Below are 72,089 nucleotides of genomic sequence, written 5' to 3'. Positions count from 1 at the left end.
CTGAGGACTCTTCCTTGGGCAGTGTTACTTTACCATGTGGGGTAGAATGGGAATGCAACCACTATACCATTAAGGGGTTTAATTGTATACGGAATTTGAAATGGGGAACCAGTCCTAATAGTGCATTAATGGAGGTACTGCAGTCTCCCCCACAGTAAGTACAACACCAAAGCCCAACATTAGAACAATGAGACTGAATGTAAAAGGCTAAGTCTTCATATTGCTTATCACTATTTAGGCTTGCCCTCTTTCTGGTGAGGTTCTCCTGCAGTGGCCTATGTATCAAAAAACAACCATGCTCCTCTCATTACAAACCCTGTGCTCACTATTTTCAAAACCTGTCCTGGTCTCCTTTATGAATGCATTCATCTTTTTTATAAGCCCTTCTTTTTCTGTTATGCTAGACAGGGGCCCAGAGAAGTAAATATTGTGGGATGAAATATCCAGGGAATTGTTATGGCTAGGCTTGCATAGGCCTTAGAGCTGATAGCCTAGTACCAACCTATGAACTTATTATAACCCTCTTCACTTCTGCATAGGGTTCATAGGTAAGCATAGGTAAGTATTAGCAAATCTGTTTGGAGACCTTTACAAACCTAGCTATAAAAAATATATATATTCAAAAATAATCTTCAGCTTTGATTAGGGCAAGACAAGATAGACAAGGAGAAAATTTCAGGTTGCCCATCCAATATCTAGGTTGACCTCGAAGGTGGCAAGGGTGCTACTCTGTTTAACATGTAGTGGAAGTTTGTTCCAGAGGTACATGCCAGTGTGTTTTATTTATCCATTGATGATGTTTTAGTTCATTTAACTAAGTATTTGGGATACCATTTGTTCTGTAAAGGTAGATGAGGCTAAAAAAGGTTGGATCTTGCACAGCTTGAAAGGCTAGACGTAGGTCTCCACAGAGGAGTATATAAGAGACTGCTAATCTGTCCTAATAACAAATATTTTTGAGGCCACTGATCTTTTTGGTCATGAATCGCTGACATCTCTCATGCTGTGTGATATGTTTAGATGAACACATGACAAAATATACATTATATTCAAGAATGGGGCTGATCAGATGCTACATTTTTTCACAGCTAATTTGAGACCATTGTCTTTGTATCTGGAACAATTGTGAGTCAGTGGAAGAGCAAATAACAGTACCCAGTTTACAGTCATCTGCAAACTAACCATAGTCCTGGAGAGTTAGCTTGAAGGTCTGAAAAATAGATGCCAAACAGGAGAGGTTCCAACTCTGAACTATATTGTATATCACTGATAACTTTCTTGGCTTCAGAAGTGGGTTTATTTCCACTGGGATTAAATGACAAACTGTAGGGTTTTGTTATTATTTCCTTTCTCCTCATGGGTCTTGATACCATTTATGAATCTATTAACAATTCTTTGGTTTGCCCAAAGAAGAAAGAAAAAAAAATAGAAAATAAGAGTAGAATTTATTGTTGTTTGTATTGTCTTTTTATATTAATTATTTTTCATTTTCATTATTTAGTATCAGATCAAATATTCCTTAGACAGGAAATGATGTCATTTGTCTTTAATGATACTGAGTATGTATTGCAGTTGTTATACTGCTTCATGTTATGTACCACTGATGAAAACAATAAGCTGAAACCGGTCTGGTTTTCTCAATAAATCTTTATGCTCCTAAGGTGCTGGCTTTCTTTTTTGTCTTCAGAAGTGACACCTGTGAATCTAACCACATTGGCTCTGTCAAACAACTCATTATATATTCCAGAATGGGAAAAAGATCCTGTTTTATTCAGCCCACTGAAGAAGAACCATACCAGGCTGGCTTCCAAGAAAACCATCAGGAGAACCAAGCTCAGTCAATTCCAGGTCAGTGTATTATGATATCTTCCTTGTTTGTTTGTCTTTCGGCTTTTCCCGGTTAGGGGTTGCCACAGTGGAACACCGGTATGCTAATGATTGGCAGTAGATTTTCACGAACGCCGAGGTGCCAGTTCGACGTCCAACCTTCAACGAAGGCACGCCCATTTACGCATGTCTTTCGAACACCCATCCAACTGCGGGAAGGACATGCAGACTCCACACAGAAGGCACTCCCCGCACTACAGACGAGAATCGAACGGGAGAACCTCTTGCTGTGAGGCAACAATGCTACCGCTGCACCACTGTGGATTATATTATTTTATCTTCCTAATAACTAGAAATCTTGTGCTACTACTCTGTTACAGTGTGGTGATAAGAACAACCACTTCTATAGGGAAAAACATTACAAGTATGGGCTGCAGGTACATAGGTAAAGCTTTTCCAAGAGAAAGAAAGTAATTTTAAGTAATTGATCTAGAAGTACAATAAGAAGAGAAATGGGGTGGGGGGACCAGTAGTGTGCACGCTTACAGTAAAAGGTTATAGCAAAAATGTCTTCAGTTTAGAGGACAGATTAAATACAACTTTAACATACACTAGTTTAGCTGAAAGCACTTTAGCGTTCCACCGATGCAGGGTCTCACAGTGCAGGGCAATTGGATAGCCTTTGGTTTATTGGAGGTTGGCCAGGACACAGATAAAACTTTTGCTGAGGGGACTGGAAATAAAAAGGGAAAGTAGGTAAATATTATGTCTGAAGTTTTAAAACACTCTGATTACCAAGTACTAAGAATATGATAGAGGATGCAGGGGAGGGATAGCATACGTTGTAAAGAACAGCACAATTCTTTGATCAACACAAATGTAAGGAAAGCAGAGAAAAACAAACAAAAGATAACAGCAGTTGATACCAAGCTATTATAACATACACTATACTATTGTGTATTGTTATAAAGAGTATGAAAAGAAAGAGTAAATACTAAGATGCTACACACAACTTTGCATTCTCCACTAAAAGTCAGGAATAACAACAGTGGTGTATTATACAGAAACACAGAGTCGCTTGTATCCCTCAGAAGTTACAGTAAGTTCTATTCTAATTGCCAAACAGCTTACTGATCTAAAAGTACAGACAGCAGGTGACAATGTTCACTTTAGTGAATAAAGCAGCATTGTACCTGTTATTCATACTGCCATAACAAAATGCTCATATGCAGTGCAAGTAGAGTAAAGCAAACAAAATGCTTTGAAATATAGGTCCAGAAAATAAGTGACCATATTGAGCTGTTACCAATTAAAAATATGCATGAAAAAACAGACCATATGTGAAACTTCACAAAACTAGTAATGAGGATCCCAAACAAAAACAATATAATTTACAAATAATTTCTCTTATTTTTTCCATTCTCTGTTTGATACCTGCAACAGCTTAAATTAAAATATTGTTTCTGGCTACATCTTGTTTGCAAAATTCCCATTCTTGTGGGAATTACACCACAAGAGTTTAGAGACAGTTGCACATTCCTAAATAGGCTTTTTCTTTTTCAGCCTGAAAGAGTGACTAGGCTATTGACTTTTTTGTAAAGGGTTTGAATTTTGTAAATGTAAGTGCACTATCTCTGCTCAGTCATTGTCTTATACAGAGATGTCAGACTTCTTGTGATTTAGGTCTTCATTGTCTACTCATCTTTGAATAACAACCATCCTTCTGATGAAATGTTAAACTGAGGCCCCATCTGCCTGAGTTGGTGGTGTCTCAGGTAGATGTAAAAGATCACACTGCACTTATTGAAAAGCACAAGGAAAATTTACAGGTGCCCTGGCCAAATTTCCCCTAGTTAGTATGAATACCAGCTTAGGTATCTCCTGAAAAGAGACCGCTAGCCTAGGGGACTAACCTGGTCAATAAAGCAAAACTAAAATGAATAAATAAAACTTACATTAACAGAGCTTCATGCCATATTCCACAAAATGTATCAAACAAGATTTTAAAGAAATGCAAAATGGTGGTCCATGATACTACAGAATCATAGGTAGACTTGGAAGGCAGTTTGTCAGTAAACAGAGTACTCGTTTAGTGAGTGCTGATCCTATGAATCAAACATGCTGCAAGCCATGTTCAGCATTAGTATTCTTTGACCTTTACCCCACAGTGTTTGATCTATTAACAAAATTCTGAATGAAAACAAAAGGACAGCTACTTAAACATTTCTTTCTTTTTCATGTGGCACTCCAAGGACAAGACTAAAGGAAAGGGAAAGTAAGCTGTAGTTGTCCTTTAAAAGGCAACAGACTGCTGTCACGGCAGGTACCCAGAACCACTATACAACCATAACTTCAGAATCATAATTTTATACCATTCCTGATTAATTGTATATCACGGACCTCTAAAAACATTAACAAGTTAATTTGCACATTTGAATGGTCATATGGCTGACTTCACAGGTGGATATCTTACTGATTTAGGTTTAGTGTCTATGTAACATTATAATACACCACTGTTAGCATTAGTAGCATGATAAGCATGATATATTTCTCTTCTGGTTATGTGCATAATGACAGCAGTTCTGTGTGCAGCTTTATAAATGTATACATTTATATATGTGTAAGTGTGGCTGTACCTTTAAGAATGCTTAGTACCCATAATGCATATAGCTCTGAGGTCACTGTTGAAGAATAAGCGGTGATGGTTAAGTGTGTTTTTCAGTGAGATGACATTTTGTGTGGAACTAAATTCCCCAATCAGATATAGTAAAAAAGACAGATAAACCTGCTGGCTTGCCAACCGGCTCACAGAAAGGATACAGATAATCCGAAAAGTAGAAATAGCCTCCACAAAGAGACCAATCACCAGTGGAGTCCCCCAGGGTTCTTTGCTGGAACCTTTCATGTTTGGCATCTACTTTTCTGAAGTAAAAGCCAATACCAAAGGGCTCTGGCTGAATGCAAGCTAAGAGCAGTCTTTGAATCCCCATAGTGACTTAGCCATCCTGTAGGAAGGTTTGTCCCAAATAAATAACTGGTGTCAAAATCATGGTCTGAAACTAAATGACAAAAAATGCATTATTGTATGCTTTGGGAAATCATCTACCCCAGGGAACTACCACATTTGACAATATGTCTCTAGGAGCTGACCCAGTTGTTCAGGATTTGGGAACTCATGTGGACCGTGACCTAACCTTTGATCAAATATGTCTATTGTTGTAAGAAAGTCCTTCTATTTTGCAAAGCTACTAAACAAAGGGATTGTGTTTTGATTTAGGGATGTCATTGTCCCCCTTTACACAGCCTTCATTAGGCCGATCATTGAATATAATGCCCCATTTGGCATATATCTGTCCAGAAAGACCTCCAAAAGAACTGCAAAAAGCATCAAACCAGTAGCGGAGTCAAAAAACTCCTTTATTCACGCAATTTCACGAGAGTATAACAAACACTTCAGAATCTCAGAAGAAGTGTTTGTTATACTCTCATGAAAACACTCAATTTTATTGAACTTCACTATGAATAAAGGAGTTTTTGACTTTGCTACTGGTTTGGTGGCTTTTTGCAGTTCTTTTGGAGTTCTTTTTGTGCTGTTTATTGTTGGTTCTTGTTTTTTTGGCTTGGATATATCTGTCCAGACACATGCAGCAACTGCAACACCTACAGTGATACTTTACTAAAAGGATACAAGGCAACATGTCCTACAAAGCCTTGTCACTTTATTTGGTATCCTACAGATTGCTAAGAGGTGACCTGTGTCTGTCATACAAGGCATCCTCTGACCCATTGCTGATGGATTTACTGCTCATTATCAAGTCAAATGTCATCAGGAATACTCAGTTTATGAATTTAAACTTCTGCAACATCAACAGAATGGTTTGAAGAGACAGGTATATTTTGCAGAGCATACTGCCTGCTGTGGAACAGACTCCCCATCCACATAAAGCAAAGTTCATCCCTGTCCATTTTCAAGTACAACTTAGGTCTGTGGATGGGAATCATCAAATTTACCCCAGAACTGCCCCCTGTACTACTAATGGACAGATGCTTTCTCCCATGCATGGGTCCCCTCAAATCATGTATGGTATGATCCCAGTTATTCTCATTTGAGGGTTAATGGGATGGGTAAGGTCAATCTATAACCAAATGGGATAGGTTATTTTGATCACCAAAAGAGAAACTGGCTAGGTTTAAAATGGGTCTCAAGGCAGCTAGCCTTAGTACTGAACCTATAAAGCTGCATCATAATTTTGAACTCCTGACTCTAGTGCCATAATTGTACAGCATGCTTCAGGGTCTGGCACCATAAGCTGTCAGCATGACGATTTGTATGTTAGAAGCATTTAAAACTGAACTTGATTAGGGAATTCATTCACACATTTGGTTTCTTTTGTTAAGTTCTGACTTGGCAGTTAGATGTCATCCCACATAGCTGTTGGCCCTAATGTGTTAATGTTAAGCCTGTTTTCTTTATGAAGTTTACTTTCAGCTTGACCATTAACCAACCATCTTAATACATTAAAACACACATTATTCCTTTCTGCATATAGTTTCTGGCATTGCCAGCTCACTTCTATATCTTCCTTGCCTCTTTCAGATTTGCATGCATATCCACATCAGCCTACATTTTTACTACTACTGCTGGTGTTGTCCTTGTCTACTATGTCTCCTGTTTCTTCTGCTGGCATGTATCAATTATTCCTGCTTAAACTAACTTTCCTATACAAATTTTCTCTAACTTTGTAAGCTATAATTAAAAAAAAAAAAAAAAAAAACTTGTCTGATGCCATCGTTTATTTAAAACTGGAAAGGCAACACTGGTCTGTGTGATGATGATCTGTTTCAGAACTTCTACTTTGTAAGAGTGGCTTCTACCTGGGAACCCTCTAAAATAACTTCAAATGTGTACCAAGTTTATCTTGAACTGTAAGGAGACTTCACATTTCCAACTGCTGAACTTCCTGCTTCATAGTTACCTCATTGTACAATCTGAACCAGCTTTGAGATTACTTCTGTTTTAATTTGCATCTTAACTGCTGTTATCTGTCAGTTACAGTCCTGCACACCCTAAACAGATATCATTGCATAGTAACTGTTGCTAGCTTCTTTTTTTTATTGCTTAGTAACTGTTGCCAGCTGCCTGACTGATTTTGCATAGCAGCTTTTCTTCTAAATGCTGAGTGTGAGCTCAGTTTGATTATATAACCATGCTTATATAACTGTGCTAAAAACCACACTTATATAACCACAATTTAGCTAATGTTGCAAGTTGCAAATCATAAGAATGCTGTGTTTGTTTTATTCAGATATTCAGCTACTTTTTGTCATAGTCTGTTTATCATCACCAGGGTCAGCATTCAGTTACACACTATTTAAAATATGCATAACAGCAAAAGGTTGTTTGACACTATGAATGTGCCGAGTATAATAAGCATGCAGAGATTTCTCAAAAAAAAAAAATTAGTTTTGTTGATCAGGATAGTTCAAATGAGCAGAATCCATTATAGTTGAGGTCCATGGAGCAGAAACTCCAGAGAATTATGAACAGCTAAATATCACTGTGTAGTGCAATAAATCAAATAAAAAATAAATTAATTGTGCATGATCTTGTATATTATTAAATAAATCATGCCAAATTAAAGCAAAATGTGTATATATGAAAGCTGTGTATGATAATAACATGCATGTTAGCAACAAAGACACTTTGTATGCTTTAGGAATAATATTCAGTCATGGCTACTGTGATGATGTGTGGTATTGCCAGCTATGCCAGGAGAAGTAGGGCAGTGGATGTGTAACATATGCCAGAATAGCTAGCTGTAGTTTTGTAAAGAATTAAATGTCATTTGTATATCAAACTGATTTGTACAGGTGCTTGTATTGAAAATGTATTTGTAAAATTGCTTTTGTAAAAAAATGTACCAACAGTGAGCCGTTCTTGGCAGAAAAGAAATACACCTGCATGTCAGACTGTATTGTAACTGTTGACATGAATATATTGTAACAGAGGATACTGGAAGAGAAGAAGTTAATCTCAGTCCAGCCAACTTTGAAAAATAGTCTGAAATTAAATTACCTGGTTTAGGCCATAAAGATTGTACCTTATAGTTCTGATTGCAGCAAGAGATAAAATGTCTGTGAAAACCAGGATTATGAATCCTATTGTATTGTCCTTATGGGTGAAGTAATTGCTACCCTGGAAGGGTGGAATCTTTGAAATGGTTTTATAGTGTCCAGATGCTATAACACATCTCAGCAAAGCTCTATATGTGTGTATAATAACACATATGTGCTTAATTCTGGTTTAGTTTCTAGCCAAGGGGGTAGTGTGGGAACCAGAGTCAGCTGACCAGATGTATGTGATGCCATTCTGTAATCCAACACTGAAATGATGTTTTAATACTAGATGAGACAGAAGTCTCAGAGCAGTCTGTTTTTGAAACCTGACCAAGAAGGAAGACCACTCACCTACTTCATCTTGCCTGTAAGTAACCAGGGAATAGCAATTCTTTAGATCAGTCAGGAAAATATAGTGAGAATAATTAAATACTGTTTTTCTGTAACTGTGTGAATGTATCCATCTGTGTTATTTTTACTCTTTCCTGTGACTGAAACTCTGGTGTTTATTGTAAATAGATATTTAGTATTTTCATGTTCTTTTATTATTTATTATTAAATATATTTACACCTTTCATTGTGGCTTGTCTTTCAGAGAATATATTAACCTTTGAGAGTACTTATATTTGTTTGGTGACACTGTGGCCATTCTTGAAAGCCTTGCTGCATTGGTCATACTCATACATTTGTATTATTATTAATTCTACTTAGTATAATTGGGTATCCTTGTAAGACCCTTACAGTAACTGGCTTTGGAGTGTTCTGGTGGCAGTACCTACCTTATAGTCTGGACAGAAGGGGGCATAGCTAGTAAATCTGTGCCAGCTTTTCTCAGGTGTGTGTGTGTGTGTGTGTGTGTGTGTGTGTGTGTGTGTGTGTGTGTGCCTGCGTGTGTGAAAATCAAATATCAAAGATCAAAGAGTGTGTATGCGTGTCAACTACTTGGAGCAGGGACTCAGAGTACTGGTTTCACAGAGCGGGTGGTGGAGGACTTCGCTTGGAACACTCGACTGAGGACTCATCTCTACAGCTGTGCCAGTGGGGAGTCGTACTGGGGGCCTGGAGAGAGAGAGAGGAAGGGAAACCCAGCCACAGGACTAAGTGTGTTCCCCATATGCTCTTAAGGGAAATTGTGCTTGGTGCAGAGAGCTTCATATGGAAAATACTGTGGGTATCTATTTTTGTTCCAAGTGAATGTCCTTTACTGGTGTCAGTAGTGAGGATTCAGCTCCTTAATTGCTGGAAAAATCACAAAAAATGCAGACTATGGAAACACCCAAAATAAAATACTTTATTACAAAGAAGAATGCAAAGCTTTCAGGTTCAAAATACCATTCTTCATGCTTAAAAACAACAATAGCCAATTCTTCCTCTTATAAAACCTCAAACCAATCATGTGACACAGCCTACACATCATTTAAAGAGACAGTACTAAAATCTAGCAAATCAGCATGATCATAAGAACATTGTATCTAAAATATTTCAGTACATAAAAAATATAGATACATTAGACTCCATTGTTTAAAATAGGGTCTAGCATGATAATCATTCCCAATGATGTTGGCATAGACTCAATACGTAGATTTTTATGTACCAACACAGACATGAGTGGTAGAGGAATTGAAACAATTTGTGAACTTTTGGAGATAGTTCTTGATAACAGTGTGTTCATCTTTGATGAATAAGCCTACCACCAAGTCTCTGGTATGGCAATCGGTGCTCCCATTGCCAACTCATATGCCAATATTACCTTAAATGAATGGGAAAATGTGTCTGTGTATACGGCCCCTGGTAAATACAAATCTAAAATGTTATTTTATAAGCATTTTGTAGATGACATCTTCCTGATACGGGAAGGCAGCCAACTTGAGTTAATTGAGTTTCTAGAATATCTCCATGGGACAACTGATTTCCTCAAATTTAAAGTTAATTCATCTGATGTGGAAATTTTTTTTTTTGGATGTTAAATTAACCGAGATTGACAATAACATTCATACATGTATTTACAGAAAGGAGGTTCCAAAAAAACAGATACACACATAGGCAGAGTATGCATGCACCCCATACCTTCAAGGGCATAGTGAACAGCCAGCTTCTAGGTGTTAGCAGGCTAAACACTGATGATGTTAAATGTGAGGAACAGATGAATGAGATATTGGAGGAATTTGTAGAAAGGGGTTACAAGAGAGAATTTTTGGAGGATAGCAAAATGTAGGTCATTAATGACAGGCATCATCATGCTAGACCCTATTTTAAATCACTGAGTCTAGACTCTGAAAACTTTACTAGGCCTAATGGAACAGAACCATTAAGATATGTGGCAACTAATTCTAGGCATGTAGAACAAGTGAAAAAGATAATTACTAAAAACTGGAGTGTTCTTGAAAGTATGCCAGAGTTTAAAGAGATAGTTGGTCTAAAACCGTCCTTTAGTTATAGGAACTGTTCCAATCTGAAAAGAAGATTATGTTATAAAGATATGCCATTCAACATAAAAAATCATAGATCTGAAAAGGTACGGATTTTTCTCTGTTTTAATTGTGTTAACTGTAAATACATAATAAATGAAAGTCTTTTTATCCACCCAGTGACAAAGAAGAAATATAATTTTCTGTGTTTAGCAACTTGCAGTACAGTTAATGTCATTTATCTCGCTACCTGTACAAAATGCACTTCATCTTATATTGTTAAGTGCAGTCGTAGATTGAAAGATCACATTACTGAAAATGATTCTGAAATACTTAGGAAAATTCCCACTAATGCTTTAGCTAAACATATTATAGATAGAGGGGCTAAGCATGAGTTTAATTTTAGAGTTGTTCATTATGTGAAAAAATCAGAGGGGTGGAAACTTGAATAACAAATTAGAAATATGTGATTATAACTGGATTATACATCTGCAGGCTGATGAAGAACTGGGCATAGATGCTCATATGTCCTTGCATTAAATAATGAATTTTTACGTACTCATGTATCAATATTTTTTAAGTACTGATATATTTCGGATACAATGTTCTTATGATCATGCTGATTTGTGAGATTTTAGTACTGTCACTTAAATGATGTGTAGGCTGTGTCACATGATTGCTTTGAGGTTTTATAAGAGGAAGAATTGACTATTGTTGTTTTTAAGCACTGAAGAATGGTCTTTTGAACCTGAAAGCTTTGTGTTCTTCTTTGTAATAAAGTCTTTAATTTTGGGCATTTCCATAGTCCGTGATTTTTGTGGTTTTCTACATTGTGGTTCGGTGACTTGGTTAACCTCAGCATTGGTCCTTTTTGCTTGCTCTGCTTGATTACTGGCCTAGAGTAGGCATGTCACATATCTGTGAGCAGTGGTGTGGATGTTAATTGAACTTCTGTAGCCCATAGGCAGTTGTCACTGAAGGTGTGTGTACTTTCAGCAGCCATGGGGTCAAAATAGAAAGTTTCATTTTTACAACAGTTTTATTTATTTTTGTTAGTTTAGTGTATTGAGGGAAGGCAGGCCAAGATGTCAGCAGAGGATTATGGCAGGCTGACAAGTAACCAGTTGGCCAAGGTGTGCGAAGCCAGAGGACTGGTGCATGCCAACCTGAGTAAAGAGGAAATTATTTAGCCTTAGTAGCAGCTCAGACCAGCAACCTGGAAGACAGCCAGTCTGGTGATGAAGATTTGCAGCCTTCAGAAACAGGGCAGTTCACCTTTTCCTCAGAGGAAGTAAAAGTCTGACTGGAGTTAAAGAAACTTGAACTGGAGGCCAAATGTTTGGAATTAGAATCAACGGAGAGACTGCTATGTTTGGAGGCAGAAGAAAAAGAGAAAGAGATGGAATTAGAATCAGCAGAGAGGCTGCAACATTTGGGGGCTAAAGAAAATGAGAAACAACCCAGCAAAATAATGATGGAAACAGTTGCTCAAAAGAAAACCCAACCAAACACAAAATCCAAGTTGAGCAAAGCGGAGCCAAAGGCTGGTAGAATGTACCACTTCTTTATTGCACAAATCCAAACACTCGACAGCACATTAACGCTTTACAGAAACAACCAGCGTTTTCGTTTCGAATGACTTCTTCAGATGAACAGAATGCACATCATACAACACTCCCAGCTTTATATATAGTCAAGTTAATTATCTAAAATTATTCAATAAACCAATGAAATAATTGAGTAATTAATATTACCAATCTTTTTCTTTTTACATACTTAAAAAAACCTAACCTAAAAAGCTCCATATTTTGTTAAAAACAATCCTAAAAATACTATATCCTAAATATTATTAATCTTCCTAATACATATTAAAACCACATAAATACTCTTGTAATGCTCTTACTAATTAATAATAACATCTTCAGTTTCCTAATACATATTAAAACCACATAAAAACTCTTATAGTACTCTTACTAGTTAAATAATAAATTTATAATAACATTTTCAATTTAATACATCAAAAATAAGTCAGTGAGAATAACAGTTTATATCAATATTGGGTGTTAACCATGAAGGAATAAAGGAAAAATTACAAACATATAATGAAATCCTCACCACTGTAGACGCATGGTGGTCAAAGGCTAGATTACTATCTATGTGCTTCCCTAAGTCCCTGACTACTGGGTCAACTCTAAGGGCTGTGTTGTCAATATGATAGTTACCAGGGATGGATGACTTCACAAAGGATACTATTATGCATTTCTTGGCATTTAGTTTTAATCCATGGCTCTGACACCGGTTGTTTGTCTGTGTCAGCCCTTCCTGGAGAACATTTGTGTCAGTGTGAAATTCCATGACAGCTCCTAATTTGCAATGATCTGCAAATTTTGTCAGCCAGAGACTACTGACATTGGCTTTGACTTTTGAGAAGTAAATGCCAAAAAGGAGCCATCCAAGGACTGATCCCTGAGGGACTCCACTTGTCACTGGCTTTCTTTGTAGAGGTGGACTCCCCAACTTCCTGGGTCCTGTCTGTGAGTCAGTTGGCTATCCACCGGGTGACATATGGGTTTGTACCTAACCTCTTGAGTTTGTCAAAAATGCCTAAGTGGGGTATTGTGTCAAATGCCTTGGTCAGGTCAAGGTAGACAGTGTGAACGATTTTGCCCTCATTCATTGCTTTGGTGACCTTCTCAAAGAAGTCCATCAGGTTGAGTAGACATGATCTGCCCTTGACAAAACCAAACTGGGTTGGGTACAGTGTCTGGAGGTTTACTATATCTCTATCGATCATCTCCATGATAAATATTTCCATGGCTTTATATATAAGACTAGTAACACTTATGGGTCTGTAGTTTCCAGGGTCTGTAGATGGCCCACATTTGTGCAGAGGGATGACTGTTGCCTTTTTCCATTCATGAGGCATGAAACCTGTTTGGAGGCTACAGTTAAATAGTAATTCCAGAGGCTCTGATAAGTCATGTTTCATGCTATTTAGAAGGCATTCTGGGATATTGTCTGGGCCCATTGATGCAGTGTTCTTGGTCTTAGAGAAAGCATTAAGGACCTGTTCCCTAGTAATTCTAGGGGGGTTATATTTGATGATATTTCCTGAGGGAAGGTTGAGGGGGAGAGAGGGGTAAAGTTGGAGCTGAATTTATCAGCCAGGAGGTTTGCTATATCTTCTGGCTCAGTATAGGTGGCTCCATTTACAATGAGCTCTGCACACAGTTGTGTATTGCCTTTGAGGTTGCGGACATAGATAAAGAATGTTTTGTGGTTGTCCTTGGCCTGGGAGGCCAAACTTTCCTCAAATTTGGCCTTGGTAGACTTTATTTGTCCTCTGAGTTGTTTGTGTAATTTGACGAGAGTGCTTTTATCCTGATGAGTGCTGCACCTGTTAATTTGTGTCATGCATGTACAGGGTTTCTGTGAACAGTTCTACATAGGCAGCAGTGTTCTCATGGTGTTTGGGGGGTTAACATTTTGCCAGGTTCTCACTTAATAGCAGGAGGCTAGCCTTAGAATAGTTCCTGAATATTCCAGGTTTAGCTGGGGGTCCAGGTTTTATTTTTACTTCAAAGGAGACCATTTTGTGGTCTGACCTTACTAGGGAAGGCATTACAGTAGGGGGTGTGCGGTACTCTCCCATATTAGTGAGGACCAGATCCAGTATGGTTGCACCCCTGGTTGGTGTATTGACTATCTGGTCCAGGGGGGTTGTGTTTACAAAATCCAGGAATCTCTGTGCATGTATGTTTGGTCTCGTATAGGATTCCCAGTTAATAGTGGGGTAATTAAAGTCACCCATGAATATGGTATTGGGTTGAGTGGTTAATGTTTTTAATAAGTTTAAATACATGGTATGGGTTTCCTGGGTCATTGAAGGGGACCTATAGCTTGCAAGGAAGTGGCATTGGATTTTGCCTATGGTGATTTGAACATGGAGCAACTTAAGTGCATTGTCCTGTTTGACCAGCCTTGAAGTATGTTTATCTTTTATGGAAACAGAGACACCTCCACCTTTAGTCCCCGTCTGTGAAGTAGCTGGCCTAAATGTGTAGAAGGCATTATAACCTAGCAAGCATTATAACCTAGCACTGTTGGCATGCTCTCTGTGGCTTTAAACCATGTCTTACTGACCACACAGATGTCAGCATTCTCTAAGGTGAAGAGAGCTTCTAGGGAGTGGAGTTTTTTGTTTAGACTCCTAGCACTGAGCAGTAATGCCTTTAGAGTTTTTTGCTTTTTATTTGCTATGTCGAAAGTACTTTCAGTTTGGCATTGCCTAAAAAAGGTACTATGGGGAAGACAATATTTTAGATAATATTCGAAAGCCTAGAGGGGAGAAGTGCAGACCATCCTTGGTAAAGCAGCGTGGTCTGCTGACCATCTCCTTCCATGCTGACAAATATTGCCACCAGAAACTAAGCCAATTATTTATGTCAGTCATCTTTTGTTCATATTGAACTATGTTTATGTAGTTCAAATCCAAAGTTCTTATTCACTGTCAGATGGAGATGTTTGTATGATGAAGCTTCATTTATGTTTTTATCTCCCAATGTGCATTCTGATTTTCTGTTATATTTTCTAACTGTAGCATCTTTTTTTGCCATTAATTGGGATACCAGTATTAGGAGACCACCATTCAGTCAATTGCTACAATCTCTCTTGCAACCAACTCCTATCTAATACTTCCTTAATAGTATACAAGAACTTGGTATTGTCAACAAATGTTAGTGAAATTTCCAATAGTGACACAAAAATTTCAAAGTACTGTATGCAAGTAATTGTGGTTCCAGTACTGAGCGCTGTGGAATTCCTATTGCCATATTGCAAGTTTTCCTAGATTTACCATCTATTCAGATTTGCCATGCGCTTTCATTTAACCTGCCTTTGATCCATTTACAGAGGTGGGGGGTTTATCATCATAAATGAATATTATTTTTTTGACCTTACTGTAGTCAGAGTAAATGCCTCTGTCTATATAGCACTAACAGTGTTTTGTGCTATATCCCTTATGTATACTGCAGCTCCTGATTTTGTTTTAAACCATACAGTTTTATCCTTAGTGCCCACTCTCAATAATTCAGGTAAAAATAAAAATATCAGGTGCTTCTCAAAGCAACTTACTCAAGCAGTTTATAAGTTGTGCTTGTCTGTAATCACTTACTTCACACTTAGTTCCTTTCCTTTTGTACAGAGATATTATAACCACATGATTCCTTTCTGATAGAATAAATAATTCTTGAAGATATTAAAAAAGTTACTCCAAAATCTCAAAGTGCATTTTTTAGTTTAAAAACATGTCTATTAGTGGTATTATCAAATCCTGGTGCTGTTCTAATATTTCACTTTTTATGTTGACATACATGAAATCCATTATCATTTAAGAATGGCATCAACTTTTGCATGAGTTTGCTTCATAATATCAAATATTAGCTTTATCCTTTAATTCTACTGCAAATATCCCTTTAGATACCAATGACATTTTTGTACTTTGTTGTTTTTCATTTTCCAGTCTCACGTATATTGCTACCTTTGAAAAAACATTTCTTTCTTATTTTCTCCTTATAAAACTAAAAAAACTTTTGTTTCAACTGCATATCAGTGTATAATCAGAATTTAGCACTGACTACCTTTATATTAATAGTAGAAATGAGAGTAGACCAAACACCACGAATGTTTGCAAAGCTTTATTCTTAAAACCCAGGAAAAGTAAGCGCTTTCGCGTGCCACCAAGAAGCACGCTTCATCAGACAAGTATAAAACAACACTAAATCATTCCTTTTTATATCATGAATAATGGCTCTTAATGTGCCAATTGAATAATTAATTCAAAAGGGTATAATAAATGATGCATCAATTGATTCATTCGCTTCTTTTGATTCACCACTATTTAAAGTTGTACATATATATTTGCCTAAGATAGCAAAGCTTACATTAAAACAATATAACATTACTTATATAATCTTATTGAAGTAATTTTTCAAATCATAAATTAAAAGGTACATATTTATTCAAAGAAGAACATATCAGTTAAGACGCTCCATTATTAGAAACATTGAGATAACCCATTCTGTTCATATACTGATATACTATGCTCATTGTGTGTATACCCATGGTTAGAAGCGTAGTATTCATTCTTGTAGTATAATTCATTAATCGCCTTCGTCTAACAAGTAATGTATATATTGGCGACTACATTAACTTGACCAACAGCTTCATGTATCGTGATCAACTGATCATAATAGTGATCGTTATTATAAAAAATAAAAAAAAAAAAAAAATCAGATTCATAATGCAAACACCATGAGTTAGGTCAAGACACTTAAAGATATATGTCTATATATCGAGCATCTATATTTAGTACCATTTACTAAAAAACAATCTATTGCTTTATAAGCATTATAGAATCAATATAATTTAAAATGTATTCTACAACATGTGTTAAGAATTATATTATCTAAATATTAACTAATATTATCATTGTGTATAGACTACAGCAGAATAATGGTTATAGTTTAAAGTCTATTCCATATATAGATGTTCAAAATCACACAATAAAATATAAATATATAAAAAACATGTATGAAATGTGCTTGTGTATAAAGATATAAAAAAACGATGTCATTATATATAACAAAAATCTTAAACGTAAAAAATATATATATAACAAGTAAAAATACAGAAGCTTAAATATAGTACTTATATGCATAGGCGCCAAAGATGCCAATAATATTGTAACTAGTCCAAAGCTAAAAATATAAGATATAGCTGTGTATATTGGGTATAATATTAAGATGTTGAAATATATATGAGACCAGATAAGTGACTCTATCATAAAAACTGTATATAGAAAAACATGCCCATAAAATAGGGCATATGGTAACATTATTTCAAAGCCTCATGTATCACATTATACTGAAAAAAGTCATACCATATAAAAGTATAATAATAAAAAATAAATTCTTCATATTGACAGAACAATGAATATTAAATATTAAATACAGTGAATATTTCATAAAATGCATCTCTATTAATGCAGTTTCTGTTTTTTCTCAGCCTTAAATGTAAATCCTTTCCTGCTACTATTCACACTCACCTCTTCTAATGCCTTTATACCTCTTTATATAATAATATGCTGCTATCCCTTCAGCATAAGCCATGTTTCATTATGGCTACATTTTATTGAAAAGACTGCTAAGCATAACTCCTTTTTTCCATCTATGTTTTAACATTGTAAACTGTTTATTGAATTAAATATTGTAACATATTCCACCTAATACGCAACTTCTCAGCGCTTCTGTGGATCGCTAGTGATATCTGCATTGCTTACTGTACTTATTTCCTTGTTTCACTTGAAAGAAAGTTACTGTTTGTCGTTTTTGCATTTAGTTACTTGTAACACATTGCACTCAAGTTACCTGGCACTTGCTCACTAAAGCAATTATATAAGTCAGCACTAAAAATTAAAAGCACTACACCCTCACTCCCCACTGGCCCTTGTTTTCAATTAAGGATTTCCCAATATTATTCTAGCATGTCCAAAGGTCAGTTGTCAATCTCCTCTCCGGTCCAGCTGGTGAATCTGGGAATCTTGAGGCATGTTATAACTGCCTCATGTACACAGACAACCCTCTCCTCCTCCCACATAACACAAATACTTGCGAGAGATGCAGCTATTTAGCCAAACTGGAGGCTGAGCTCTCTCAACTCAGGACTGGCAAGACCAGACAGGAGGAGAAAGCAACTACACACACCACAAAACCAGCCTCACATAATGCTACCACTCCACTGAATCAAACACATAAACACACAAAGACATACTCGGAGGCTCTGAGTAAAAATTTACCTAAACAGCAGAGGCCTCCAAAGCAGACACCCAAACAACTGCTACCTCAAGACACCCCACAAGCAACACATAAACCACAAAAGCAGTGTGCAAAGCAGTCACAGCCCTTAAGGCCAAATACAACACCAAACATACTTGTCATAGGTGACTCCATAGTCAGACACACTGACGTCCCACTCACCAGGCTGAACAAGGAGAGGGTCACAGTAAGCTGCCTATCGGGCGCTAGAATCCGCCACATAACACAAGCACTCGGGTCACTCCACGGCAAGTACAAATATGACACAGTCATTGTCCATGCCGGTGTGAACGACCTGAGACGTACCTCCCTGGACTACATGAAAAGAGACATAGAGGAGCTCTCTGATTATGTAGCCCAGGCAGGTATGACCCTAACCCTGAGCAGTATCCTTCCTTCACCAAGAATGATGCCACAATATAAAGACAAGATGATCAGCTTTAACAATTGGCTTAATGTCTGGTGTCATTCAAAGGGGATCCAGTGTCTGTCTGCCTGGGATGACATGCTTGACAAGCCACGCTGCTTCAAGGGACGGCTTGCACCTGTCACCCTGGGATTCCGGATATTGGCTAAGGCTCTTGCCACCCCATAGTGCCTTTTTAGGCAAGGCTCAAATTCTAAACCTACCACCCTAGAAAACAAAAATGGGAAGAAACTGAGGGTAATGCTGCTCAATGCCAGAAGTCTAAATCTCAAAATGCACGCACTCGAGGCCCTTCTCAGTATGGAGAACATCGATGTCTGTGCTGTAACTGAAACCTGGTTCAAGGCTCCTGAGAGCACCCCGGCACTATTAGGTTTTACCTCATATCATGCGTTCCGCCCCAAAACCCGGACCACACCACAAAAGGAGGGGTGTATCCATATTCATAAAGGATACCCACACCTCCAGGTTGGTGGCAACGCAAGCTTCGGAAACCATCCAGGTGCAACTAACCATAGGCAAAACTGCTCTACAAATTGTAGCATGCTACAGGCCACCCTCTCAAACTCAGGAACCCCACACAGCCTTCCTGAAGACACTGGAGGGTATAAATGTATCTCCAAACACCATCATATTGGGTGACTTCAACTACCCGAATATAGACTGGGAACATTACTCAAGCCCTAACTTTCTAGCCCAACGGTTCCTGGAGTTCATAAATTCAAATGCCATGGAACAGCTAGTCACTGTTCCCACGAGAGGAGAAAATATACTAGATCTCATTGTCACAAACATGGGGACAAAATGCTCCACACCGAAGTATATCCCTCATTGGTGAGATCTGATCATAAACTAATCTCACTGGAAATCCACATCCCCCCACCCCAAACAAAAAAGACCATAGTGAAGAACTTCTCTAAAGCAAACTTCACACTACTCAAGACTGGTGTAGTATCCTTCAAGGCCCCTGAGCCAGAGGAAACCACAACCCAAGCTGCGGAAGCCCTTACAAATGCCTTCTATGAACACCTCCAGGACTGCATGGATCAGGCAATCCCAAATAAAACCAAGACTCTTTCCACAAAGGGCAACATCCAGTCTGGTGGACCCCAGCCATTAACAAACTTTACAATAAGAGGAGAAAGCTATTACATGATAGAACAAAATCCATAAAAGGGAAGTCAACCCTGATCATTATTAGTAAAAAAATACGAGCACTCATAAAATCAACTAAGGCCAATTTTGAGAGAAAAATTGCCATGGATTCAAAGGACAATCATAAGGCCTTTTTCAGCTATGTTAGGAACCTGGGTGGAAACTCCCAGATATGCTCAGAATTAGTCCAAAATGATACAAAAATCACTGAACCCACAGACATTGCCAACATACTGGCAGACAGGTTCAGTGCAAACTTCACCCCCCTCCCCTAAAGGAGAGATAACTATCCCAGCCGAGTGTAGCCTCCCGGACATCTCAAATGCGCAGGTGAAAGCTGCTCTCTCTAAAGTTAAAAACACAGCATCAATGGGACCGGATGGTGTCCCCGGCTGTGTGCTACACGAGCTAAATGAGGAATTAACCCGCACATAAGGCAGCTGTTTAATCTCAGCCTTACCACAGGATACGTGCCCAAGGAGTGGCGACGGCAACTGTGGTCCCACTCCACAAAGCGGGCGCCTCACGGACCCTGGTAATTACCGCCCCATAAGCTTAACAAGTCTAGTCTGCAAAGCTATGGAGAGGATCATAATGGAGCTCATAAACAAAGATATAGGGACTTGCAGACATTGGACCCGACCCAGTTTGGCTTTGTCAAGGGAAGATCATGCCTTTTGAACTTGGTCGACTTCTTGAAACAGTCACCAAGGCCATTGATGAGGAAAGGCAGTCCATACAGCCTACCTTGACCTTGCAAAGGCTTTCGACACAATACCCCACTCGGGTATTGTAGAAAAACTTACCAGCTTAAATGTAAACCCATATGTCACAAGATGGGTTGCAAACTGGCTTAAGGACAGAACCCACAGGGTTAGAGTTGCTGGCGCTGTGTCAGACTCCAAGCCGGTCACAAGTGGTGTCCCACAGGGCTCGGTCCTTGGCCCCTATTGTTTGGCATCTACTTCTCAGAAGTACAGGCCAGCATGGGAGGACTTTGGCTGACAAAGTTTGCAGACGACTGCAAACTGGGCGCCATAGTGGAAAGTGCATTGGACACGGATATCCTTCAGAAGGGACTCACGGAAACAGATAGCTGGTGCCAGAGCCATGGCCTGAAATTAAACGCCAAAAAATGTATAGTCATACCCTTCGGGAAAAACAAGGTAACCCCAAGCTACCATATAGGTGGCAATCCACTAAGCACAGAAGAGGTTATCAGGGACCTGGGGACCCAGGTTGACAGTGGCCTTTCTTTGACACTCACATTGCTAAAGTGGTTAGAAAGACCTTCTACATTGCCCACCTGATCATGAAGGGATTCACATCCAGATCTAGTGAGGTCATTGTTCCCCTGTACTCTTCACTTATCAGACCAATGATCGAGTACAATGCCCCATTCGGGATGTATCTCACCCGACATCTGCAGCAATTGGAGAGACCCCAAAAGTTCCTCACCAAAAGGATAAAGGGACTCCAAAATCTGTCATATGCTGCCAGATTGAAGAAACTCCAGCTCTTATTCAGTCGCATACCGTCTGCTCAGAGGTGACATGTGCCTGACATACAAGGCCATGTCCAACCCGGAATTAATGGACATGCTCCACCTCAAAAAATCCAAATCCACCAAAACCACTAGAGCAAGCGACTTAAACCTTAGCACGGATATAAACAGGACGTGCTGGAGGGATAGATTTATCACTCAGAGACTCCCTATGCTGTGGAATAAAATCCTGGTCCATGTGAGGCAGAGCACCTCACTGACTCTGTTCAAGAGAAATCTAGACCTGTGGATGGGAGATCGTAGGTTTACCCCGGGAATCATCTCTGTGTCACTGCTGGACAGAGGCACAACAAACTAATGGGCACAGTATTTTTTCATATAAGGGGTGGCGTAAGCCACAAAAATTTGGGCTAGGCTTATAAATGCCTTAGGGCAGATAGCCTAGTATAAACCTATGAACCTATATTCTTTCATCTGTAAACATGTTGTTAGCATATCCTAGTATCTGTAATTATGTTTTGTCCATTTCTTATGAAATCATTTTCACCTGGTCTGTGTGGTTCATTGAGATCAGTGCACTAAATACATATATATATATATATATATATATATATATATATATATATATATATATATGGGTTCATGTCACTACATCGACATATTATTATGTCGACAATTACTGCAGCGACACAAAATAATCGACAATTGAAACCGTCGACAACTGGAATCACACACTTTAACTTTACCGACAACCCGAAAGCACTTTTAAATGGAATGCTACCTTGGGCCGAGTACTAACATGGGTCAAGATGGGGGCGTAATTTGTACGTCTACATTACTGGTGTTTCACCCCCATCTTGACCCATGTTAGTACTCGGCCTGAAGAAGCGGCTTCTGTGTTTGCCGTGAAAGCGCTAACTAATAAATCTGTTTGCTTAATATATCGTGACTGCTTTGTCCACATATTGGATTATTGGTTGGATTTACTGGATTTTATTTGATCTACACTCAGGAACTATTGAATTGGAGTCTGTGATCTTAATTCCGCTTGGGCGGATTTGAAACGGACAGTGTTTTTTGCTGCTAGTGTAACCTGTCGACAGCAAAACAGGGTCTTTAAGGTTCGTTCCTGAATAGTTTACAATTGGACTGACTTTATCTGTGATTTCAACCATAGTACTGTTTAGTTTCTGACATCTTGCTGCCAGAAGATAACTTGCGTTTTCTGTGCTCTCTGGGTGGTTTCGTTTGATATATATATATATATCTCTCTCTCTCTCTCTCTCTCTATATATATATATATATATATATATATATATATATATATATAGGGTCTATATTACAAGATCGAATGCTTAGGTGATCGAACACCTAAACATCGAACTTGTAATATCGAAAGCAAAACAAACAGCGAACATCCGATTTAACGCAGGGAAGGATTTCCCTTGGCTGTTTTCTGGATTTTGCCATTTTGTCTACTGTAGAGCGATCTCAGAGTTGGTATATTTAGTTGGGGGTGTGTGGGGGGCAAAGCCCCCCACTTAGTTTGGGTGTAAAGTTATTATTTTTTTTCCATGGATGACTGATGTGTTTTCCTGTGCTGTTCGATGTTTTTGGGTTTGATATTACAAGTTTGATGTTTAGGTGTTCGATCACCTAAGCATTCGATCTTGTAATATGGACGCTATATATAATATATAAATGACATCCAGTGATATTCTTATTATTTCTTATTAACTTTTAATTTTTTTGCACTTAGATAGTAACTTTAATCTGTCTTTTTCTTTTTCTGTTTATACATATATAACCATATGATTCTAACTACTACAAGCCCCAGTATTAGCTTGTCCCAGCTTTTCCCTAAATATGCCTAATTCAGGTAGTGTATTAAATCCTATATCCAATAAAATATATATATTTGCATGTTATCAATACTGACTAGTGGTGCAGTCTTGCTCAGATATGTGTTTCCACATCTAGGCTTTAGAAGATGAGATCTAGATAAGATCTAGAATGTTTCTGCTTCTCATTGGGAAGTGTATACACTGGACTAGGTTTAGGTTTATGAGCACTGTTTGTAAACAGGATAAGCTGTCTGTTGAACAAACTCTACTATCATTTAATGCTACTCCAGGGAAACTGATATCTCCTAGTAGCAATGTAATCAATTGTTGCTCCCTGCTGAATATAAAATTAGCAGTTATATCAAGAACACTTGATAAGGCATTTAGTAGTTTGTAAATGGTAAGTAAAGTTAGTTCATACGTTTGATCTTTGTTAAAGCCATTAAGCAATTGAATTCACAACTGTCAGCCTCTAACTCATACATTTCCAAAGTCTTCACATATTTCTAATAAATTATGGACCCCTGCCACCCTCATTGCCATCCTTTAATTTACTGACTTCATTATGTCCTTCAGTGCATTTACCCCACTCACCAGTCTTCAACCATAGCTGTGTGAGGATCACAATGACTGTTTCTGCAGATATCCTTATTTGCACCCCATTCTTCCTTCTTTTTCTAAAACTTGTTATATTTGTGCAAAAATAGAGTTTGCTTAACTGTTTTTTACTTTTTTTTCTAGCCCATGGGATGATTTGGCTTAAAATAACGCCTGTACAGAAATGACAGACATTTTATTTATCTGTATCAAAACAATGGTTATTTTTGTTCTACAAATTTGGAACTTTGATAGGTGAGCAAGAGATCACATAAAGTCAGTATTATCTGACATTGTCCTCATTTCTCCTCATCACTTGGATGCTTCACATCTAGCACCATTGTCAGAGTTTTTTAGTTGTATAGTTGCTTGTTTTTATTTACTTTTCTTCAGAACTTGTCAATTGAACCTTAAACTTTCAGCTCTGATTTGTTCTAAGCTGTTACCAGTCTTAACTACACGTTTCTGTGTTTAAGACTATTTTATCTTATTTTTGTCTACGTTTCATTATGTTTAACACCAATTTACAGAAAAAAAAACAATTAAACATGAAAGAGGAGCATCATCAAAGGAGACTGCCAATGAACTGAACATCTACCAGTATTTTTGAGGATGCTACTACTTGTCAAATTGCTCCCATACATAAGTTCATAAGTTCATAGGTGTCTACCAGGCTAACAACAACAAGGGCCTTTTTAAGCCTAGCCATGCATCCCAAATCTCTGACAAGTTCTAATACCCTTGATAAGTGTAAGCAGGGGTTTGGGAGATGAACCATTTATAGGTTACCTGTGTCCATTAGAGACATAGATGCCAAACCAGGGATGAATTTCTGGTTTCCCATCCAATTTTTGGGTTAGGGAGGAACTCTGCTTCACATGGATGGGAAGCCTGTTCCATAGAAGCAGTAGTCTCTGGCATACATAGTTATCTCTCCAACAGGACCTATTTATATCACAGGCATGGTTGAAATCTTTAGAATGGGTAATTCTGGTGCTGCTTGTTTTGTGGATATGTAGGAGGTCCATCAGAGTGGAGTCTGACAATGCCCTGTAAGACAGGCATAGATTTCCCCTCAAAAGCCTGTAGGAGACAGAATACAGGGATAGGGACAGAGTACATTTGGACATAGAGTAAATTTCTAAATGATTAATGTTCTCCTCACTATCTTCACTACCACCAAAAGCTAATACTTTAGTGACATTTTCACTGGTATCTACAGTGGTGTCCTCTGAGAGTAAGCTGGCTCATAAGGTTTCATCTTTGAAGGAAGCTAGTGTTTCAGCAATACTTTATCAGCCAATGCTTATCTTTATATTATCTAATTCAGCTTCTGTGATATTTTAGCCTTCCTTTGAGTATAACTCCTTCTCCTTTGTCATTGAGTATTCTAATATTGTTTAACAATCAGCATTGAAACAGCAGCAATCTAAGTTATGACTTACCTTACACTGATGGAGGAGATGTGAATTTTCTCAGGTGCCTGCGAAGCTTCAAGAGGGAAAAGGAAAATAAAACAAACATTTCCCTTTGTTACATTTAGCAATGAGAAAGATTTTATATACAGCAGATTAATTCTCTTTCTTCTCAGATACTGAAGATCTTCACCAGAAAATATTTCCTTTCTAGATATTTTAAATGCTATGAGCAAATTCTTTAACTCACCTGTAGTAAACATATCTTTGCCTAGAAAAAGATACAGTGAAATGACAATACTTCCTACCTCTGCTTGTTATATTTTTAAGGATATTTTAAAAATAGTAGTCAGTCTTCTGATATACAGTTTATCGTGCCTAAAAAGATAACAGGACAAACAAAACACTATTAGATCAACAGGAGTTATACAATGCAAAGATAATCCTGCTACTGTTTCCTTACTACATCTAATCAAAATTGGAACATTATGCCATTGGAAATCATATCCTTGGGTAAAAATTCAAAATTAATAGACAAGGGAGATATGGGAAGGTTTCTACATCTCTGCACACTAGCCATCAGAGTGCACAATTATTTGTCATACAACGCATTTTAGAAAAGTACAAATTTTAGACTAGATGTAGGAAAACCTGCTAGTAGTAATATAATTAATAAAATAGAAAAATTGGATGTTACAGTCAATAACATGGGATTGTATATGATGAAAATTGTTTGTTATGCTGTTGATACTGCATCAAATGTTGCCATGTCAAGGGCTGTCCTGGGAAGACTTGTACAGCTTAGAGCTGAATCTTATAATGAAGACATTAGTGAGACATTTTGCATACTTCTTAAGTAAGGGCAAAACCAGCTCTTCCTTTAACAATATGACCATGTCTATTCTACTCTTCAGTACCAGAGAATTTAACTCCAAGGAAGAAAATATTTTTTTTTTATGGAAAATATTTTTTGATGTTATATTTCACTTAAATTAAAGCTTCCCTGACATTGATCTCCAAAGAAGATAATGCCTTTTGGGAACTTCTTTTAAAATCTACCTTCTCTGTCTTTTATTCTGGATTGATAAATTTCATCAAGATTAGTCCAAGGATTTTTTTCAAAAAACTGAGTCCATAATCAATTTATACCATATTTTATTTGGGTAAGTAACCTAATAAAATAATTTGTCAACTCTTATTTTATCTGCATATTCTTGGAGTACATGACTGTATGTTAACTTTCTTTTGCCATAAACAAAGCCATTCCACATTCCTTTGTATTTCTCCTACAAAATATGTCCAATGATGTTATGCATTTTATTTCTCAATCTATCTAGTATATAATGTAGATGTACTGAAGCAAGATATACAATAGGATTTATCAGTCCTAAACCCCCACCAGTCTGTTTATAATATAGCATATTTCCTTTAATATGATTCAACCTATCTCTCCAAATAAATTAAAATAATACCTATAATAATAATGTTTCCTTGCCATTTGGAAAAGAAAATATACTTCCAACATAACTCATTGTCCTATGTATCAAGGAATATAAAATGTAAACTTTCTTTTTAAAGGACAATTTCAAAAATTGCCATGTTTGCAGAATTAGTTTGTGTACTAATAATTTTCTCCCCTTGGTATAAAAGACTAATTTATTTCATTGTCTCCTGCTGAGTAAAGGTTATATTCATAAAATGAGATATCCACCCATATCCTTTACATTTGGCTAAAGTGAAGAATAAACTAGCATTATTCAATTGATATTCAATATCAGTCAAAATAATATGCAGCCAATCTGTTGATCTAGCTGCAATGCATAAATCATCTGGATAGGATACACATAAAGTTAAAAAACTGAAAGAACCAGGAACAATTTCTATTTTTGCTAATTCATACTTTAAATTATATCCATCCATTATGCTATATAATAAACAACTTGAATGATTATCCTTATATCACTCCTTTTTTAATCAGAATTTCTTTCCAAATCAGCAATTTTCACAAGGGCATATCCAACATGTAATATATTTGCACTCATATCACTTTCATTAAGACATTTTAGCATACTCAGTATTGCATCTTGTGCAAGAGTATCATATGATTTTTTTAATATCACATGCTAATAATAAATCAGTCATGATTGTCAGTTGTATACTGTGTATTATCTCTTAAAAGTAACAAGACATCTTTTAAGTTTTACCTTTAACACCATTTCCTGTGTTTAATTAATATATTATCACTTTCCTTAATCTATGCTGTATAAATTTACAAAAAAACTTATAATCAGTATTGTTAAGTATTACAGGCTTCTAATTACAAACTCTTCTATTTCCCCTTCTTACAAATAAACCAAATTATACTTTCATAAATATCTTCTCCCTGTAAACAATCATACTGCCTTTTATTTACTATAGTAGAAACAGCTTTTTTTTCATTGTATCAGTCTAGTTATAAAAGTGTATGGAATTAAATCCAGGTCTGGTGAGGAATCATTAGGTAAGGTGACAGAAATATTTTTAAATTCTTCCAGTGCAATGCCATTATCTAACATTACATTCTCATAATCAAAAAAGCATAACTGACCATTGTCTCTCTTCAAATTAAAATGTTCATGCATATTCTCTAGAAAATATTTGACTGTAGTCATAATTTCATTTTGTGATGTGATTAATTTACCCACACCATCAAGTTTGCACATTAAATAACCATCATTTTAATTACTTCACTAAAAAAGGTGAATTTTCTCTTTTTATTACCTTGCACAAAAGTGCTCTGTATTACAAAGTGTTTATTATTTTAGTGTTGATGCAATAGCTTTTCACATTTTGAAACAGATTAGCATCATACTTAAAGAATCTTCATATGAATGTCTTACATCTGTATGTATCATCTTTTACTTTTGTAAGACATTTTTCTGTTTCATAAAATACTTTTTTATATTTTTTATAGGTATGCAACTATGCATAAAAGGATATCACTGTAATGTATTGTTTTCATAATAAATTATCTTCAGATTGCCAATCTTTTATGTTAAAATACCAGCCAGTAATTTTTATACTTTTACTTTCAAAAATGTTGTTCTTCTTTTGGCATTTCCCGCTTAGGTGTCACCACAGCAGAACTCCGGCCTGCAAATGATTGGCAGTAGATTTCTTATGGGTGCCGAGGTGCCAGCTCGATGCCCAACTTCAACTAAGGCATGCCCATTCTATGCATGTCTTTTGAACACCACTCGACTGCAGGGAGGACATGCAGACTCCACACAGAAGGCGCCCCAGCCGAGAATCGAATGGGAGAACCTCTTGCTGTGAGGCAACAATGCTACCGCTGCACCACCACGGCTTCACCTTTACTTTCAAAAATTTTATGTGAATTAATTCCAGTTTTAAAGAGAAGAAAAAGCATGTACTGTAAATCATTACTCTATTTTTTCTAGTACATTAAATTTACATTTTTAGAATATGCAAAATAAGTCTTTCATTTACTTTTTGAATTCCTCTTACATAAGTGTTGTCCACACTAGGTCCTAACCATAGACTACCACATTTTTAATCTCCCATAAAAGCTTAATATAAATTTATCTTCTACCCTTACATTTTTTTTGTTTGCAGTTAAAATCTCCCATCAGAATAATACTCATATTAACTGCAAACTACACTTGTAACAGTTTAAAACAGCCTTTCTATCTTTCTATTTTTTTATATTGGTAGGGATATCTATCTATATATATATATATATATATATATATATATATATATATATATATATATATACATATATACTGGAGAAAAATGGCAAAGGAACCAAGGTACTGGAAGCAAATAATTAGAGAAGGAAAGGTAATACAATGGTAAGAGGCCAAGAATACATTTAGATTGCAGGCTAGAGACTGCATTCCCTATTAAGGATTTGTATCACAGTACAGGCAAAGAGAAAGAAATAGGGGGATCCTAAGTGAAATACCAGCACTGGTAGTGTTTTTAGTTGAATCTAGAAGAGAAGTCACTGTTAAAAACTGGATATTATATATATATATATATATATATATATATATATATATATATATATATATATATATATATATATAATATTGCACAATAACTATAGGAATAAATCGGAGGAGGTTAGAAAGGATTGGAAGAGAAATTAGATAAGCAATTCAGAAGGATACAATAGGAGGATATATGTATGTCTCCCAAATATGCAACAAAGTCTAGAAGATTTAGGATTTTTGGTTGGGAGTATTTGCATAGGCATTTTATACCACAAGCAGACTCCAAAGAATTTTTCCTCAGGCAGATTTCAAATGTTGGAAGTGTGATGGGGAAGAAAGAGATAATTGTGAACATATTTTCTGATGTGTAATGAGTTGGCAGACTTTAAAAATTCCCTGCAGACTACTCTGTCAGAAATATGAATTTATGTCAATTGATCGACAAATAACATTGTGGAAACCCACATGACTGAGGCCACATGATCGAAAATGCAGTTTGTCGAGCAACAGAAATAAAACAAAAACAATGTTTTTGCAGGATGGCAAGCCCCCCTGCACTCCCATACATTGTCGATCATGTGGTCTCGACCATTTGGGTTTTGATAATGTCATTCATCATCCAACTGAAATAGACCCAGAAATACTGGGTATGCAAATTGTGTACCTAAGGAAATTATTTTTTTTGAACTGCGATACAGGATCTCAATTGCCTAGTCATAGTACAGCCTTGCTGAGTTTAATTCTGGTGTCTGCCAAAAAAGCAGTTACTAAAAAATGGAAATCAAAGTCTAAACTAACCATATTAGAAGTAATGAATATAGTAACAGAGATAAAGCACTGTAAGTGGGATCTTTATTTATTTTATTTTATTTTATATTTGTTGACTGGGAAGGTCCATCTGGACATGTGTCCTTTTTCAGTGGAGGCCTGGGGAAAAAAGCTCCAAAGTCATAAAAATACATAGTCATTAGAATATAGTACAGAGCATTAATAGTTTTGCAGGAGATAAACAAAAAGTAATTATAGCAAGAATATTTACAACAGTAATGGTTTCACAGGAGTTAGACAGTGGACATTATAGTCAAAAAATACATCATGAGGGGTTTGCAATTAATTTCAGAATATATAGATTTGAAAAGAGAAAAAAGAGGGAATAAGTATGATCAAAACAGTAGAGCAAAGAAAGAGAAAGGTTTGATATAGGGATCAACAAGTAGTTTATTGCATGAGTTTGCTATTTAATGGATGGTATAGTATACCAGTAAAGGAGGGAAGGTGGACATGTATAGTTATGAAGAAAGATTGGAAGACAGAAAGGGTGGTTTGCTGGGGTCTAGCCTGGACTGTGACAGGACCAGAGCCAGGAGTTTGCAAGGTAATTTTATAAGAGTTTTTTAAATTGTTTAGATGATGAAGTAATCATTAGTGGATTGGGCAGAGAGTACCAAAGCTTGGAAATATAGTTAGAGAAGAGGGCCTCACCAGCTGAATTGTTTTGCTTTGGTGACTTGGATGAGTTGTTTATTGTTTGAGTGAAGAGATCTAGATGCATAGTATGATTGGATAATGTCTTTGAGGCCTGGGATCTTTTCTGGGTGATGGAAGATTTTCTGAGCTAAGGTTAGTTGATTAAATTGAAGTAAAAGAGGGAGTTCTAGCCAGTCAAGTTGCTTGAGTGTTAGACAGTGGTGAGATTTATAGGAAGCATCAGTGGTAAATTTGGAGATTTTATTATAGCAGGTTTCAAGCTTGCCAAGGTCAGTTTTGCTGAGGTTTGTTAGAATTGGAGATGCACATAGAAGTGTTGATAGTAGGTGTGTTCTAGCAATTGCAATTTTTGTATCACTAGTCAGAAATTGTTTGTTCCTGTATAAGAGACCAAGTTTCTTGTGAACTTTTTTGATGGATTGGTCTATGTGGAGGTCAAATTTCAGGTTATCAATTGTAGCACCTAGCAGTTTGGTATAGGTGGTACGAGTGATCATGGCTTTGTTTTTAGAGAAAATCTGAAAGATTGTGGTAGAAGAAGGATTTCTAGTGGGGTAGAAAAGCATAAGTTTAGTTTTGTTGGGATTTAAAATAAGTTGTGAGTTAGTTAACCATATTTCAAAAGATTGGAAGGAGTCTTGGGTGATCAATTGAAGGACATCAAGAGTTGAAGTAGAGCAGATCAGTGTGAAGTCATCAGTGTATTGAGTGAAATTGGCATGGGGAGTGGCAGAGTGAAGGTGGTTGGTAAATGGAGAGAAAAGCAGGGGTCCAAGGACGGAGCCTTGTGGTACCCCTAGGGTAACTGGTAGTAGGGGAGAGAGGGATTCTTGCCAGCGAACGGTTTGTTGATGATCTGGTAAGTAGCTTCGTAACCATGCTATTGTTGTGTTGCTGAGGTTGAGGGAAGAGAGGGCATTAATGAGTTTGGTGTGACTGACCATGTCAAAGGCTTTTGACAGGTCCAGGAAAATGGCTGATAGAAATTTAGAGTTTTTTCTATGCTGATTAACTATGTTTGTGAAGGATAGTAGGTCTGTTGTGGTGTTATGTGCAGGGCGGAAACCATGTTGAATATGAGATAGGTTGTGAGAAAGTAGATATTCCATGAGTTGGGAGTGTGCTACTCTTTCTAGGATTTTAGACAGGGGGGAGAGGATGGCAATGGGGTGACAATTAGTGAGCACATTTAGAAAAATGTAGGAGCAAATTACATACAAAAAATGGGAATTATGAGAAAAATACATGCAGAATAATGTTTTGGAAGAGGAATGAGGTTTAAGGAAAAGCAAAAATTGAATGAGCTATGTAATGTTTGATTGACAATGACTGTATAGAAGATTACATGTGAAGTATAATATTTGCAACTGAAAACAACTGAAAATATGTCAGTATGGTTTGTTTTCATTTATATAAATGTATTATTGCCTATGTCATAAGTGTTAATTCAATAAAGATTTTTTTTTGTTTAAAAAAAGTGCCTTGCATCAACAGTCTTTGATATTGACAATGCCAGATGGATTGTCAATATTAGATGTTTCAAGTCACACTCTTACAATGTAATTTGCACAACATAAAAACAAAAAAATTGTATGTGTTTTTGCAAGGGGCAATCCCCTCTGCACCCTACAGTAATTATGTATACCAACACAGAGGTCACATAACAGCGTTGAAAAAGGAAAACTCCATACTTCAGTACACTACTGTCGTTATACATTATTTATACTTTCAACACAGCAATACTGACAATCTGTTTATCACTGTCAATATTAAAGACTATCGATGTTCTGACTGTCAGCTTAGTAACTCAGATGTCTTAAGGGCAGTTATGTGTATATATATATATATATATATATATATATATATATATATATATATATATACACACACACACACGTGTGTTATTTTGGGTCTACTTTGTATAACCGAACTTCGGATTCACCGACACACAATTTACCGACTCCAAACAACCCAAAACACACAACACCGACAAACACCAACAACTCAAAAAACCGAACATCATTACACCGACACAAAAAACGTAAACTACACATTGCACACAATAACATATCCACTAACCTTAACCTAAACCCTAACCCTAACGTCCGACACTACCGCACACTTACCCAACCCGCACCCTAACCCTAACTCACTTAACCCACCCCTAAACCTCAACACCGTCACTATCGCACACTTACCCTACCTGCACTCTAACCCTAACTTACTTAACCCACCCTAAAACATTAAGCCCATCACTATCGCACACTCACTCCACCTGCATACTAACCCTAACACACTCAACCCTTCCCTACACTACACTACGTCACTATCACACACTTACCTTACCGGAACCCTAAGTCCGACACTACCGCACACTCACCTTTCCCACACCCTAACCTAAAATCCCTCACTATCGTACACTTACCTGTCCGCTCCCCAATCCTAAATCCGTCACTATCGCACACTTACCGGATCGCGCTCACACGTTGCCGTTGTCGGTCTTTCGGCTGTCGGAATATCACCTTTTCGATCATCTACCTGTTTGGTCGTTCCGTCTCGATCTTCTGGGTGTCGGTGAAGTGGCGGTTCAGTTATTCGAAGTAGACCCGTTATTATATATATATATATATATATATATATATATATGGGGTCTATATTAGAAAACCAAACATCCAAAACCGCGAACACCTAATGATCGACACATATATGCTGAACTACAACAAGAGCGAAGTACCTAAATGCCAAAAACTGCAATACTGAACACACTTTAAACAACACCAGTGCCACACAGGTAAGTAAAACACACACAAACAAACTTCATAACTCACACTTTTGCAGGGGCCCACTCCCCCTGCTTATATATACCAACTCCGAGATCGCACTACAGTGGGGAAAAGGATATATTTCCTCTTCCCCACAATCACCCTGCTGGCCACGGGAATTCATTTGGTGTTCTTGTTTTTGACTTTTAGGGCCTTCGCGCTTTACGTCCTTCGGCGTATATGTGTCGCTCATTAGGTGTTCGCCGTTTTGGACTGTCGAGCATATAATATAGACATATATATATATATATATATATATATATATATATATATATATATATATATATGTATGTGTGTGTGTGTGTGTGTGTGTGTGTGTAAAATTGATTACAAAAAATAAAGTCAGATACTCATATTGTTCAGAATATCTGTTACTGGCACTTGTACGCATATATTATTAGCAGATTTTTAAACTCTGGTGCTTAACGCTTGATATAAAACCATTTAAATTACTAGATGCACAGCACAGCTTCTACTTGTGGGACTATTCTATGGTCAAAAACACTTTCACATTACATTGCCTAAGCTTACTGTCAGAAGGAACTTGTTAGTCTGTCTGTCCTGCCTATTTCAGGTAGTCTAATGTAGCTTCATCTCTCCCTTCCATCTCATGCCACCAAAAATGTCAGGCAACCTTACAGCCCCTCAACAACTGTAGTTTCTACTACCTATTCTAGTAATATATTTTACCCATCTCTAACTCTCTTTATATAAAAGTAGTGTTTCATATCAAGATCAAACTGAGTTTCCTGCTCTGCCCTTTCTTCTGAGGGCAAACACATTGCATTTCCCCTTGGATCCTTTTAAACCTATGTCATATCTCCCCTGTATTTCCTCTTTACAGGTCAAAACAGTCAGACTACTTTAGCTTCTCCCCTTACGTTTAGCTTACTGTTTTACTCACCATCTGAATCACATTTTTCTGCTCTGTCCCTAACATTGTAATTTACCTTTCCCTATAAGGCCTCCAGTTGTGTATACAATACTCCAAATATGGCTTAACCATTGTCTTACAAAGAGGCATTGTCACTTTATGTATCTCTAAAGTCCTCCCCAGGGATATATACCTTATTATCTGATTTACCTTTGTTGCCATAGTTTTCCTATTTAACAAATGTATTAAAAAACAAAAACAACCGAATCTGGTTAATCTGACATGGTCTACCCACTCTGAATCCACACTAGAATTTGCATAGTAGCCCATTTTGCCATAGAAGTCATCAAGACCGCATCCATAGTTTTGTTGATTACTAATGCAGTACTCATTCACCTTGACCTACAACTATAGGTAGGCAGCATAGCTGCTTGTCTGTAGTCCTCTGGGACCAAGTATTCTATGAAGAACCTACTGAATACTTCAGTCAGAGGGCATGCCAAGCTGCCTTTTTCAAGATCCTTAGTGAGATCCCTTCAGTTTTTGCACCTTATCCTCCTTCATCTCTCACAGTGTCCCTTCTTCCTCCTCAGTTATTATTTCCTCAGTTATGCATCATCTCCTTGACCCTGTCTTATCCTCTCCTATTAGTACCTTTCTTTATTCTTCTTTAGTAAACACCAACAAAAACTATATTTTGGAATTTCAGCTGCTCCTTGGCCTCCTTCTATTTTTGCCCTTCCCAAACTAGTTCATCGGTTTCCCTTATTTATTTATTTATGTGTCCTACTTATTTTAGGATAGAGCTACTGGTTTTATGTGTTTAATCAATCTTCAGATGAAACAAAGTGAGAATAAGGGCTTACTGAATAGTGTGAAGAAAAGAAAAAATGAACATTATTAAGGGCAATTTAAATTGTGTAGGTGCATACTGACATATATCATACTCAAAGATAAAGGGAGGTGGTCATTAACTGAGATATTTGACCAGCATGGGTTAAACAAGTGGTATAGGACTGTAAAAGAAAGAATATGATTGTGGATGTGGTATTAACTATTAATTTTCAAGTGAATGAACCTTGGATTCATATGAAAGCATCAACATCTACGGTGAAGCCCATTTCACTGAAACAACTTTGCTTAGTAAACAAAAAGTAAGTGCTATTTGAAGAGTGAAAGGCTTAACTGTTCTTGTCGTTTGTGGGGTGCAAGCCACCCACACTCCCTTACTTACATATACTAACTCCATGATTGCACAAAAGTGGGGAAGGGCAAAGTCAGGTTCACCAAAAATGACTTTCAGTGGACTTTAACCGATAAACTGGAATTCACAGTAAAAGTCCTCAGCCAGCTGTTTAGGTTCCTGGACCTTCAGCCAACAGTGACCATAACAATGTGTGTTTTAATGTACATGGAAAAGGAAAAGATTCAAAACTAAGAGTTTATGTAGGGTTTCAGAGGGGTTAATTTTAATGAGTTAGGAAAAATGTTAAAGGATGACATTGGGGATTGGAGTAAAAGAGAGGATATGAATACTCTTAGGGAACGGGTAAGGATGACATTGGGGGTTGGAGTAAAAGAGAGGATATGAATACTCTTAGGGAACGGGTAAGGATGACATTGGGGATTGGAGTAAAAGAGAGGATATGAATACTCTTAGGGAACGGGTAAGGATGACATTGGGGATTGGAGTAAAAGAGAGGATATGAATACTCTTAGGGAACGGGTAAGGATGACATTGGGGATTGGAGTAAAATAGAGGATATGAATACTCTTAGGGAACAGGTAAGGATGACATTGGGGATTGGAGTAAAAGAGAGGATATGAATACTCTTAGGGAACGGGTAAGGGCTAAGATACATACAACTGTGAGTGAACATTTTTAAGAAACATGGAAAACAGGAATCCTATTTGGCTGGATAAGGTTAAACAGTTAACAATAAGGGGGAATTATTTAAGAGATAAGGTATGGGGAGGCAAACAGAAAAGCAACAACGGAAGTTAAAGCTGCTGAAATGAAAATTCAATGTCAGCTAGCAGAAGATATTTAAAGACAAATCAAAGGCTTCTTCACAATTATTTCTTAGAAGAAGGAATGGACAGAACTTAAAAAATTAAAGGCTTCTTTACAATTATTTATTTGAGGAAGAAGAAACAAACAGAACTTAACAAATTAAGGATAAAAAAGAAATCAGAGGATTACGAGAATGCAGAAGTATTAAAGGAATACTTCACTTAATTAGTCACAAAAGATAAAAACAGCACAATGCCATGTTAGCAGGATGAAAGTACAGACTGCTGAAGTAAATGGACAGGCAACATAGAAGGCAGAAAAGGTGGAATGAGAAAATTAATGACTATAAAGAACGAGACATAGGGAGTAGTTGACTCACTTAATAGAGTTCTCAAAAATGTTATTCTGTTGACTGATCCACTGACAGAAATCTTTAACAGATGTGAAGCTACTGTTGAAATATTTAAGGACTGGAAGATCTGAAATGTGGTTTCAAGTGTATAATGAAACTGAACAGAAAAATCCTGGAAATTACAAGACGACCTAGTGTAACTTTTCTGATAAGGGCTAATAATAAATAGTAATAGTCAATTTTTTGGAGGGGTGATAAAGTAGACTGATTTCTTAAAACATAACAGTTTGCATGACATCACCCAGCACAGACTTGAAAATAGAAATTTTTGTCATTTAAACCTACTTCAGACTTTTGTGTCAGTCACATAAGAAGTTGACAGTGGTGTTGTGGCAGATTTGATCTACTTGTATTTCATAAAGGTCTTCGATTCACTTACACAAATAAGACAATTAGGTAAACAGCAGGGACTGTGGGGCAACAGCCTGACAAAGAACGAAATACAGGACTGAGGCATGCTTCAGGTGCAGCTCAAAGTGCTGTTAGATATTGTGGTATTATTAGGCAGTGCTAGTTTAGTTCCACAGGCATGATTTCTGGGTCCAATGATATTTAGTGTGTTTATGGCAGAGCTGTCATAAGGAGTTGAGAATAAAATAAACCTGTTTGCTCATAGTGGTAAGACTGGAATAACTGTTAAAATTAGGGTGAAGACTTAGAAAAGCTATTTAAAGGGACTGAAAGATGACAGATGAGGCTGAATGAAAATAAGAGAAATGCTCTACACTTTAGTCATAATATTGGTATAGATTATTACTTAGGTGGAGAAGAACTACTAATATCAGAGTACGAAAAAGATCTGTGAATACTGACAATCTAGAATACATAAACAAAAGCATTATATTAGATGTGTTGGTAGGGCAAAGGAAAAGATTCAGTTATTCATCATCAGATTCATGTTCCAATACTGGCAGTGTAGTGCAGTTTGGTGGTGGTGGGGTGCTGCACTCCTGAAGTGCTCTGCTTCAGATGAGATGTCACATTGAGGTAACGTCAGCCTCACTTGGTGGGGTCTCATGTGAATGTAAAAGGTTCTATGGCACTCACATGAAAAAAATCAGTACAGGAATTTCTCTATTGCTCTGGCCAAGTTATCCCTAGTCAGTATGAAGACCACATCAGGTCTCCCCTGAAAATAGGCCATATGCCTAGTGGGAGTAAGCTCAGGTCATAGGCCTAGTCAGACTAACCCTAACAACAAAACTGGAGTAAACTAAAATAAACTGAAACATACAACAAGTAACTCCAGGTGATTGTTGTAATACCAAGGAACGTAAATGCAATCACTTGAGATGGAGAACTACAAGTAGAAATGAGAAGTCTATATATTAAGTTTTGGGTTTCTGTATCTTGGAGTATTCTTTTTACTCTGAGGTATAGCAATCTTTGAGTCAGTACATGTAAGCAGCAGGGGTGAAAAAAGATGTTGCAGAGAGTTTTGGAATTTGCTCTTTCCCTGTTTGAATTATTATTTTTTAAGTATCAGGACTTACATTACTGGACATTGTTCTACTGACAGAGTGCCAATAAGGGATTCATGCCGAGAGATTGATGACATCCACCTTGAATGCCATTCAGCTGAAACCAAATCGCTGAAAGCCACTTCCAGCAATTTTTGATATAAAGCTTTTTTTTTTGCAAGGGGTAATTTCTCCTACCCCCCCCCCCCATTTCCAACTTATATATAACAACTCCAGGGCCACACAGTGGTGCAGAAAAGTGCAACCTCAAGGACTGCAAAAGTGTTTGTAGCAATCTATATTCAACTGAATGGTATTCCACTTAAATATCTTCGATAATGTGATTTCATCTTGTCAGTAAGACCATTTTAATGGGCTCTGTTTACACCTCACCTTCAATTTTATATGCAGCTCTGAAAGCCTTCCAGAGAAATGGATATCATGCTAGCTGCAGAAACTTGAATGACTACCATTAGAAAAATATGAGGAATTGAAGGTAATGTTATAAGCAGAGTGGAAAATTTACAGTTGAGATGCGACAGATATGGTGTAAGTCCATAAGACTTTGACAGGGATTTGTTATATAAGTTCTTAGGAAAGAAATGGGATGGAAGACAAAAAGTGAAGGTTGCAGACAATAGCTACCATCTCAGATTTGTAATAATTTCCAAACAAGGCTGTAGACTGGAATCTTCTTTTAAAATGACTGTCGCAGAGAGTCATTCAGAAGGTACTAGGATATGTGGAAATAAAAGAAAGAAGGAAGCACAACTGACAAATATTTACATTTACATGAAAGACGGATTAGACAGGGTGTTCTGCTTTGAAATAAATGAAATGTAAGCTAGTTTAATGCCCATAGAAGGCCTTCTTTCCTGTGTAAATATCATCCGCTTACCTGTTTTTTCTGTTTTCCCTTTGGTGTTTTTCTGAACTTCATTGCTGTGTTTTAGCTTCTTTGTAATCTTCCTAAATATCCTCCCCGCACCTCTCCATTCCCTGTATCTCCTTTTATTTTTTTCTATGTCTGTTCTTACCTCTCTAATAAAATGGACTATTTTTCTTTGTTCTTCGGCTATACTAACCCTTTTCATCTTTTTTCCATACCTTCTAGGTCTCCCCTTTATACTTTCTCATAGTTACTTTACTTATTTGCTCTCTTGACACCTAAAATAGCTCTTGTTTATGGACCCCACCCATTCTGTCATAATCATCTTCCTTATAATCCCAAGCCTTGTCTTTATGGCTCTTATTGTCTCCTAATTTGTGGCCTTTGTGAACAGTACTGTTGTATAGGCATTAATGGCCAGTAAACTCTGACTTTTAGTTACTCCACCTCTTCCCCTTCCAGACTATGAGATTAATGATTCTTCCTTTACTGAGTCCAGATAATACTTTTATTCAAACTCGTCCAGGTCAAATACCTCGATTAGTCTTTATTTATACCCACCCTGGATGACAGAGTACTGCAATCTGTCTATGGCAGATTGAGTTCTCCCATCATAGTTATCCTCTTCTTTTCTCTTTGTCCTTTGACCCCCCCCCCCACCAGCTATTCATCCTTTATACGTGCCTTAGGTGGCCTATAAATAATGATGATGTTTGCTGCCTGGAAGTTTCCTTTTGGTTCTTTCACCTCCTCTCATGCTTCCTGCCACAAAATTGGTTCCTTTCTACTTTCTCAAGCTCTCTGTCTCTGGCTGACTAGCTGGCTCTCTGTGCCTGTTTGCCCCATCTTCCCTTTTTCTGTCACCTTCTCTCCAATGTCTTCACTATGTACATGGCTATCCCACTACCAGCCTTGCCTACCCAACCTTTCCTGACTAGACTGTACCTCATTATCACAATGTAATATCCTGTGCTGTCCCACCAATGCCCACATTACATTTATTCCAGCTATGCTAGCCTTGCTCTTCCCTATTAGTATTTCCACTTCAGCCATTTTTATCCCTAAACTTTAGATACTGCTGAGCAACAGCCTGATTCCACTTCTCCTCCATCCATTTGTGCTGTCTCATTTCTTTGTGCTTCCCATTCCACATTTCCTAAAAGTTTTTGATCTCCTCCCATCCGATGATCTTGGTGCCAGTGCCCATCTTCCTAGTATCTTTGTCATCCATGGTATTTCTTTGGTGCATTCACATTTTTATATATTTCTGATGCTTTACTTCCTCTTATCTGCTCTTCCTAGTGTTACTAATGTCTTCTGTTTCCCTCTTTCCCTTTCTTTTTTTATGTCACCTACATTGCCCTTTTGCTGGTCTATATCACTACCTGCTATCCTCCCTCTAACTTCCTCTGTGCCTTCCTCTTACACCTTGATATTCAGCAGTTTTCTGTTGCTTCTTATTCCATTCCCTCTAGTGACCTCTCCTGCCTATTGTCTTATTCTTTTTTTATGAACAGCTTTTACATTCTTTCTTCCCCTTTCCATCTCATTTTAAAGGAGCAGTCATCATAGTGTGCCTTTCCATCCTTTTTTCAGCTCTGTAGTTCTGTAGTGAATGACTTGAAGGCCATGTCTGCTGGCCAGCTCCATGTCCACCCAGGATCCCCCATTCCACCAATATTGCATTCCCCTGTTCCTTATCTCAGTGTCTGAGTCAGCAGTTGAACTGCCAAATTTTCTTTATCACACTGGTGGCCTGTGGCACAGGTGGCACCTATGAGAATGCCACAACACTCCTAAACCCTGCATGCTGTGCTGTCTCCTTGTTCTTCTCCATTGCTTTTTTTGTTGTACCTTCCACATCTCATAGTTCCCACGTTGTCCATCATTTTTCTAACCAACTTTGTTTCTGCTATGCCCATCTTTGGTGACATTTAGTCCTAGGATCACATCCATCTTCACTAAACTCCACCTTTTTCCCTTGGTTCCCCATCTTACAATCAAATGTTCGTCCAACAGCATCCCCTCTGCAACTCGTAAACTGTTCCTACCTGCCCTTCCCGTTCTGTATTGCCTGCCTCCTGATTCCCTATAATTCTTCTCTTTCTGAATACATATGAGTCTCCTTCTGTCTCTGTCACTTCCATTCTGGCTATGTACCTCTCATCCTTCCATGCCCTCTTTCTTCCTGCTCCCTTCTGTTGCTGCATCCTTCTTGACCACCCCTATAATGTCTCCCATCATTCACTTATTAAAACAGTTTTCCTTTGTCCATCCATGCCAACTTGGTGGCCTTTGACCATTCCCTCCAGTGCTTCTACTCATCTCTCATACTTCCTGCTCATTCTCTGTTCCCCTACTTCCTTCTAGTTCATCATGTGTGCATTATTACTTATCTATATTCCTCTTATCACCTCTGTCTTTTTTCTTTCTGATGCTGGCTTGCCCTTCTTCTGTCTTATCCCACCCTGTTCTATGTTATTTCTCTTTGCTGATAATCTTCTGTAGCCCCTCTCTTCTTTTCTCTTTACCACCTGACTAGTCAATCAGCTGCCCTCTCTAGATCTGAAATCCTTCCCAGAAACATTTCTGATCTCATACAAGTTTCAAAGTTACTTCCCAAAGCTGCCTGCGACACATTCTGGCCCCACAACCTCAGCACATTACCCACTTCCTTTCTCCTTCTGTCCTCCAGGCTACCATGCTGCCTTCTTAGTGCCACGTCACATCTCATTACACTCTGTCTCTCTTGTTTTGCATACCTAGCCTACTGTTCAGTCTACCTTTACTGTTCTGTATTTACTAAATCCTTGACTTGCTTCTCTTACTAGTCTGATGTGAACTCTCCTAAACATCCCGTCGTCTCAGTTTATGATCCTTCTTCCACAAGCACTTCTCCACACTAATCTGAATTATTTTACTCTAATTTGCAGCTTCCTATGCTCTGGTATGGTGTCCTGTGCCATCATGCATTGGGGAATGAAATCCCATATTATTGTCTGCAGTGGTGTAAGCACAGACATGAAAAGTACCACTCCTACCTGTGCTCTCTGTGCAGTTATCTGAATAATCTTAAGTATTATCATCATCTCTGAACCTGTTCCTGCACTGTTTTCTGTTTCTGCTGTCCTACTATTCTTCTGCTGCAGACTGAGCTATTTCAAGAGCTCCTGTCATGCTGCTGATTACACCTGATTGGCTACCTTCTCCTGGAGATATACCAGTCAACAGTAATACTTGCTGCCTTTTGCTCCTCTGTGTCTGCTCTGTAAGGTGGTGATGAAAAATGCTGTTTGTTTTGCTCCTAGCCAGCCTTCCAATACTTTACTGCTGGTAGTCTATGTACTGCCTTGCCTGTATCTCACTTGATTGGTTCTTCCTCAGGATACGGACAAGTCAGTGGTATCATACAGTCTTCTGCTTATCTGCAAGTGTTTAGTAGAGCTGCTTTGTGGTGCTGGAATGTGATATTTGCTTGTGCTTTTAGCTGTGTGGTATTTTTGCTAGGCTACACACTGTCTTGTCACTACCTACTCCTGTATTCTCCATTGAGTCTGAGCTCCTACTAAATAGCCTAAAATACACTAGCACACAAAAGAAAAAACACAAAACACAAAAAGGATCAATAATTACAGCTTGTAAATAACAGTTAGTGTGGTTTATGTATTTGCTGTCAGTGCAGTAGAATGATTTAGCTATTAAACCATCAACATACGATAAACTGCCTTTCGGCTTTTTTCGTTAGGGGTCGCCACAGCGGAACTCCGGTCCGCTAATGATTGGCAGTAGATTTTTACATGCTGGCTTGCCCGGCCTAACGCACAACCTTCAACGAAAGAACGCCCATTCACGCATGTCGACACACAGAAGATGCTCTAACTGAGAATCGAACATGCAACGTCTAACTGTGAGACGACAACGCTACCGCAGCACCACCACCGAAACCATCAACATACGATAAACATTACAAATTATGCACTACCGTACACAATAACAGTAACTGTAGTGGGACAGAGCTCTAGGCCCTTGATCTAGTTCTCAAAGTGCACTGCTATGTTGCTTTGTGAAGCATACTGCTGTGTGAGGCTTGAAATTCCAAATTTCAGAATTTTTGTATCAAATATGTAAAATATATGAAAATATTTCCTACTTCTTCTTATCCCCTAGTTATGGCAGGTACCTAACAGCTGAGAAAATGGCAATACAGTTATGTTCAATCATAAAGACCTTTACATAATATAACAGGCCTATGCACTGATTAATTCAGCTAATGGCTAGGTCAGTATGAATGCAAAATTGGACTTCATTGTCTAAGCTTACGCCCAGACATTTTGCAGAGATGGCTAATTAATTTTAGTAGTTTCAACAGTTGTAAGGATGGAAGTGTGTAAGTTGCCAAATGATTCTGGAATGTGACAAAATGGTGTGTATTTAATGCTCTGGAATTACGTGACCAGAACTGTATGGAGTTGTTTTATAACTCAGCCTGGACTCTTATGGTGGAGTAATAATTCTGAATTGTATGCATATCAAACGGGTCTATATTAGATCAGCGAACGCATAAACAAGCGAACGCTGACTGATCGACCTTATTTTAGCCAAAGTGAAAAATATCGAAGCAGCAGAAACCCAAATTTTTTCCTAGGGAAAGAATTCGGTTGTCCGTTTCTGTTGCTTCAGTATTTTCAGTGCTGTGGTGGGAAGTTACGGGTCGGATTCAGGTAAGTGTGCAATTCTGTGGATGTGAGTGTTAGGGTGGTTTAGGTGAGTTAGAGTTAGGGCTCAGGTTAGGTATGTGTGCGATTGTGTGGACATGAGGGTTAGGGCGGATTTAGGTGAGTTAGGGTTAGGGAGCGGGTGAGGTGAGTGTGCAATAGTGACGGACCTTAGGGTTAGGGTTTGGGTTAAGGTAAGTGGATAGTTAGTGGTGTGTGCATAGTTTAGTGTAGGGTTAGGTGTCAGATTTTAGGTGTATGTGTGTGGATTTCTGTTTGTTTGGTGTGCTTGTGTTGTGTGTATGTGTTTTGGATCAGTGATTTTTTTTCCCTAGGAAAAAAAATTGCTGATCTGACAGTTTGAGATTGTAAGCTTTCGCTTACATAAGGTCGATCAATCAGTGTTCGCTTTTTTAAGCGTTCGCTGATATAATATAGACCCTATCAAACTACCTTGGAAACACCATATTATTTCTGTTATTACAGAGGCAGAAAAAAAGTATGGATCCATGGAGTGAGGCTGTGGAACACCAAGAGGTACAAAAGGAGGGGTGGAGGTAGTCTCTTCCCATCAAACAGATTGTACTCTTCCATCCAGGTAGCTCACAAAGTATTTGATCCCACACACTTATGTGCCCAAAGTTAGCCTGCATAAATCATTTTGTAACTCACTGATAAGCCCCTGCTCTTATGCAAAAAGTCATCTTGTAATGCTTTTATATATATCACTTCCATTCCCAAAACTGCTGTGTATAAATTGCTCTACAATTCACTTAATCCCTTGTATTATGTAAAAAAAAAGTTTATATTGCCCGTTATGTGGGAGCAGTATTATTTATTATATGCTCTGTTATCATATCTAAACTATATATTTTTCAAAATTGCTTTAATTAGTTGTCAGTGTGTCAACTTTGAAAACCCAACTAAAACCGTAACAGGAACTATTCTAAAGCAAACAACATCCTATTAAGTGACAGTTTGTCAAAATTCCAGGTTCACCCTAACCCCAAGACCACAGTTACGTATGCAGAATTATTCACACAAACCCTGTACAAACATGTAAATGGCTGCAAAGATGTAGAACTAATCCAAAACAAGCACCAAAAACAAACCCCACTGGTGGAATCCTTACCTCAACAGGGTACATAGTAAAAGAAAAAAGTAATGGACAAAATAAGAAACAGTGACCTCATAAAGACAAGAGCTCTCTGATTCAACTAAACAAGAAACTAAGAGGTCTAATTAAGTCCAATCAGGCCAACTAAGAGGTCAGGATAGCCTCTTAGGCTATGGACAATCACAAGGCCTTCTTCAGCTATGTCCAGAACCTTAAAGGTAACACACAGCAGTGTGCTGAACTGGTGGTAAATGGCACACCTTCAATGATCAGGAAGACATAGTGAATCTACTGGTTAATAAATTCAGCTCTAACTTACCCCCCTCCCTCAACCTACTCCCTGTGATATTCCTTCTAGCATACTCCTCCCAGCTATTAGCAGGGATTAGGTTTGGTGGCACTTGCTAAGACCAAATGCACTGCCTCAATGAACCCCAACAACATCCTCAGCGGCCTCTTGAATAGTCTAAAACATGACCTATCAGGACCACTTGAGGCATTCTCCAACTACATCCTCAAAACAGGTTATTTACCAAGTAAATGGAGGACCGCAGTGGTCATCCCTCTTCATAAGGGTGGACCATCAACAGACCTTGGGAATTACAGACCCATCAGTCTAACAAGTCTAATATACAAAGCAATGGAACAAACTCTCATAGACATGATCAACAAGGACATGGCAACCTACAGACATTAGACCCATCCCAGTTTGGCTTTGTAAAGGGAAGGTAATGCCTACCTAACCTGGTTCATTTTTTCAATAGGGTCAGTACAACAGTGCATAACACACACCTTGACCCGGCCAAGGCATTTGGTACAATACACCACTCAGGCATTGTAGACAAACTCTCTGAACTAGGTGTAAATCCCTACATAACTCACTGGACTGCCAGCTGTCTCACAGATAGGATCCAAGAAGTCAGGATTGGTGAGACCTCTTCCACCAAGAGACTAGTCACCAGTGGAGTACTTTGGAGGTCTGTGCTAGGCCCACTCCTGTTTGGCATCTACTTTTTGGAAGTCAAGGCTAATGTCAAAGGCCTTTGGTTCACCAAGTTCGCAGATTACTGTAAATTGGAAGCTATCACAGAGTCATCCCATGACACCAATATCTTGCAAGAGGGTCTAACACAGACAAATGACTGGTGCCAAAGTCATGGCTTAAAACTCAGTGACCAAGAAATGCATTATATGAAGGGGGCATGACCAAGATGAGCACTGAGTAGCAGCAGTTCTTTTCAGCTCTGTCTCTTCAGAGCTTCTATGACAGGAGTTTTTTTTAAATATAACTATCCTAAAAGTTGATATTGTTTCATTTTTGGACTCTCCTAAACATATACTAGGATAGCATATAAAAATATTTTGGAAACTTAAATTTTTTCCTGTCAAATTTACTGGATATATTTTTCTCATCATCAGACATCAAATTGAGCTTCTCTAAATCTAACCATCAGGAAACAGCTTTGAAGAAAGAATTACAATCATTGTTGTTTAGCATACAAGAATTGTCTATGAAAATTGACAGAATGGACTCAAAGTTAGACAACTTTAAAGAAAAATGTACTCAACAAATGGAGACCTTACATGAAGAATTTCAACAACAGAAAAAAAATTCTGGGATTGAACAAGCTCTCAATGACATGGATAGTAGATTACAAGAAGATGAACACAACATGGAATCCTATTAAAGCAAAATACTCTACTTCAATCAGACTTGGATGACCTGGAAAACAGGTCATGTAGAAATAATATTACAATATTTGGTCTGCCTGACAACATTGATGGAAACAACATGGAAAAATTCCTGACATCCTGGTTACATGAAGTTCTTGATCTCCCGGAGGCTTTATCTTATGGCATCAAAAGAACCCACAGATCTTTGGTATCATCTAAAAATAGCAAGAATAACTCAACAAAATCTGTGATAGTAAGGTTTCTTTCTTCTCATGATAAAGAAATGATTCTCAAATCAGCCTGGGCAAAATCTTCCATTAAAGGACAGGACGACATAATTCATTTTGACAATGATTACTCTCCTATGGTCATTTCTAAAAGAAAACTATTTTTTGCCTTTAATCAAAGAACTAAAAAAAATCTCAAATAAAAACTCGTCTGTTATTCCTGGCCAGAGTGAAAATTTTCCTCCAGGATGGACGAAGGTATTTGAGGACTTGGATACTGCTCTTTCTTTCATCAAAGCTAATAAATTACTAGACAAAATTGAAGAAACGAAATGGGCTAATGCAAGTCTAAAAAAAATAGCTGAAAATGGAGCTTGGAAAACTGTTGACAAAAAAAAAAAGAAGATAAATAACTATTAATTCTTTTGTTTACCTCAGTTTAATCATTGGAACACTTTTTATGCCTTCAAAAGTTTTACTTTTTCTCCTTATGACCTACTTTTAATGTAGGTAAAAATCTAAGGACTTAATCTAATTTAAAAAAAAATCTCTTTCAGGTGAGCATATTATATTTTGTTATAATGTTGTTATTTTTCCATGCATCTGTAACTGTGGCATGGCCATATATCTACTTCAACAATACCTTTTACAGATATACTTCTCTTAATCTAATTTTATTTTCATTCATATTGAGATCAAGGTATTATGTTTAATGTTCTTAGTTGGTTGTTGGCTCACTTTTTCAAATAAAAATGCAGCCGTATGAATGATTTAGATGGTCATGATATATTTGGGAGGGATGGTGCGGCTGTTTGTGCTGTTAGAGACTTTGAAATTGAAGATGCAGTCTGGTTTAGACACCATGCTTTTTGGATTATTTTGTTTCTTTGTATTGTGTGTTGGATGTGCAGTGTTTTGTAAGTGTTGTCAACTTTCTGTATGTCTGATTTTGTGGTTTGGATGACTGGGTATGCTTGTCGTTGCTTTGTTTCTTAAGTTGGGTGGTGTGGAGGGTTTTTTCATTGCTGTTAGACATTGTTAATTAGTTTCTCTGCTCTCTTCGAGCATTGCATTAAGCACGACACATCAAGTATGTTTTAAAAGACAATATTTACTTACTGTTTCCCGCTGGAATGTTGCAGTTTCTCAGTTTTCTTCAGAACAAGCATAGGGCATTGTTTCTTGAGCCTCTTGGATGCTGGGTGACTTGTAATAAGCATCATTACAAAGTGTACATTCCTCTGTGAACTTTGAACCCAGTGAGATCATCACCACTCCAAGATGGAACGTACAAACACAACAAAAATGACTCCAAACACCTTATAAAATAATGTAAATACCCAATTTTCTTTTATTTAAGAAAGAAAGAATGAGTATATCCCTCATTGGTGAGATCAGACCATAAATTAATCTCACTGGAGATCCACATCCCGCCCCCACCCCCAGCAAAAAAGACCACAGTGAAGAACTTCTCAAAAGCAAACTTCACACTTCTTAAGACTGGAGTGGTATCCTTCAAGGCCCCCGAGCCAGTGGAAACCACAACCCACGCTGCTGAAACCCTTACAAATGCCTTCTACGAGCACCTCCAGGAATGTATGGATCAAGCAATCCCTAATAAAATCAAGACCCTTTCCACCAAAGGCAGGCGCCCAGTCTGGTGGACCCCAGCCATAAACAAACTCTGCAACAAGAGGAGAAAGCTACTACATGACAGAGCAAAATCCCTAAAAGGGAAGGCATCTCTGATCAATACTAGCAAAAAACTACGATCACTCATAAAATCATCCAAGGCCAACTTTGAGAGAAAAATCGCTAATGACTCAAAAGACAATCATAAGGTCTTCTTTAGCTATGTTAGAAACCTGGGTGGAAACTCCCAGATATGCTCAGAATTAGTCCAAAATGATAAAAAAATCACTGAACCCACAGACATTGCCAACATACTGGCAGACAGGTTCAGTGCAAATTTCTCCTCCCTCCCCCAAAAGGAGAAATATCTATCCCACCAGAGTCTAGCCTCCCAAACATCTCAGATGCCCAGGTGAGAGCTGCTCTCTCTAAAGCAAAAAACACAGCATCAATGGGACCGGACGTTGTCCCCGGCTGTGTGCTACACGAACTCAATGAGGAACTAAACCCACACATAAGGCTGCTGTTTAATCTTAGCCTTACTACAGGATACGTACCCAAAGAATGGCGTACGGCAACTGTGGTCCCACTCCACAAAGGCGGTGCTTCTACGGACCCTGGAAATTACCGCCCCATAAGCTTGATGAGCCTTGTCTGCAAAGCTATGGAGGGGATCATAATGGAACTCATAAATAAAAGCCTTGGGGACCTACAGACACTGGATCCTACCCAAATTGGCTTTGTCAAGGGCAGATCCTGCCTCTTGAACTTGGTCGACTTTTTCGAAACAGTCACTAAGGCCATTGATGAGGGTAAGGCAGTTCACACAGCCTACCTTGACCTAGCAAAAGCGTTCGACACAATACCCCACTCGGGCATCATATAAAAGCTCACCAGCTTAGATGTAAACCCATATGTCACAAGATGGGTTGCAAACTGGCTCAAGGACAGAACACACAGGGTTAGAGTTGCTGGTGCCATGTCAGACTCTAAGTCGGTCACGAGCAGTGTCCCACAGGGCTCAGTCCTGGGCCCCCTCTTGTTCGGCATTTATTTTTCTGAAGTGCAGGCAAACATAGGGGGAATGTGGCTGACAAAATTTGCAGATGACTGCAAACTGGGCACCATAATTGACACTCCATCAGACACAGACATCCTCCAGAGAGGTCTCATAGAAATGGATAACTGGTGCCAGAGCCATGGCCTTAAGCTAAATGCCAAAAAATGTATAGTCATACCCTTTGGGAAAAACAAGGTAACCCCTAATTACCACATAGGTGGTAATCCATTAAACATGGAAGAAGTTATCAGGGACCTGGGGACCCAAGTTGACAGTAACCTCTCTTTTGACACTCACATTGCCAAAGTGGTTAGGAAGACCTTCTACATTGCCCACCTGATCATGAAGGGATTCACATCCAGATCAGGAGAGGTCATTGTACCCTGTACTCTTCACTTATCAGACCAATGATTGAGTACAACGCCCCATTCGGAATGTACCTTACCCGACACCTGCAGCAGTTGGAAAGACCCCAAAAGTTCCTCACCAAAAGGATAAAGGGCTCAAACATATGTCATACGATGCCCGACTGAAGAAACTCCAGCTCTATTCAGTCGTATACCGTCTGCTCAGAGGTGATCTGTGCCTGACATACAAGGCCATGTCCAACCTGGAATTAATGGACATGCTCCACCTCAAAAAATCCAAATCCACCAGAGCCACGAGAGCAAGAGACTTAAACCTCAACACGGATATAAATAGGACGTGCTGGAGGGATAGATTCATCACCCAGAGACTCCCTACACTATGGAACAGAATCCCAGTCCATGTGAGGCAGAGCCCCTCACTGACTCTGTTCAAGAGAAATCTTGACGAGTGGATGGGAGATCATAGGTTTACCCCGGGAATCATCTCTGTATCACTGCTGGACAGAGGCACAGCAAACTAATGGGTATAGTATTCTCATCCTAAGGGGTGGTGAAAGCCACACACACTCTGGCTAGGCTTATAAATGCCCTAGGGCAGATAGCCTAGTATGAACCTATGAACCTATGAACCTATGAAAGAAAGGAGGGAATAGAAAGATAGATGAATGGGGAAAAATGGGGGAAAATAAAACTGAAAATATGTTTAACATTAAGGCACAGACATTGTATCTCTAATGTCTTTGAATTAGATACCATTTGGATGAGCTAAAAAGAAAACTGATGAGATACGTGATTCAGAAAAATTAGTTTGAAGTTATTTGAACTTACAGCAAAGTTGTTTTTCTTTCAGCTTTTCCTAGTTAGGGGTCGCCAAAGTGGAACTCCGGTCCGCTAATGATTGGCAGTAGATTTTTATGGTATAAGAGGTAAAAATCTCTAATATGTACTTCAGGAAATGAACAGTCACTAAGTAGTGACTATCTGCTGTTTACATACTTTTGCATTGAGTGACCCATGCAGTTACTAAGATTCAATTATTACTTAGTTATAAGTGATGATCATTGCTTACAGTAGATAAATTGAAAATAAATATATGAAGGTGAAATGGAAGCAAGGAAATATGCGGTTATATACACTTTAAGCCTCATTTAAGCAAATACACAGTGAACACAGGTTTATTTAATTAAAAAAATATGTATATATATATATATATATATATATATATATATATATATATATATTTATATATGTAAAACAGTATGTGTTTTTATAATTCTGTAACAGGTTTTTCTGACAAACTACTTGATCTTGTAGTCCAGATCAATATTCTGTCAGTTTACATTCATATTGGTAGACAATTTTCTCACAATAGTATTATATTAATAGGTTGTGCTTAGATCATATGCTAGTCTCTGGTTCTCAAATCTGCCTTCATTCTTTAATTACATTTAGTTTGAAAATGTTAATGCCTATGAACATATCCTTATGATCTGCATCTCAAAGTGAAATTCAGAATGTATTATGAGTTTTATTGCTTGATTAATGCTATGACCGTAACCGCTTATGTTTATATATAGTGTGAAGACATTGTTTGTTATGTGGACAATAAGACATGGTAGTTAAGTAATTTAATAACACTTCTGTTTTTTATTATTGATTTATCCTACCTACCTAATTATTGTACACAAAACTCATTCCATCATCTACATTTAAAGGTGACTTACTAGTATGATAATTATATATAATTTATAGATATAAAAATGCAAGTTCTTTTCATGAAATTGAATGACTCTATAAATAAGAGGGGAAAACTATACAATGTTCTGTTTGATTTACCTTTACAAGTTTGTTCTTAGTTCATTCAGAAATTAATGCCTCTTGTAGTTTGAATAATACAGTACTTGAGAATTTCTTTAATGCCTTACAAATATTCTTATGATTATTATTTTGTTGATAGAGGCTGACTAGCTGTTGCTACTACATTGGTAGTTAATTTGAGTGACTAATGCTACTCAAATTGGGAGTCTTAAACTCCAGAAGGGTTTTGGGTGAATATAATAGTATGTATTTATATTCCATTAGTTTGTTGTTAACTTTGCTGACATTCACTATTTTCGTTGTTCTGAAAAATAACACAAATTAGTCATTATTTGATTTATTATTACTTATTTGGTATAATTTAATAGCCAGTATTCCTCATATAGTCTCATGGAATAAAATATTATCGGTCAACATAGTTCTAACACATGTACATGATTTCATATGTTTTCATTAAAAGGATTTCAATTAATATTAATGGTTCAAATAATCCGTGTAAAATGGGAAGTTTATTTAAATATCTTAAACTCCATAAATTTCAATTAATATTTCTGCAAGAAAATCACTTAATATCTGAAGATATTTCTAAACTTAATACTAAATCTTTATATAGTATTAGCAAGTTCAGAACACTTTCAAAAGAAAAGAGGTGTGGCTATTCTATGGAGTACTACAGTACCTCTTCATAAGATGATTGATATATACAAGGATGATAAGGGAATGTTCTGCTCAGTTACTATTGAAATGAATAGTAAAATATATACTCATCAACATATATTAGGAGGCCGCGGTGGTGCAGCAGTTAGCGTTGTCACCTCACAGCAAGAGATTCTCCGGTTCGATTCTCGGCTGGAGTGCCTTATGTGTAGAGGCTGCATGTCCACCCTGCAGTCAAATTAATTTAAAGACATGCAGGTAGGTGCATGTGTGTGTGCATTCCTTGAAGGTTGGGTGCCGGGCTGGCAACTCAACACCGTAAAAATTCATGGCCAATCATTAGCAGACTGGAGTTCTGCTGTGGCGACCCCTAACTGGGAAAAGCCGAAAGACAGTAGTAGTAGTATCAACATATATTGGTTACCAGGAATTGGAATTAACACAGTTAAACAACATCTAAATCTGATTGTTCAATTTTGTAAAGGTAATATTATATCATCATTGTATTTTGGATGATAAAGATTCTAACACTAAAGGAAAAAGGAGATTTCAGCATCAGCCAAATTATTAAAAGATTTTATTGATTCATATCTGTTGAAAGGCACTAATACTTTTGCTGAATCATACTCTTTATTTTTTTACCTTCTGCTCTCTTAGACATAATACATACTCAAGAATAGACAGAGTTTTAATTTCTAATGAATTGACTAACTAACAGAAAGGCCATTTCATGTCCCTTATCGGATCATAATTCTATAATCTTTGAATTACTAATCAACACAAATTATAATATTCAAATAAAGAGAATACCTGCCTACATTACAAAATTAAAAGATTTTAAAGAATTCATCTCTTCAGAAATTCAAAATTTTATAACATTAAACTCTACAAATGATATTTCAGAAATATACATTTGGGATTCTTTGAAAGCCGATCTATATGGGAAAATCATTAATTGGTATAACAAAAAAAAAAAGAAAAGTGGGATAAAAAACTACAGGACATACAACTTAAATTAGATAATTTGAAACTGAACAACAAGGGAGAAAAGGATAAAAATGGTAAAGAAAAGGAAATAACCACATTGAACAATAAATATTTGGCGATTTTAAATCACAAAACTATGATCAGTCTAGAAAAAGTTAAATTTATAAACTTTTCCACTAACCCTAGATATTTAAATATACTAGCTATCAAAATTAAAAGACTAAACAAGTTTAACCATATCAATGAAATCTATTCCCCCAAAAAGAGAAAGATGGTCTCTGACTTACAGAATATTCTAATAGAATTTAGAGAATTCTTTCTTAATATTAATCAGAAACCTAGGGTAATCGATTCTAAATACACAAAAAACAGACTCTCAGAAAAACAAGTTGCCATCATATACAAACCTATATCCTTTAAGGACCTCCAAACACAAATTACTAAACTAAAACAAAACAAAGTGCCTGGTAATGATGGCATTATTCCAGAAATGTATAAGATCTTGCCTAATAATGCATTAAAATTACTTCAAAAAGTCTTTAATATCTCTCAAAACAAAATTTTAGTTCCAACATCATGGAAATATACTTTTATTTCACCCATATTAAAGTCTAATAAAGACCCCACTAAATGTTTTTCTTATAGACCAATTTATTTACTCAATAGTGATTATAAAATGTTCATGTCCATATATGCAGATAGGCTTTAAAAATTTATTTCAGTACTAGTGGATGAGGACCAAACAGGTTTTACAGTAAACAGAAACACATATGACAATATAAAAAGAACTATAACCTTGACTGAATCGGTTACAATTCTGAAAAAGAACCTAACTCTTGTTAGTCTTGATATAAACTATGCTTTTGATTCAGTTAACTGGGATTATTTATTTATTTTACTGAGAGAATTAAATTTTTCTAACACTTTTATTAATCTTATTACACATCTTTATAAAGACAGTTAAACTTATATTAAAATTGGTACCTCAGTGTATCTCAGAATATACCAATAATTAAAGGAACAAAACAGGATGTCCTCTATCTCCGTTATTGTTCACATTAATAATGGAACGATGGGCAAACGTAATTAGGCTGGATAAAAACATTGAAGTCTTTAAACTAAATTCCAACATGTCTTCCTAAATTGCAAATGTTTGCAGATGGCATACTTTTAATTCTAGTGGGAAATTATGCATCTATTTCTGCGGTTTTTGGTAACATGGAGTAACATTTAATAATAATAAAACTCAAATGCTTTTAATTGGCCCAAATAAGTTCATTTTACATAATAAATACACTAAATATTTAGCACACCCTGAACAGATAATATATCTAGGTATTGTAATTTCTAATAATATTACAGATATTATTAAAATAAATTATAATAATAGTCTAGCAATAATTGAAAGCCTTATAAATAAATGGAAAAAGATTTCCTTTTCTATGGAAGAAAAGCTTTCTATCAAAAAATGATTTTACTCCCTAAAATACTTTACATTATACAATTAATTTCTTTACCTCATTCAAAATCAGTAATTAAAAAACTTTAATTCAATGATACAAAAATTCTTATGGTTTCCAAATAAGCCTAGAATTGCACTAACTTATCATATGATAGACTGAGCTAATGGAGGCATAGGTTTCCCCAATTTGGAAATCTATTCAAATTCTTCAGTGATTAAAACTATATCCCTTCTTATAGATGGTGACTACACTGTAAAATGGAAAACAATTTAGAAATATTATCATACGATATAAATAGTAATATTAATTCTCAAAGACTAACGTTGGTGAACAATCCATTTATCTGGATATTAAAAGATTTATTTTTCCATTTATTCTTATTACACTTATAAATCTAACCATATGATACTTCTTTTAAAAACTTTCAGAAATTATATACTTAAATTTAATATATATAATGATTGGTGTTTTTTTCTTTTTCCCATAGCTTACACTCAAGGAGTTATGTTCTCATCTGATTACACAAAAATGTCATATACTGGTATCAGATAATGATAAATAATGATTTGAAACCAAATGACCATCTCAAGGTTGAATTTGAAATTGATACACTTTTATGGATAGATATACAAGTAGGTAGACATTTTCTTTTAGATAAACTTGATTTAATGTCCACAATAACAAAAAACTCAACTCCTAAACTATTACATTTTTGATGTTATCCATGCAATATAAATCTCCTATTAAAACATACTATCACATACATATAAAGCAATTAAGTCTGATTTAGATATCTATTCTGATAGTTACTGGAATTACTTTTCTTCTATCAATAATTATCTTCCTACTGACTACGATAAGTAAAATATATTATAATCTGCTAGTATGACCAATTCATCATCTAAATGGAGATTATTTACTTGGAAGTATATGTACAGACCATGCCTTACTCCTTATACTGTAAGCAGATTTAGTAAGAAGAGTGTAATATGTTGGAGATGTAAGAAGGAAGTAAATGCTGATTGGTGACACATGTTCTTTGATTATACAGACATAAAAAAATATTGGGAATATATTAATACCTTTTTACAAGCCTCTTTCTCTGACAATTTTGTACTTTCTAAATCCCTTGTTTTATTCAATACACCAGTTCCTGAATGTATTAGGAAAACTAAATATCCCTGATCTGGTCCATATTAGCTGTTGCTAGAAAAATCATAACAAAGAATTGGAAATTGAATACTTCCCCTTCATTTCAAATATTTAAAAATCTACTCATTGACGTTTGTAATTTGGAAAGGTTGACCATCAAATCAAGATATTCTAGGAATACAATCATATATAATATGTGGAGTAAGTTTTATGAATTATTAGAAAAATAATTTGATATTTTTGTAAATAGTTGATGAATACCAATACTCATATTTTGCATATTTTTGAACATCTTTGTAAATCGTTTAGTTATGTTTGATTATTTTTCTTTGTTATATACTTCCACAGTGGTGCAGCGGTAGCATTGTTGCCTCACAGCAAGAGGTTCTCCCATTTGATTCTTGGCTTGGGTTGGGAGTGCCTTCTGTGAGGAGTCTGCATGTCCTACCCACGGTCAAGTGGGCGTTCGAAAGATATGCGTTGAATGGGGGTGCCTTCATTGAAGGTTAGGCGTCAGGCTGGCAACTCGACACCATAAAAACCAACTGCCAATCATTAGCGGACCGGAGTTCCGCTGTGGTGACCCCTAACCGGGAAAAGCCGAAAGACAAACAACAACATTACTTACTCAATTTCAAAATTGTACAATTTCTGTGGTAACATTTGTTTATTTCTTTATTCATATCAATAAAGTTGTTTAAAAAAAAGAACTGCATTATGATGCACTTAGGAAAATTGTCAACCCAAGTTTATTACTCCTTTGATAAAACTTCCCTAAGTGTCAACAAGGTAGTTAGGGATCTGGGAACATATGTAGATGGTAATATGGCCTTCGGCCAACAAGTAGCAAAGATAGCAAGAAAATCTTTCTATGTCATCCAACTTATAGGTAAGGATATAGCATCCAGGTCCTAGGAAGTCATAGCACCCCTCTACTCAGCCCTTATCAGACCCATTATCGAGTACAGTGTTCCCTTTGGCATGTACCTAACCAGACTCTTGTAACAGTAGGAATGCCCACAAGGGTTCCTCACCAGGATACTCCAGAGCATGAATACCCTTCCTAAAGATATCACCTAAAGGTCATATCTCTATACTCAGTCTCCTACATACTATTGAGAGACACTCTATGTCTGGCTTATAAGGCATCCTCTTATCCAGCCCTGATGGATTTTTTGCATACCAGCAAAACAAACAGCACCAGAAACACTAGATCCAAGGATTTGAATTTTGCCTGTGACATAAATAGAACATGCTGGAGAGACAGCTATAGATCTCAAAGGATCCTCACATTATGCAATAGGCTCCCCACATATGTAAATCAGAGTTCATCCCTCTCCCTATTCAAATGAAACCTTAAACATTGACCTGGAAATCACAAATTCACCCCCGGTCTGGCTGTCATGTCTCTAATGGACAGTAGCCATCAGTAAGTAAAATATTCTCCAATTAACACCCCCCACACAAAACCTTTAGCTACCACCTTGCTAACAAACTCCCCTCCTAATAGATACCCAAGGTACATGGGGACAAAATTGGGTTGGGGTATGTGGCTGGGCTTATAAAGGCCCTAGTGGTCATTTGCCTAGTAACAATCTAGGAACCTAAGTACATTTCAGCTGGCTTTGTTGCAGGTGCTGTATGTACTTCAATAAGAAGTTGTGACTTGAGGAAGAGAGAAAGAGAGAGAACAGATGAATTCTTAAAAATATTCTTTCTTTGAGTAAGTGTGACCAAGGAAGTAGTGTGTATATGTATGTATATATATATATATATATATATATATATATATATATATATATATATATATGGATTCACTTCATAACATTGAAATATCAAAATACTGAAGCTCAAAACACTGAAACCAAAATACTGTAAGCTCAAAATACTAAATACTCAAAATACTGAAACTCAAAATACTGAAAATGACAAAACTTCATAATACTGCAGACCAAAATACTGAAAGCTCAAAACACTGAATACTCAAAATACTGAAACATATTATCGTAAACTCAGCAAACAACATAAATCATAACAATTTCTACAATATATGCGGCAAGCCCCTGCACTCATGGGCTGCACACACCCTAATTAAATATATCAACTCCAAGATTGCACATAGTGTAGTTAAGTGCAATCTTGGAGTAGGTAGATATAATAAGCAGGGGTGTGGCGCAGCCCATAGTGCAGGGGCTTGCCCTGCATATATTTGGTAGAAATTGTTATGATTTATGTTGTTTAAGCTGAGTTTACGCATAATATGTGTTTTCAGTATTTTGAGTATTCAGTGTTTTGAGCTTTCAGTATTTTGGTCTGCAGTATTATGAAGTTTTGTCATTTTCAGTATTTTGAAGTTTCAGTGTTATGAAGTGAATCCATATATATATATATATATATATATATATATATATATATATATATAAAAGAGAGAAACAGATATTGGGGCGTGACAGCAGAGACCCCACATTGGAAGGTACATGACAAAAAAAAACCTCCACAGAAACATTTATATTGTAGCATTTTATTGGGTTTTGTGCTTCGATTTCTAAAAATTATAATTTTACTATAGTTACATATTGTAGTTACAATGCTCTGTGTCTTGGTTAAGGGAGACCCAATGCTTCATTATAGAGTTCTTTAAAGTTTACATGTGATTAATTGTTGTGCTGAGTTATGAATCCTATTTATATGATCACAGACTTTATTTTATTTGAAATTGTCTGTTTTAAAAATGAATGATCTTGTATGTACATCTACCTAATATTTTTGCCATCATGATAAGCCAGTCCACCTGGATACCCCATTAACAGATTAAAAAAAGATAAATAGTTATTTATCCCTACTGTATAGGGATACTTATCCCTATTGTGTAGAGCTTTTCTTTCAGGGAAGAACCTGATAAGAGAATATTTAAATGCATACATTAAGTGATTATATGCAGATAAAGGTTAGTGCGCTAACAATAAAAGAGAAATTTTTTTTACACATTTCACACAATCCATAACATTGGACAGTTAGTTCAATATGCTAATACTCATGATGGTTGCATTGCATCAAGAGATGAGGCCCTGACTGTACTCTACACAACTCATGAAGGACCAGTAATGATTACTAATGCATAGGGATTCAGAGGCACAAGCCTTGCTAATGACAATATGCACTCCAGCTGGGCAATACTGGTGCTTTGAAGTTGGCACTTATGGCAGCTCAGTGTAGTCAAACACTGGACCACAACTGCTAGTCAACAGAAAAGGGCTGTTAGGTGTGTCAACCCCCCCCCCCCCGATCTCCTGTAGGATGATGGTAGACCACAACTGCCAGTCAACAGGAAAGAGCTGTTAGGTCTGTCAACCCCCCGATCTCCTGTAAGATGATGAATGTTGCTCCTGGATCACACTTCTCCCTACCAATGTCTTTGGGTGCTGTAAGTAAACTAATGGGTCAAATGTCGACATGGTCTAAGGGTCACTGGAAGGGAATGTTAAAAGGATGAAATGAAAATATAACTTATTCATTATCATAAATTAGTCAAGGCTCAAACATTGCCTAATAGATTATTCTTTTCAGGGAAATATAGTAGTCAGAAAGTTCACAGTCTTAAGAACGACAGGAAGCTGAAGGTGACTATGAAGTCAGGACTGCTGTGATTATCATAAGGAAGATATCATATGCTACATAGGCAACTGTGCCACAAGGTCTTAAAGAGAGATTTAATTTGTGGTACAGGTGAAAATGATAACATTTTTCTTTCATTATACCTGTTTTTCACATCCAAAATCAGTTATGTGAAATTGCTTATTCAAAGTATCACTGATTAGGCTCTTTGGTTTGCAAAAAGAAAAAAGAAAGAAAGAAAAAACACTGCATGTTGTCACACATGCAAGTGAGTGCACACACACACACACACACACACACACACACACACACACACACACACACACACACACACACACACACTTGCAAATTAAGTGTTACAACTGCAGCTTCCAGAATACCACTTTATTTGCACCACTGATGTAAGTATAATAAAAACTTGAGTACATTACTTCTTTTATATTACACAACTCATTATCCATAAATATGAGTTCATCACTGTCCCACAGAAGTAGTGATCCACACATACATAAAACGTACAAAAGCAAAAGAAAGTAATTAGTGCTCCAAATTTAAATTTGGGCATTCCAAAGGATTATTTCAACTACACTACTGGATTTGTCCTAAGCCATATTATTCTTTCCTTGACTCAGGCTAATTAGACAAATACAATAAAACAGACATCAGAATGTAGACACAGATACAAGTATAAAAAAAGATCATGAATAACAGAATTTAAGCATTACTACAAAACAATAATACGGTAAAGTACAGCAGTTTTGTACATTATACTAAGCAATACATTAAAATTAGGATTAATTGACTGATCCTGTGAGATGGGGATATTAGCTCCTACAAAAGTTTAATGTGGAAATGGTATCGTGACAGAAATTCCTATAGCTTGTAGCAGTGCGCATTGCATGTGGTCAAGTACATATTCATATAGTTGAGATGTATTGAAAATAGGTGGGTGATACATTATTTAGGTGTTGAAATTTTCAGCATGCTTAGTCCTGAGCAGAGTAAACATGTCTCTAGTCTGTGCCTTACAATTGCAAATGGTTATATACATCTGCATAAGCAACGTAAGAAGATGAATAGTCATTACAGCTTAATTTTGTGTAACACTTAAAATGTAGAAAGTAATGCAAGTTGAAATTTAAATTGAATTATGCTAAATTGTGTAAAGTCAGTTAAAAACACTGATGTATGCATATTATATTAGGTGTCCAAGCTGAAGCCTATAGTAGGAGTATCTTAGTTATATCCAGTATAAATACATGCTAAAAATAAGTTAATGATTATCCAGCATCCCTGAAGCAATTTCATTTGTATTTACTTTCTGGATAAGATTTTTTTTTTTTAATTTTATCATGTCATTGATTTATCTAATGTTTTTGTGAATGGCATACCAACAGGCAGATGCTGCCTTTAGGAAGGCTTTTTCAGTATTAGCCAGTATATTTAAGAATCTCTCTAAACATATAGCTTCAGCTAATCTAAGAAAATAAATCTGATCCCTTTTAAATAATCTATTTCTGAGAGAGGACAGTAGTTTTTATCTAGTATTTTATACGTAAAGGTATATAAGAGTGATGTGTATAGCCAGTGATGTTTAGAGAGTGTGCTACAGTGGAGTTCCCTATAGGTAAGAGTGTATAAGAGTGATGTGTATAGCCAGTGACATTTAGAGAGTATGCTACAGGGGTATTCCCTATATGTAAGGATGTATAAGAAAGTGTATAGCCAGTGATGTTTAGAGAGTGTGCTACAGTGGTGTTCCCTATAGGCAAGGGTGTATAAAAGTAATATGTATAATGAGTGACATTTAGAAAATTTGCTACAATGGTGTTTCCAATAGGTAAGGATGTATAAGAGTGATGTGTATAGCCAGTAACGTTTCGAGAGTGTGCTACAGTGGTATTCTCTATAGGTAAGGGTGTATAAGAATATAGTGTAAACCAATAACATTTACAGAGTGTGCTACAGTGATGTTCCCTATAGGTAAGGGTGTATAGAAGTAATGTGTATAGCCAGTGACGTTTAGAGAGTATGCTACAGTGATGTTCCTTATAGGTAAGGTTCTATAAGAGTGATGTGTACAGCCAGTGATGTTTAGAGAGTGTGCTACAGTTGTGTTCTCTATAGGTAAGAGTGTATAAGAGTGATGTGTATAGTTAGTGACATTTAGAGAGTGTGCTACAGTGGTGTTCCCTATAGGTAAGGGTGTATAAGAGTGATGCGTATAGCCAGTGATGTTTAGAGAGTGTGCTACAGTGGTGTTCCCTATAGGTAAGGGTATATAAGAATGATGTGTATAGCCAGTGACATTTACAGAGTGTGCTACAGTGGTGTTCTCTATAGGTAGGGGTGTATAAGAGTGATGTGTGTAGCCAGTGACATTTAGAGAGTGTGCCACAGTGGGGTTCACTATAGGTAGGGATGTATAAGAATAAAGTGTATAGCCAATGACATTTAGAGAGTGTACTACAGTGGTGTTCACTAGAGGTAAGGGTGTATAAGATAAAGTGTATAGCCAGTGACACTTAGAGAGTGTGCTACCATGGTTTTCCCTGTAGGGAAGGGTGTATAAAAGTAAGTGTATAGCCTATGATTTTTAGAGAGTGTGCTGCTGTGGTTTTCCTTATAGGTAAGGGTGTATAAAAGTAATGTGTATAGCCAGTGATGTTTTGAGACTGTGCTACAGTAGTGTTCCCTAGAGGTAATGGTGTATAAGAGTAAAGTGTATAGCCAATGACGTTTACAGAGTGTGCTACAGTGGTATTCCCTATCGGTAAGGGTGTATAAAAGTAATGTGTATACCCAGTGACGTTTAGAGAGTGTGCTACAGTGGTTTCCTTATTGTTGAACAGATGAATAAATCTAAGGATTTTATTTTCACTGCTTTGGGGTATAGCAGAGTTGTATGGAAATGATGGGCAATATGTTGTATGCATAATCTCACTATATTTATTGCATGTTAGTGAATGGGTAAATCTCTCTAGAATGAGGACCTTTTTAGGAGAGACACAGGTAGCAGGACATAGGGCAGATATGTACTGCATTCAATATAAATTGTTACTGAAACTACCAAGCAGTATACAATGTATCTTTTTTACAGCAAGTCTGCTGACCAGTGTTATGTGACAGACTCAGAATCAGGCTGAATATTCAGCAGCATTTATATAACATTGTAGGCAGACAAAGTTGTTTTGCAAGCTAATTACAATTAACATATAGTTATATCAGAAGGATGCAAGACAATTCACCAGCAGCTGCTGTAAGCTTGTTATATCAAGTGGAGACATGATGTAATTAATCTTTGTGCATTCCATGCTGAGCTTGTCACCAGGAGCCAATAAGAGTATAGGTTACTTTGCTGGGAGATAATCAGATAGAAATCACTAGCAGCTTCCAAATAAGAGTGAAGTCAAGGAAGAAAACCAACTACATTTTTCTTTTGGGAAGGCAAAGGCCACGTACACTCCTCTGTAAAGGAGACTCCACCCCACCCCACACACACGCACACCTAATATAATGTACTCTAAGGTCACTCCATTTTAGTAAAAGGAGGAGAGTTTGTTAAGCTTTTTTTTGTCAGCCATCTTATTTTTTCAAACACTTTTGCAGCTGAATGGCTCTAACTACATGACATACTTTCCAAAAAAAATTACAAATCACAATACCAGTATTTTATTGGACTGTTTCTTATCAGATTTTTTTATAAACAGCTTAACAACAGCTAATATAATAAAATACTTTCTAGAGCCACTGTACGATGAAGGTATTTGGATATGGCCTTTAATGACTGTAGTTTGAAACCTGAAAAGAAAAAAGAAACCTCTGCATAATGTGAATATGAAAAGTTAATTCTTGTTGTACTTAACCCAGTAATTAGATAATGAAATATGGACATAGTAAGGCAGTTTCTGAAAACAAGAAAAACAAGTCTGAAAATTCTGTCTCTTCTTGTTTTAATGTACACCCAGTGCTAATTCTTAATTTGATTTGTGATAAGGGATGTAAACAGCTACTGATAAAAGCTCACAAGAAGTTACAAATCGCAAAGGTAAACAGTTTGGCACCAATGATTTCTACTGAATGTGCTTTGCTTCTTTCATTTTCTAACTTCCATTCTTGGTGGTTCTATTATGTGAGTGTCCAGGCCAGGCCACAGGCTGATATGCATGTACAGGAGCATATATATCTCAGTGCGTTTCAACTCATGGATACAAGTTACAGAGTTTGATTTTGACCTCAGGTAACTGAACAGGCTTAAACAATGACCCTTCAGGGTATTCTCCAACTACTGAGCAAACTGTTTAGTGTAAACATAGAAACTCCATTAAAAAGAGAGTTTTCTTGCCTGTTTGTCTATTGCAATACATAAATAAAATAATAGAAAACTAAGAAGCAAAGTGTTTCAGCATCAGAACATAAAGTTGCTTGGGGCACTGGAGGAAAGAATACAAGTTCAAAGCATAGCAGTTTTTGATTGATGGCCACTTCAGATGTCAAAGTTCGAAAAGTACAGCATGAGAAAAAGATTAAAAAAAATCCACCTGTACATATTTTGTTCACCTTATAAGACTCTGAAAACTTTTACTATAGTCACTTTCTCCTTTCTTCTGACATGGTCACAAAAGTTTCAGTGTGGCAGACTCAGTTCTGTTGTTTAATTACTTCACTTACAAGCTTACTTTACTTACTTACTTACTTACTACTACTTCCTGTCAACTACATTCTCATTCTGTATTTTTTCAAAACCTTCTTCTTCTTCTTTCTTTTCAGAAACCTAACAGAAACTACCAGGAAGACCTGTCTTCCTTCATAGAAAATACTTCCTTCCTACTACCTTCTACCAGCTTTCAGACTCCACCACCACTAAATATCCTACATCCCTGCAACTTCTTGCTTCCTACTTCCCCACTACTTGCTATCAAGAGAATACAGATCCCTTTATTTAATCATGCTACTTCTCAGCTTATCCTCTCTCTGTTCTTCTCTTCCTGCTGCTCCATCACTCATCCTACCATAACTCAATAATATCTGTAAGCATCTGTCTTACTCTGTCTCAGCCACTTATCCATACTTCCTCCCTAAACTTTCCACACATCACACCAAACCTATTTAATAATGCTCCTCACCTTTACCCCAAATATAGACTGATTAACTCCATTTCAACTCAAATCAAAATAAAATTAAGTGGAAAAATACCCCCCCCCCAAAAAAAAAAAAAAAAACAAGAATGAATAATACCTTAATACACTAAACTCCACCTAGAGGGAGACATTCACCCTTATCCTGGCTCTGCCTATCTCAACCAACATCAAGACATTTCTCTTCTATATAGTACCCTAACCTTACAACAATCAACCTCCAACCCCGGTAATCTAACTTTTGCTACCATAAGTATTAGAAGCATAAGAAATAAAACTACTGAACTACATGCCTGGATTACCCAGCACAAGCCTGATATTCTTGTTATAACTGAAACGTGGCTATAACCCAACATAAATAATGCCAAAATTAGACCCCCCGCTATAATACCACCCATAATTACTGTTTAAAGAGGAAAGATGGTAGCACTGATTTAATATTTTCCAACAACTAACATATTTCCCCCTACAACAGCCAAATACAAAAATTCACTTCAGCAGAGTTTCTTATTACTTTCCTGAAAATAAACAAATATAAACACATATGTATTACTATCCTTTACATCCCTCATAGCAACAATGCAGCTACAATGAAGATATCCCACAATGGATATCCATAACAATTTCACAAGAAAAAAATACTACTAAGAAATGTAAATATCAATTGGCTAGATATAACCGCTAACACCCCTCCATCTAGCATGAACTTCTATGGTTTCACAAAACTAATGAATATCCCCACATATTATAGTAAGGCATTCAAATTCCTTATTAGACTGGATCCTAGTAACAGACCCTAGCAAATTCACCACCATAGGTAAAATGTCAGAATCTTTCAGTGACAATCTCCCAGTCTGTACAACCAGACATCTCACACATCCACTTAAACAGCATGTTTATAAAACAATATGCAACCTGTCCAAATTTAACCCAGAAATATTCATTACTCTCCTGTCATCTGTTAACTGGAACATCCTGAAAATCCTCCTCTTAGATGATGCTGTAAAAAGATTCATACAACTTTCCTAATATCCTAAATAGCCTTGCACCTCCTTAGCAGAAGATACTAAAAGCAATGCAATTTGGCTATAGAAAAAGAGAAGAATGCTAATGCAGAATAGAGAAAAATCATGGAAAGAATGTCAAAAACAGAAAATATTACAATAAATCAAATTTCAGAATGCTTCACAGCCATACTAAAAGAAAATAAATGAAGACAAAAAAACTATACTACAACAATTTTCAGAACAATAGTAAACACAAGCCTAAAAAGTTCTGGTCAGCCATTAAAGAAATCTTACATCCCAGCCAGAAATTCAACCCTAACCCCTCTACCAATAACTCACCACTTGAAACTGTAATAGAATTCAACTATTTTTCATACATAGTATAACATACCTAACCAAGGATTCCCCAGCATCCAGTCCTAACCCTGCCCAACAGACACATATCACCACATTCACTTTCATCTTCAAACCTGTGCCCACATCCTATATAAAACTACTCTTAAACTCAAACCATGCTCTACTTCCAAGCAGCTACATTAAAATATCAGCCAATAGCATTGCCTATCCTTTCTCAATCATTACAAATATGTCAGCCCAGGAATCTCATGCTCCCTCTCTCAGGAAACAAATCACACATTATCCCTCTGCACAAAGGAGGAAATTCAAAAGACATTACTATATAACTATCCTCCCTCTCCAAAATACTTGAAAAATGTATTAAAAACAATCGCTAAACTATCCCGTCAGAAGAATTCTTATCCCCCACACAACACAGCTTCTGTCCCTCCCATGGTACTAACACTACACTTCCAACCTTTACATTTACTGTCAATAAAACTGAAGATAATGACAAACTAGTATCTTCCTTTTCTCTAGACCTGTCAAAAGCCTTTGCGACAGTTACGGCAAATTTCTGTTTCAGATGTCAGCACTAGGCCTATTTCAGCCCACCATTCTATGGTTCCAAAGCTCCAGCAGGTATTACTCAGTAAAATGGCACTTCACTCTCTCTCCATACCTCCCCAGTCACCATCAGTGTACCTCCAGTGTTTCACAAGGCTCTGTTCTTGGTCCCCTTCAATACAATATTCTCACAGCCACACAACAGGCTTCCCTAATACAATATGCAGATGACTCCACACTCAAATGCACATCTGACAACTTGGCACATTTCCAAAACGTTATGTAGGAAGCTTTAACAGTCACTGTAACAGGACTTTGTAACTAATAACGCATGCTCAACAACCCCCCCCCCAAAAAAAAAATCCTTCTTTTTTTACACCAGATCCCTCTCTCATGAAAAAACATTAAATTCTCATCTAATAATACAACTATTGAAGTAATTTCTCATAGCAAATTATTAGGGATGATAGTGGATGATAGTCTCAAATTTGACCTGCACATGCAAAATTCTATTTAAAAACTCACCAAAACTAGGTATGCTTTACAGAGCCAAAATGTTTCTCACCAATGCAACTAAAACTACACTTGCCACTACTTATATCCTGCTGTCACTACTTTATGGTGGTTCCATCCTTACTAATCTCCAGGCATCATAAAAATCAGAACTTGAACAATACTATAATAAAGTGGTAATTTGCAGCACATACCCCCTTCAGAACTTACCACTGTATAGCAGTTGTTGTTGTTGTTTAAGAAGCCTAAATTGGTTAGAACTAACCCATCAACTAACATATGCACAGCTTCTTACCACCTGTAAAATTATCCAGTATCCATCTGCTGCTTGTCCACCACTAAATACCATTCTACACAATCATGATCCCAATCGGTCATTACAGTCCACTGACAAATTTCTCTCTGCTCACAAACCTATCAGATCTGCAGGGTATGATCTGTACTCGTACCATGTTGCTAAAGCCTGGAACTCTTTATCTGTATCCATCAGGTCAATACCCTCCCTTCAGTCCTTTAAAACCATTCTGAAAGACTTCCTAGCCAAAATCTGTCTCTGGTCTTCTTTATCCCCAGGATAACCTATATCCCTATATATGAACAAATACCTATTCATACCTTAGACTTCCTTACTCTCCCTTCTTCACTATCTTACTTAATTCAATCAAATTTCTTTCCTGTCTTTCTAAATAAGCCATAACCACTGTCTTTTCTCTCACGCCATATTGCAATTCCAGTTTTTATTATACTAACTTATCTTTAATTTCTGTATAAACTGGCTACAATTTCTCTAAATAATAAATCACTTTCACATAAGTTGTATCTATTTTAACCAGTGTTTTCACATTATGTTTATTTGGTATAATTATTTAAACTGTAGATGTTTTATATGAGTTTGACCCATTTGGTCTTTCCTGGTAATCAAGTGTTAATAAATAAAATAAATGAATACATCGTTACTATAACTATTAATGGGAATGTTCTTCCATATTTTGCTTTTAAACTGCTTTAACTATGTTTTGGTTTTACAGTTTTGTGTTGTGGTTGTCTCTCTTATTGTTTATTAGTTGGCTTTGTATCCTCAGGTCAGGGATGAAATGTCCTTCAAGGATCATGAAACAAACCAGCTGAATAAGCAAATATAAACGGCTATAGAAGTACAAAATCCAAGATTATCTCACAGTGCAAAGTACCATGGAATTTATACAAGTCATGGTGCACGCTACTCTAGCAGTCTGTTTACATAAATGCAGAACATGAATGAACACTGTGAATGATTTCTGCTCTACAAAGGATCTGGGTAAGCTCGGGTCAGCCATGATAGGAGGAGCATGACTAACATTCTTAACACTTGCGCCCACCAAAATAAATTTGTGCTGATACTAGTCTAATCTCTGTTGAACCCAGAATTATATCACTTCAATTAACAAATCTTTGTTGAAGAATCAATGTGCTGAAAAATCTGATGAAACTCTCATTCTGTCATGGGGTGCTATCTCCTTCCCCAGTGCTGTAGTGATCTCAGAACTAATTATTTAAGTCATAGGGTTTCCAGGGGGAAAAGCACCCTCCACTGATATTTTGACCAGCTTTGATCCCCTTCAAAAACATGTATAAATTCTTTCCTCTTCTGATTAAATGAAGATTTCAGTCCTCATTTTCTGAATAAACACTGCATTTCATCAGCTGTCATTCAAGTAAAACAACATACATCTATTAAGTACCCAGGATTCACTTTGTAACTTCTAGGGATGAGTGTGACCTCATCAGATACCTCATGCCTGTATAAGAAATTACATACATGTTGAGAGACACACACACACACACACACACACACACACACACACACACACACACACACACACACACACACACACACACACACACACTTTAGTTTATTTATTTTGGACAAACCATTTCTGAGCATGTTCCATTCTATCTTGTGCCCTTGATTACAGTATGGCACAGATTCATGTTCCAGTAAACTTTGCAGGACTCGTATTGGCCGAACAATTTAGAATAACTTTTGCTATATAATTTGCGAACTAGCCTGCGAACAGAAGATTTGAGATCAGAGATCACACTATGTTTCTTGCCAAGTGATAGATATGCTAGGGCTAGGAAGTTCAATGAAATTATGGGAAATATTTCAGTTGAATGATTAGAAAACTCCAACCACTGTAGGCTGCATGAAGATGTGTAATGGTGCATTTCTCCTTGATGAGTGACAGTGAATTTAGCTATGCTAAGCCTTCTTTAGTTTTTATATTAGATTCAGTTTTAATAAAATGAGATTGTGAGCAGAGTAAAGAGCAAGGTCAGGGATAGTCTTATGTAAACTGGCATCCTAGGTGAAAAGGCTTCAGGGTGCCCAACCTAACCTCTCCACACACACTGACTGCCCATGTCATCCTAGCCTACTCACAATATCCAGATTACTTCTTTTTCCTTCCTTTTTCCTCACAGTTTGCCTTAGTCTTCAGTTTTTTCCCTGCAGTTATTCATTCATTCATACATTCATTCATTCATTCATTCATTCATTCATTCAACATGTTCTAAGTAAGACTGCATTGTGATAACTGTGGAGGAAATAACTACATTAAGCTGTGGGGAGTTATGATGATGTGAGGTAGTGCCAACTATGCCAGAGGGAGTAGGGCAGTGAATATATAACATATGCCAGCATAGCTACCCAAAGTTTTGTAAATAATTTTATGTTATTTGTATATCAAACTGATTTGTGTAGACACTTTTGTTAAAAATGTATTTGTAAAGCTGCTTGTTTTAAAAAAAAGTATCCACAGTGGGTCCTGCTGGACAGAAAAAAATATACATGTATGTCAGTCTGTATTGTGGTAACTGAGGAAATATATATATATGTTAACAGAGGATGCTGGAAGGGAAAGAGTTAAGCTCAGCCCAGCTTAACATTAAGAAAAATAGCTTGAACCTCTCTTCTGTACTCAGGCTTAAGTGTCTGTATTATAGAGACCCTTTTACATATAAGTCCAAAAGCTAACTCCCTTTCTGGAAAGCTGGATATTTAATCTTTTCTGTATGTCAGTCCAAACTAACTAAGTGATTTCACTAACTATGTCTGCAGTATATTCTCCTAATATCAAGTCCTTGCAATGCTTTTCACACCTCTTTAGCCTTGGTTGCCTTGGTTTGCAAGCCTTGCCTTGTATATTCCTCCTTATCTAGCATACCGTTGCTATGTACATCTTTACCTTGAGAAAGAAACGTTCTGTAGCCGACAAGATTTTATCTTTCCCTTGAGAAAGGAACATTTTGTATTTCTCTGAAACTGAATGCATACATGTTTGACTCTATATTTTCAGGCCTATTTTTCTACCTTAATGTACTATAGTGAATTTACCAAGAATACCCTCACTCTAACAAACTACTTTGGCAAATCAAACTCAAGGCACCTGATAAATAGGACTCAATTCTTTTTGCTCCATCTGTGGCATCCTCAACATTAGGAAACTCAACAGCAACAACTTTTACTGGTATTAACCTAAGGAATAGCTATAATGGTGTTTCCATGGAATACCCCAACCATGAAGGCTTTATGTCTCACATTTTAGAGATGCTCAGCACTGGGGCACTTCATGGTAACAAAAGTGGCATACTGGAAATAAAAAGAACTAAATTGGAAAATCAACCTGGAGGCATGTAAAAAAACAGGGCTGAACTCTTTCTGCTGCATCCACAGCATCTTAAACATCATGAAACTCACCCTTAAGAGCTTTTATTGATATGAACCTCAGGATAGCTATAATGGTGATCTGAGTAACAGTTTTAACAAAACATGCAGTCTTGACTTTAGCCAATTTTTGACCATCAGAGTGGGCAAAAAGGAATGGGATTCAACTCCAAACATTTGGGAAGCTCTATTGTTCTCTAACAGTTGTTTAAAAAAGAACTGGGATCCAGTCACCAAAAGTAAGCCAAACTGACTATTGATTGAGGTGCTGAAATGAACTGGGTCCATTGAAATGAACTGGGATCTGGTCACCAAGAATATGCCACTCTGAATATCGAGTGAGATATTGAAATGAGCTTGTATCTGGTGACCAAGAGTATGCTATACTGACTATCAAGTGAGGTGTTGAAATAAACTGGGATCCAGTCACCAAGAGTAAGCCACAATATCAAGTGAGGTGTTGAAATGAACTGGGATCTGGTCACCAAGAATATGTCACTCTGAATATTGAGTGAGATATTGAAACGAGCTTGTATCTGGTGACCAAGAGTATGCTATACTGACTATCGAGTGAGGTGTTGAAATAAACCGGGATCCAGTCACCAAGAGTAAGCCACACTATCAAGTGAGGTGTTGAAATGAACTGGGATTTGGCCAGCAAGAATAAGCCACACTGACTATTGAGTGAGGTGTTGAAATGAACTGGGACCCGGTCACCAAGAGTTAGCCACACTGACTATCAAGTGAGGTGTTGAAATAAACTAGGGTCTTGTCAATGGTAATCATAATAAAATCAGACAGGAATTGGAGATACTCACACTTGTGTTTTTTTCTACTAGCCATTGGTTACCTCAAAGACATGGTTTATTACACACACACACACACACACACACACACACACACACACACACACACACACACACACACACACACACACACACACACACACACACACACACACACACACACACCATCCCCATAAAAATTGCAGTAAATTTTCAAAAGTAATGCCTCTTTATTAATAAATACTTTTTGGTTAAATTTCACTTGAGTTTTTTGAAAATATTATATTGCTAATTTGGTTTGTATGGGCCATCTGGTCCTTCAAAGGCATGACTTTTTCTTCACACCCACCCACCGTCCTATAAAAGCGGAGACAGTCTTTTCAAAAATAGTGCCTAGTTATTAATAAATAATGGTGAAATTCATAGG

Source organism: Protopterus annectens, chromosome 13.part0, assembly GCF_019279795.1.
Source record: "Protopterus annectens isolate FY-2018-M chromosome 13.part0, PAN1.0, whole genome shotgun sequence".
NCBI classification, from domain to species: domain Eukaryota; kingdom Metazoa; phylum Chordata; order Ceratodontiformes; family Protopteridae; genus Protopterus; species Protopterus annectens.
The sequence above is the reverse complement of the archived record's forward strand: the minus strand, read 5'-3'. Positions refer to the sequence as shown.